The sequence below is a fragment of the Myotis myotis genome, unplaced genomic scaffold (genome assembly GCF_014108235.1).
Source record: "Myotis myotis isolate mMyoMyo1 unplaced genomic scaffold, mMyoMyo1.p scaffold_m19_p_8, whole genome shotgun sequence".
Lineage (NCBI taxonomy): Eukaryota > Metazoa > Chordata > Mammalia > Chiroptera > Vespertilionidae > Myotis > Myotis myotis.
Window position 1 is genome coordinate 11,412,237 of NW_023416390.1, and position 72,089 is coordinate 11,484,325.

Sequence of the window (72,089 nt, forward strand, 5' to 3'; positions counted from 1 at the left end):
TAAGGTTAGTCAAGTAATAAAATCAAATATACGTATTTATTATTTTGTGAGTTTCTATAAATTAGCTAACCTCCGTGGGCTTCAGCATCCTCCTCTGCAAAATAAGGAGTTAGACCAGATAATTGCACTGTTTCTTTCCAGCTGAGTTTGATTCAACCAAGCATTAACATATACATAATATTAGCTTGATGTTATACAGTTATCTTTCATATGCTCAACGATAGTTATTCATTTTCTTCTTAGCTTTTTGTTATCAGTCAGAGGGAAATTCGGGAAGTCTTTGTTTCTCCTGTACATATTCTCAATCTCTATGGTGAATTTCAGAGCCTCTTTTTCTAGATCTGGGTGGTCTGGTAGCTCCAGAATAGGGGTAACCTTTTAGAGAAGGTCAGCAGGCCTCCTTTAAATGGTTCCTGGAAAGATATCAGTGCCCTGGGTAAGCTATAGGCCCCCCTAACTGGGGAGAGCGTCAGAGCCAGGAATACTGGGTCAAACTAGAAGTGAGTCTCCTCCAGGACTGGGGGCTTTAACGTAATTATTTCCCTTTAGTTCCAAGTGTAAATGAATCATTTTCAAGGACATGTTGCTCCAAGGGGCAGAAAAATGTGTCAGTACGGACGGGTCACAAAGACTGTGTTGGTGAGAAAATTAAAATGTGGACAAAGGAGGTCTTTCGGGAGAGAAAGTTTTTATCTGTCATTCAGCAGGTGAGGAAGGTGGGACTTAGAGCTAGGTCATCAAGGATGTTCACTGTGGCATTTTAAAATGGCAAAAATTGGTAACAATACTAGAGGATGCTTAAACAATTTATGATATGATTATAAGATAGCATATTATTCATCAATTACAAATGGTGTTGGTAAAGAATACTTATATGTCATGGGAAAATGTTCCAGATATAACAGATAAGAGCATATATCTGTTGAAAACTCTAAATACAACATGACTTCAAATATGTAAAAATCTTAATAGAAAAACACATGGAAGACAATGGACCAGAAAATTAAAAGTATATCAGGGTGGTAAGATTATGGGAGATTTTAGGTTTAGTGATTATTTTTTACATTTCAAAAGGTAAATGTATCTTTTTCTAAACTGTCTATATGAAATATGTCTTACTTTTAGTCAGAATAGAAAGCAATACAAATTATCTTAAAACAACAACAACAACAACAACAAAACCCTCCCATATACAACCCAAAACCTAGGGTAATCATATCAAACTTAGATGTCCAGGAAAACAGAAAAAAATGACTGGGAAGGTTGGTGTCTTTTTTTTTTTTTTAATATATTTTATTTATTTTTTACAGAGAAGAAGGGAGAGGGATAGAGAGTTAGAAACATTAATTAGCTGCCTCTTGCACACCGCCTACTGGGGATGTGCCCGCAACCAAGGTACACGCCTTTGACGGGAATCGAACCTGGGACCCTTCAGTCCACAGACCAACTCTCTATCCACTGAGCTAAACTGGTTAGGGCATTACTGAGAGGGTTTTGAGAAAGCCAGCAAGTACAAGATCCTGAGTCAGGAGCCAGACGAGGAAGCAGAGTCGGCCACACCAGTAGAAAGATTCAAATGCAGAAGGCATGGCCGGAGGGAGAGGGCTGGAGGCCAGGGGCCGGCCTTGGGGAGCCTGCTCTGGAGCCTCCTTTCCTGCTTCTCACTTAACATTGAGCGATTCTTTGAGGGACATAGAGAGCATTTGATACCAAAGGGCTTTTGGCCACTTTACTGTCCCCCTCAGGACATGTGATGTTATTTGGCTCTCCCTTTGCTTGGGGAACCTCCCCTTCTCTGTGGGCTGTGAGCTTGCAAGGAGGGTGTGCCTCTCAAAGTTCCTAGAAGTGAGCTTGGTGTAAACAAACGGTGCTTGTGTTAAATTCTCCAAAGGGCTACCTATGTCTAAAACACAAGTTCAAGTCCTAATATTTATGACTCCTTTCAACACTGGTCTGAATTTTCCCAAATCCTCAATGTAATTCTTATTGTTGTCATTTAACTGTAACAATACGTCTATCCCCATCTCTCCTCTGTGAGAGGCTTTATCCGTCCTTTAGAATACCTTGTTTGTCTACCCTTACATTCCTGCTGTATTCCATGCACCGATTTTCCCCAGCTGTGGCCACAGACTATGGAGAATAATTCTCATGAGCCCATCATAGAGTGACTGGCAATCTTTTTCAGTAACAAGAAAAGGATGCCTTTAAAAGAAAAGTCTAAAGTCATCAAAACAATGGTATATCCTGTGTGAAACAATGCCTTGAAGTTTGAGGACATGTGGTTTGATCAGGTGCCCGAGCGAAGTTAAGTTGGGGGTGGCCACAGATGACGGAGACTCGCAGGCCTTGGCGAGTGCGTCCTCAACCCACCTCACACTTAGGGCTCCTCCAGGAGGAGGGGCTGCAGCTCGGACCCACCATTAGCACAATGATCCTCAGGCTGCTCCTGGCTCTCTACTTCTTCCCATCAATTCAAGTAGCAGGTAAACGATTTTGATTTCTTTCCTTCTCTGAGTTTTACCCGTGAATTTTGGGTATTTGAAGTGTAGTTTTGCTATAAAATGGCAATCTGCTATTTAGAAGCCCACTGGTTCTCAGGCTGTATTATGATATTTTAATGAACATCTTTTTGGAATGAAATAAAATTTATTTAGCTATTAGTTGAAAATGTCATATATATATATTTTTAATTTAAGAAAACTACTAATAGCAGTTTTGTTCTGAATGCTCTGGAATTAGACTGCCTGCATTCATGTCACAGACCCATTTCTCAATAGCTAAGAAAGCTGAGGCTAGTGTTTAAACTCTCTAAGCCTCAGTTTCCTTATGTGTGGAATGGCGATGATAATAACCTCATCTCAGGGTCATTGTGAGGATAAAATGAAATGATCCATGTAAAATGCTCAGTGTAGTTAGTGCTTGGCTGGCACAGTAAGTGTTACTTGTGATTACCATGTCTACCAGAATTGCATGAGTGCCAAAATGAATTTGGAGTTATTAAATAAACGGGCACAATACAGATGCTAATAAATTAGGTTTTTTGGTTTTGTTTTTATGATGGGGTGAAATCCATTCTCTTAGGTTAAAATCCCTTAGGGTCCCAATGATGAGGAAGAGGAGGATGATACACCTAACACTATTACAAACCCCGTTTCAGATGAAGGGATGGAGGGGTAGGAATGCTAATCTGCCCAAGGGTATGTAGGTACTAGTTGTTGGAACCAGGGTTTGATGCTAGAGTCTATGTATGCTCTTGACCATTATGCTATCCCACCTAACATGATGTGGGTTATAATTTTATAGCTGCAGACACACCCAAGGTTCAATCGTCTTTAGAAAAATCACAATTCCAAACAGAAGGAACTTGTTGCTTTGGTGGGCTAGGGTGAGGTGTTTGTTCAGCTTGGTCTTAGAGTTGGAAAAGGGTCTTGTGTGGCTCAAAAATTGGACTGATAGGGTTGATGGGATGTTTAAATAGAGTTATTTCTTTCCCTTGAAGATACATTGAAAAACCAGTACTTTCAATTTTCTACTTCATTTATTTTGGTGTGAGAAGACCGCATTATTTGTTGTCCTTAAATATCACGTGCACGTGCTCCAAAGGGTATAATTTCCCAACCTGCATAAGTACGATAGTTACATATATGCCCATCTGTTTCACTGTTTGGTGTGCCAGCGAGGACACTTACAAATTGTGTGTATTTATAAAAGGTGTTCATATAACGAAACACAAGTTGGTGATGAGACAGGCTTTGCCCCAGTGTCTAAGACCAAGCATTTAGAACTACTAAATTCACTTAAAAAGTACTTTTACATTTATTTTTACAAAGGTTTTTAAACTCTATTTTTAAGGGATCTTTAAAATTTATTTTACAATAATATTTAAAATGCCTTAGTTTATTAGACAGCAAAGAACTGGCAGAAAAGGAGAAGCCTCACTCTGGCGGAAAACTAAAATGGGTGATTGTACACAAAGCACTTTGCTGAAGTGCCTTGTGGAAAGCCATCTGCCATCAGTTCATTCACTGTCCTTTGAAGGTATTTTTCTGCACGACTCAAAGCTTTATATTTTTCCTTTAGAACATCTGCTAAAAGGGGGTAGCTAAAAAAGCAGTCAGAGTGTTCACACACACAAAACCTTTGTTTTTTTCAACTTTAAAATACATCTGCTTTTCAAACACCAAATCACCCTCCTAATAACTTTTCGGGTTTGATGCTGAGTGGTCAGCCAGTGAAGTAGGAAAGGGTTTGGGGTAGAGAGGGCACTTCTGAAATGCTTCTTCCAATAAAAACACGTTTGAGAAAACGCAATGACAGCATGCACAAGTGTATAGTCCATTCTAATCAGTGGTGCCAACCCTTCCATGCGCTCTCTGTTTCTCTGTATTTACCCTATAAGAGGAAAGAGCAAGATCATTCTCTGGTCAGAGTGTAATCGTCCTCCTTAGGATTGTGAGAGGCTACTGGTATGTCTGTGTTGAAGGTATGTGTGTGTTTAAAGTACAGAAGAACAGCCCCCCCCAACCCCCCATGAATTTAATAATCCTAATGCATTGGCTCACAGTGTAGTTTAAAATACTTATTCTAGGAAGGTTAAACCTACCCTAATTCTTCATGATTTTAATGACACTCTTGAACAGTGGTTCTCAACCTTCTGGCCCTTTAAATACAGTTCCTCATGTTGTGACCCAACCATAAAATTATTTTTGTTGCTACTTCATAACTGTAATGTTGCTACTGTTATGAATTGTAATGTAAATATCTGATATGCAGGATGGTCTTAGGCGACCCCTGTGAAAGGGTCGTTCGACGGCCAAAGGGATCGCGACCCACAGGTTGAGAACCACTGCCCTAGAAAGATCTTTATGGCCAAATTAAAGAAATATGACCTAGAAAGTGTGAGGAAGCCTTAACTTAGACAATTCCTTTGCTCAAGTTACATGTTTTCCACCAGATTTGAGTAATTGTGCCGTTGAGATCCATAACAGGATTTCTCTGGGCTTTGGAATAGGAGTCCAGCTCAGAACAGCAGGCCCTGGAAAGGAGCCTGACTTGGGACTGGCGATGGAAGGAGTGTGCATATTGTGTGTAGATGTGCAGCCAATATTGGCTATCTTTCAGCAAGCTAGTTATTCACTCTGAAGACAAAATCAGGACGACACCACTTATTTTCTCCATGAGAGCATGTATTGTCATTAAATCTTAGCAAATAAACCGTCAAAATGGCCAATTTGAACAGGATTGGTTCCTCCAGTGCTGCTGCATTTCCCGCAGCATGTCTTTTTCTGAGCGATCCAGGAAGGCAGAACGATGGTATTTAATCATCGCAATGATCAGCAAAGCAAGGTAATTAAAAACTTCACTTTTTAGTTCAGCAAATGACCCCTCTGATGTAGCTGTACACGAAAGGGAGTAACCCACCTCTCACAAAAAAAGGCTGCTCTGAGGCTGGACGTGGGAAAGTAAGGTAAAAAAAGGAACATCAAAAATGCGATGTAACCAGCAAATTGCTGAATCTACATGACATTCAATACACTGTAGCCAGTTTTCCCCACTGTTCAGAAATTGATTAGGTGTTTTTGTCATTTCAAGTAAATTTGATGGACATTTCCAAAGTATAGACCTTGCTTAAGAATTGTCTTTTACTCTACCACCGTTCCCTACAATAAGGTACTACTTTTTATGTTTTTCAAAGGCAACCACCCAGAAAGGACCTTTACGGCAAGGACTGTAAAATTAATATCGATATATCAATGTCAGGAAATAGAATGAGTCATTTTCACAGACAGACTAGAAATAGAAATGAATCTGTGATCCTAACTTTGAAGCCCTCCCATTCAAACCTGTACTAAGGGTAGGTAGGAGATCTCACTGTCTCTCTTTCTTTAGACATAGACTGTCCTCCTTCTTCAGGTCTTTACTCTATGATCATGAGCGTATAAGTTCCATATGACTATTTTTCAGCTTTTATCATGTGTGACTGTCCTCCTCCCAGTATTTCCTGCATGCAGTGCACACTAAGTTCCACTCACCTGGCTACTGCAAGAGGTAGCGTGGGGAGCACCCCAGCCATCCTAACCAAGTTCTATGAGCTAAAATGTTCAGCACTATCTACTCACTATTTTTTTCCTTTAAGAGGGAGAAAAAGAATGCATACAAGCAGTGAATACTGGAGTAGATTCGTTGGGTGGCCATGGCCTGTGGCCCCTAAATCGTTCCTGGCTAGTCCCAGGAACCAAGGAATGCCTCCCCACATGCCAGCCCTCAAAGCTCACCTCAAAGCTTGCCTTCAGAAAAACAGAAACACCCACCCTCATCCAACAAACCATCTGCAGAGAAAGCAGAACCTGTGGGCCTGGGAGGGAGCCATCTGTGCTACGCCTGTGCTTCCCCCTCCCAGGCACTAAAGGGGTGGGACCTGCCAGGCTGGGCAGAGGCCCTCACAGTCCTCACGAGGGAGAAAAATCAATGGAGTCCCTCTCCCCCATCCTTTTGAATTTTGGCACATTTCCGTGTGGCAAAAGCCTCATGAAATTTCACCATCAGCACCATTCTTGACTCAGATAAGCAGACATAAGGTCACTTACAATGCCTTAAGGTTTGTCCCCGCTGGCTACCCTCCCTGCCCATCACCATGTTTTGGTTCCTATTCATTTTGGATGCTCTCCATTAAAGCAATGACAAAAAAAAAAAAGATAATGATTATAAAACATTATTTACAGAGGCATAAGACAAAGCAAAACACTGCAGGAGAGCAAGAATAGTAAAGACAGAATGCCCACACCAGGGCAGGGAAAAAGGGTTACTTTTAGGATGACCAGGGCACCCTGTCACCCGGGCTTCCCCTGAGTGTTGGCTGAGGACCTAACGCAGGGGTGTCAGAGCATGGAGAACGGTGGCATGAGGAATGGGGAGAGATGGGAGATGGGACTCCTGCTTGGGGCTGTGAGAAGAAAATCCTCAAAGAGACCCCAGGAAGCTGAGGGACGTAAGTCTTTGCCATCCCCACCCCAGCTGGGGATGAATAGGGCCACTCCCCGAGGGCGGGGGTGCATGTTGGCTGCAATGACGGGAATCATGCGGCTTGGCACGGGCTGCCCAGGCATCATGGAAGCTGGGCCTGGTGTGACGTGGCTGGGGTGGGTGGGGCGACAGCATCCGCTGCTGCATCAGAGGGTGAGGGGGGGCGGGCACTGCTGGCGCAGCATCATGCCGGGGTGCCCTGCTGCTCCCCGCGGGGCTGGGCCAGGCCCCCTGGAGTGCTAGTGTGCACGTGAAGGGTTCCGCCCATGCTGCTTTCAGCTGCTCCACGTGGAAGTCCTGGCGTTCAGTAAGCAGGTGCTGCCGCTGTTCTAGGCCTCCTTCTGTCCACAATCGTTTCCGGCCCCTCACCATGCCCAAGTGTGATCTCCAGTTTCGTCACGCGTGTCTCAACCAGGAGAGCGACCTTGACCTTTCTCTTCCAGGGCAGCCAGGTGCTTGGCTTTGGTGGCAGCCGAGGCGAGCGCAGCTGCGGTGGCTGTGGCTACGTTTCTTTCAGAAATGTTACGCTCTGCTCTGTTGCTCCCAATGTCACTTTTTCTTTCTTGACAAGTGGCACTGAGTTCCTTGTTCTCGGCCTCCCTTTTCCTGGGATTTGGTTTCCTCGCTAACTTCCCTAGCCTCTTCCTTCTTGGTATTTTTCGTTGTCTAGCTCTTGTGCTTTCTCACCGTCATCCTTTTCATTTCCTCCTTTGTTTCTGCCTTTTCAGGCTGCTGACCATCAGGATCTGTTCCCACTTTCCCCTCTTGAGCTCCTTCAAGTTCTGCTGGCTCCTCAGGCCCATGCCTGAGATGCAGCTCCTCTCCAGGCCGTAGGTGGAATCCAGCTACTGCTTGTACTTTCTTGATAGGAACTTCAGCCAATTCCTGGGGTACCTTGTCCCTGATCCACAAAAACTCCTGTGAAGATGTTTTTGTTGCAGCAGATGCCACACGGAGGGTCCACCCCAGATACCAAAAAGGCAGCAGTGCTCATGAGTGGGTTTCCTGACTTGATGAAAGGGGACAGGCTGGCAGGCCAGGAGCTCAAGGGAAGCATCTGAGTCCTCAAGAGATGGGTCCTCAGTGGAAAGCCTCAAAAAGTGGAGGATGCATTCATCCTGAGTATGACCTCCAACATGTTTTGACACTGTTCCAACCATCCTTATACATCTCCAGGGCCTTCAGGAGTAGCCGGTCTCCTGCTCAAGTCCACTCTCTTCCGGTGTGAGTAAATGTCAGTATGGAGACCACAGTTCTGCAAATCAACTGGTTTTTCCTTATTCTTCTCAGGACCTGAGGTGATTGAAGATGTAGAGGCACAAGCCCAGAGGGTGTATCAGTCAATACACTGAAATGAGGAGTAGGAAGGACGTCCCATTGCCATGGGTTGACTTTCTGGATCCACTGGGTGATTAACAAACCCCTCACTGCTCTAGAAAGACATGAATTCTCATCACAGCACACACATCTCCAGTCAAGTTCCTCCAACATGGTCAAATATTCTTGGGGGTTTAGGCAATATGTGTCAATCATAAATTTTGATATGCCAAATATATCTCTGGAGTCTTGGATTTGTTTTTTCCAATGAAAAACTCAGGAAGAGCATGTTGTTCAAGGTGAATGCAGTTATAACCAAACCATGACCATAGCTAGGAATAGTAATGTTATTGGTCTTCTCTGTCTCATTATCTTTACCAAAGTTAATTGCATGACTCTGATCACCTTTAAGGGATCTTCATCTTCCTTTCCTCCCGTTGTGACTGTTTTTTTCATTCTTATCTAGATCAGCTAAGTGCCTCATTCACAGGTGTATTTTCACTATCTTTCTTTGGACTTCATTTTTTTTTGGAAGTACCACTTCCTCTATGTTGGGTACAAGTATTGGGTCTTCCATATCCTTGGTAAGATTTTCTTGGTTATCTTCCTTTTTTTGATATCTGCATTTCCCATCAAGATTAGCTTGGCCTTTCTTTCCACTTTTCTTCCGTGAGTCTGTGGGTGTGGGAGGTGGAGAGGAAGGTGAATGTTGCCTCTTCAGAGCATTAGCTAAGGCCTTTCTATCCCTTCTCTCTGGACTTCTGACTGGCTCTTCACTCTTCATTGAAATTTGCTGTCAAAAACTCATGGGCTTTGTATTCTGTCGACCTCATAATCCTTCTCATTCATCCATTCATTGAAAACATTAGTGTCTCAAATCCATTTTGCATGAACCTTCCATGGATCTTCTGGAATTGGTAGATCTTCATTTTCTACATTAACGTAATTACTATGGACCCAAGTATCGTAGCTGTCCAGATAAAACCCCTAATGTACTAACACCTGCTTGTCTTTTCTCATCATGGGTCTCAACCACTCTTCATCTTCTTGTGAGGAAGGATATGGATAAATGTGGTGGGAAGCTTTGACTTCTCATCAGTAAATGTCCCCTGATGTCATTTGATGATATCTTTCAATTTGTTAGCCAACTTCAGATCAATTTCTAGAATTATGTAGATGTTGGGTCTGGTCAGACAATTGCTTAGCACCAATGTCTTTTTTTTAATATGTATATTTTTTTATTGATTTCAGAGAGGAAGGGAGAGAGAGAGAGATAGAAACATCAATTATGAGAGAGAATCATTGATTGGCTGCCTCCTGAAGGGGATTGAGCCTGCAGCCCTGGCATGTGCCCTAGGCCGGAATCGAACCTGGGCTCCTTTAGTCTGCAGGCCAATGCTTTATCCATTGAGCCAAACCGGCTAGGGCTGCACCAATGTCTTTTCAGTGTTCATAAACATCTCAAGGTTATGATCCATTTGGGATGGATTCTGTTGATCAAGCCTCCACTATCCCTGTTCATTTTTATATGTGTAAGCAGTCACAAGAATGTGACACAAGGTGCCTCCAGCTTTGAAATCCATACAACATTTTGCCAGGAGTTTGGTAAAGGCCGGGTTGGTGACACACTTCCTAAAGGCATCTTCCTTGAAGTGAAGAAGCTGCACCGCAGCCTAGCCAGCATTTTATTAGTAGGTGCATCCTCATGAACACACTTTCTTGTAGTGCTTGCCCAGCCAGACCTGCACCCAGCACATCCAATTCATACTGTCTCTGGGATCTCCCCAAACTTGCTAGCTGGGTCCCCGTGCTTCCATTGATAAATGTCCAGGCCCACCGCTGTCCCCTGGCCCGCTGCACCTGCTGCTGTGGCCATTATTGCCATCTGTCGTCCCCACCACTTGGCTTGCCCTGGCCCAGGCGTCATTCCTGTTCGCACCTGCCAGTGTATGTCACTTTTATGCTGATTTCTTTGACTCCTTTGGCCAATGACATGGCATTGTCATAAAAAAAATGTATCCAGAGCTTTCAGTCTGAGAATCATTGCATGAACATTGGTTTCTGAAGCTGGAGGGAAGGTAGCCCAGGCCCAACTGAGAAGTGGGAAGTAGGTATCTAACTTCTTGCCTGTTACTCTCATTTTGATGACTATAGAAGAAAGATGTGCTGAATGGGATCAACTGCTACTCAGTCACTCCTTTACAGGATGTGAAAAAGAGACTCGAGACTTCTTTGGCCTTAGTATTTCAATCCTAATTTCATAGGCATTTTAATTTAGTCTGTGTGTGTTACCATGTAGCTTAGCTGTGTTTATGTTTTCATTGTGGAAGAGAGCCTGTACTATGGTGGAGAATTTCTTACATAACTTCGAGCTGCAACTTTATCTCTGCATCATCATGACTCTCATCCTTTTCATTCGTCATCATCTTCGTTATCTTGGGGACTCTGGCTGCCAGGGAAACCAGGTTAATGGTTCCTGATGGTGTCATCAGAGTTACTCATTCACTGTTCACTTGACCTCTGATCTAATGCTGAGCCCCTTTCTACAGTGTCGGGGTCACTTTGTTGGCTCACCATCCGCAGTGTAATGTATTGATCACTGCAGTAACTTCTATTCATCACCCACTCATTCACATAAGAATCTGAATTATTGAAATGTCTTACATTTTAACAATGACATAGATTTCCTTGCTATGAACTTAGGTGGGTGTTTGACTTTGACTTTTTTTTTTTTCTTGTCGAGAAGATAACAGGCTGTGCTTTTCATTGCTGAGGGATACTTGACACATGGTGAAGTGTCAGAATGTCACTGTGGCTGTGTTTGCAATTTCCACGTGACCTGAGGATTTTCCTTGACATTGAGAACTACTAATATTCAGGATCCATAGTTTAAGATCAGCTTTAGGAAGGTGGGTCCAGGAGGGTTCCATTTCTGAGCCACAGACTCTATTGCATGAAGTGTGGTTGAGAGTGGGCACACATGAGGAGACTGTTTCTTTCAACTATGAGGCTCCTTGGGGGACTAAATAGGGTGTTTGTAAATGGCAGGCCTTGAAAGTACTGGATTCCTGTTTTCTAAAGTGCTTGCTTCTTCTGATGCTTTCGTAACACAGGCCTTTATTCATGTGCTCATTCAGATATTTATTAACATCTTCTATGGGCTATTCTAGGTTCTGTGACAGATAAAAAAAAAACCCCACTTTTAGCTTCAAGGAAGTAAAAATGAGAATTGTGAAATCTTTCTAAAATTTTCCCCCCATTAAGGACTACCATCATGATACTCTGTTTACATTATTTATTTTGTGGGAAATGGTTATAAGCGGAAGAATCCATTGAATTGCTAGAGTTTAACCACAGATATTTAGAGATGGGAGGGAACTCAGACAGCTCTCAATGTATAGGAAAGGAAGTTGTGCTGATGGTTCCAAGAAGATGCTTATAGAAAGATGACATTGCAATGTTTCCTGGCATTTTTGATTGCTTTTAGGGTGGACCCATCTTACTTATCCAATCTTTTTCCTTTCCTTTCCTTCTTTCCTTCCTCCCTTCCTTCCTTCCTTCCTTCCTTCCTTCCTTCCTTCCTTCCTTCTCCTCCTCCTCCTCCTCCTCCTCCTCCTCCTCCTCCTCCTCCTCCTCCTCTTCTTCTTCTTCTTCTTCTTCTTCTTCTTCTTCTTCTTCTTCTTCTTCTTCTTCTTCTTCTTTCTCTCTCTCTCTCTCTCTCTCTCTCTCTCTCTCTCTCTCTCTCTCTCTCTTTCTTTCTTTTTAAAAAAATTCATGTCAGAGAGAGGAAGGGAGAGGGAGAGAGATAGAAACATCAATAATGAGAGAGAATCATTGATCAGCTGCCTCCTGTAAGCCTCCTACTGGGGATTGAGCCTGTGACATAGGCGTATGCCATGACCAGGAATAGAAACACTTCAGTAAGATTAACATAGAATAGTAAGCCTTTATGAAGGGTTGGGAATTGAGCTGGATTTTAGAGAAAGATAGGATGTAAATGGATGCTGTTAACATTTATTTTGCACTCATAATGTGCCAGGTACTGTTCTACCTGACTTTTTCTGTATAAAATCGTTTACTTTCCCCTAAATCCTATAAGGCAGTTTCTATAATTATCTCCATCTTATAGATGGGGAAACTGAGGCACAGAGTAGTACAGCAACTTGCCTATGGTCACACAGCTAATGAATAAATCCAGACACTCTTTCTCCAGGGTTCATGTCTCACCAATGCTCTGTTGCTTCAGGAAGGAGACACAATACAAATAAAGACATTAAACAAGGAATATTGTTTTATGTTTTGGAACCAATGGACAGTCTGAATGTTGGAAGACTTGGGAAGGTAGGGTAGAATCAGGTCAAACAAAGGATTGAATATTGATAATAGAAGTTTACAGTTTTCAAGGCATTGTGAAGAAGCTGAAAGGTTTTGGAAGTAGGACGGTCTAGAATAGGTATGGTTGTAGAGACAAACGTCCAGGAGATTATATCATAACTGTCATTTTACCAAGAAGAGGGTAGTAGGTTAGAATTTGGGTGCCGAAGGTGGGACTAGAAAGAAGTGATTATTTATGAGAGATGTTCTGAAAGTAGAAGTTTCAGGACTTAGAGCCTGGTTTGGGATGAAGGCAAAAGAGAGGGAGGGTCAAGAGTAATGCCAGGGTTTTTGGCTTAACAGAGGAATGGTGTTATCTCCACCTAAAACCAAGGGGTTGTGAAACTGAGTTTTGGAGAAAAATAGTGTTTAACTTTAGACAAATTCAGTTTGAAGTAAAAGCTTGAGGTGTCAGAAAAATGTCCAGTACAAAGCTGAAGACATGGGAACTGGGTAAGAAGAAAAATGGTCTCATTAGGAGTCAGCTGAAGAGATGGTGGGCTAGTGAAGGAGACCAAGAATGTGTTTGAAGAGGCCAGGGGAATAAGGCCAGTGAAGTATTAAAGTCAGAGGAGGAAAGAGTTAAAAACCCCCACAGTAGTTAATAGCATTAATTGGTTAACGAAAGGAGAAGTAAGTAATAACTTGGGAAGGCCACTGGTTTGGCTCAAAGGAGGGGAGTTGGGACTTTTGAGTTTAGGCAGAGTGGTGGGGAAGGGAGATAAAACTTTTAACGGGTTAAGAAAAAGGGCAGGAAATTACTAAAGTGAAAACAATTAAGAACGTTTATAAGCTATAATGTTTACCACTGTATTTTGTACATAGCGGGTATTTAATAAATACCTGCAAATGAAGTGACTGTTACGTTTGACATGTGGAAGGAACTAAATGTTGGTCTTGAGTGTGAGTGTGTGAGTGTGAGTGTGTGTGTGTGTGTGTGTGTGTGTGTGTGTGTGTACTGTTGCAAGTTAGAGGGGAAGGGAGCTGTTAGGGAAGAAAGGAGGAGATAGAAGAAAAAAAGGAGGATGGAGGCAGTTTTCTCCAAAAGATGAAGAGGGGGATGATTTGGAGCATGGGGGACTAGTGAGAGGAGGACCAATATCTAAGAAAAATGGGGAGGAAGAAAGGAGATTTATAGGGACAGAGATGTGTGAGGATGAAGCTAGGGGAGATGAGCAATTTTGTACTGGCAAACCTAATGTTAAAGAATATATATATGTGTGTGTGTGTGTGTGTGTGTGTGTGTGTGTGTGTGTGTATATATATATATATATATATATATATATATATATATATATATATATATATATTTCTCTAAGAACAGGTCTTCGTGTTAAACTTATATATCTGCAAGGGCCACTGGGATAGTACAGACCTTGACTTTGAGGCCCATGCGTACTTGAATTTGCTTGAGCCTTCAAAAATGCTCATTGTAGCTGGGCGTGGCCTTGGCTCATGGATGAGATAACACACAAGGTTCAGCCCAACCCTGCCCACCATCAGGGGCAGGGCTCTCTTTTCTAGTCAGGAAAGGTACTCTCAGCATCTCTATGTGTTTTTTTTGAAACAAAGATGTGACTGCTTGCCCTTGGCTTTGGAACGGCCATGTCTTTTATTCTTTTCACCTTCTTTTTTTTTTTTTCAAGCTCAAAAGTCAAAGCTACTGATCTTTCAAGGTAGGAGGATGTGACTGGGAGTTTTAAGTCTGTCACACTGAGGCATAGCTTTTCTAGGCCTTTGTTTTCTCATCTGATATATGAAGGGGTTGGACTTGAAGACATCACAGGTATATTTCTGGCTTAAAAATGCTGCTTTAGTGGAATAAAAACTCTGGCTTTTATCAGCTCTATCAAGGTAACTCAACCACCCTCCCACTTTGTAGATGCTCTTATGATCTGATAGAGAAATACGAAGAATTGCAAGCCAGCCATTTCTGAAATCTCCTGGAGAGATTGCAAACCAGGATCTGAGATACTAATATGCTCTGAAATGACTGCAAGAGCTTAAGGGACATATTGTCTTTGCTCTCTCTCCCCTATTTTGTTATGTAATGTTGATTTTCAACGTATCAATTGTTTTCAAACTTCTAGAAGATTCTGTATGTGCCAAGGTGGTCCTGAGCAGGTTTTTTGGAAATAGAAGATTTAAGGAGAATGAGACAGATGGGATATATGTACTCTCATCTTTTTTAGAGTTATTTTAAATGAAGGCTCAGAATGATGTGACTCAAGAGAAAAATATATTTCCCAAATATGGTTACTGGATTAAAATATACATTTAGAAAATAATATATTAATAGAGGAAGTCCTTTGATACCTGTGGGATTTCTTTTTATCTGTTAGCTGAATAACTATCAGGACATTTATGTAGAAAGCTATAAAATCATTTTTGATTCCTGTCCACCATCACCAAGCATAACCAAGCACCAATGACTTGTCCATCCTTTCTATCCCAGCTGCCACCCCCAGTTCAGACACTGTGAGCTCACATCAACACTATTGCAGCAGCCCCCCATGGGTCTCTGCCTCCACTCTAGCCTTGCTCCAAATCATTACATCCTGCACTAATGTGTTAACGTCCCAAAGTAGCATTTACCACTCCGTTCTGAACTCAGATGTTTTTAATGTCTCCTATTGCCTTTCTAGTAAAATCCACATGCCTTTTCTTGACATTAAAGGCTCATCCATCCTCACTTCCTTCCTTGTTAAGTAAATGGGATGCTCTGCTAGTCTCCAGTAAACCCTTACACTAAAAGTTCTTTCCTTCATTTTAGCCTGTCTAGATTTGCCCCAGACTTCATATCCAGCTAAAGCCCAGCCTACTCAAAGCCTCCAGAATCATGTCATCTGGCTCATGCACCATACATGGCTTTGGAGTGTAGCTAATTGTGCACCTGCCTTAGAATTTCTCCTAGAGGAAAAGGCTGCATTTCTTACATCTTCCTGTCTCCCAAGAACCTAGTACATTAGTTCCCATTATTTATTTGCTGAATGAATGCAGGACTTTGTCACGGTAGGAGTTCGAATGCCAAAGAACAATTTTCTGACACATCAAAATTTATTTTCAGAAAGTACCTATTGATCGTTTTGATAATTTTTTTTCTCTCTTAAGAATTAATGGCTTAGATAGGACTGAGAAGGAGAAAGTGGTCAGATGGTCACATGTTGAAGGGTATCCTGGGCCTGTGCAGGAAATACACTCAGAGCGAAGTTATGGTAACTTCACCAGCTCTGTGGTGGGGAGGGAGGTGTCCTTCTGTGCTAGGGAAACCAGTGTTACCTTCACAAAATAATCACAAATATCATAGGGCAAAATGGTTGAAAACAGAAAGCTTTCATTTTCTTTGTTTCCTGCCTAACACGTTGAATTCTGTACAATCAGAACTTAAAAATGGAATAGAAGTGATTAGGATTTTCCAACCTAATTTTTAAACTGCAAAAGAAACTCTGATTGGGATGTGCTGAAATGGAACCCAAAAAAGTTCTTAAGAGGTTCTGAAGGGAAGTCAGATTGCTAACTAAATATCTACTGTGTATATTCTACTGTGTCTTTAATTTCCCAATACAGATTTAGGTACTGAGTGCTGCTTACTCTACTCTCTGGTTCATCAGTTTCCATGTGGTATTTTATTTCTCTATGGTGCTATAATAAAGAAAAGGAAATATGAAGTATGGAACTTAAACATGACAAATAAATGCAATTCACAAAGATTGAAGTTAAGGATTTCCCCAAATGAGGTTTAGACTGAAAAGAGACTTTATTATTGACAGATGTTCATGTTCAAAGCCTTTTGCACACTTGGGCAAGCTGAAATGAAAGAGCTGCCATGGTATAATTATTGCTTGTGGATCTGAAATAATTTATGAGGCATTTCATGTGACCAAATTATCTGTAGACCTTATCTGGGATCCATCTATGCCCTTCAGAAAGTCTTTGCAAATGAATGGTAAGCAAAATGTTTTCTGTATGTGCATTAGAGGCACAGACTGTTTGGAGACATACTTTTTCTAAAGATGACCAAGAAATTAAGTCAATTTTGCTGAATTCACAAAGCTGGTTTTCTATTCATTCATGTTTCAAAACATTGCCCCTAGAATCATTTATAAACAAACAGACAAATAAACAAAACCTTAGCTCTTCCACCATTTGTGTGACCTTGCTTAGAGAGTTATTTACTTAATTTGTTTTCCGCTACCTTTCCCAGAAATCAAGGGATTGGCATAGATCCGTGGTAGGCAAACTGCAGCTCGTGAGCCACATGTGGCTCTTTGGCCCCTTGAGTATGGCTCTTCCTAAGCCTTAGGATTGCCCTAATTAAGTTAATAACAATGTACCTACCTATATAGTTTAAGTTTAAAAAATTTGGCTCTCAAAAGAAATTTCGATCATTGTACTGTTGATATTTGGCTCTTTTGACTAATGAGTTTGCCGACCACTGACATAGATCATCTCCAGCTTTCCTACAGCTTAGTACTTTTTGTAGGATGGGGCTCTAGCAAAATGGTGGAGAAAATGGAATTTATCTTGGTCCTGTCTTTTCCCACTCCATTTACTCCCCCGGTCAGTGATATTCTTCTTCCTAGCTCTCAATTTAGATATGTTGTACCTTCCAATTATATCAAGCCCAACTTTTAGAGGATCTAAAATCAATCACTGAAATTGTGTTGAAGTTTTGATGCATCCTGGCAGAGAGAAAATAACAGTAGATTAGGAGCCGTGAGGTATGAGCCAAGTCTTAAGGGTCACTTACTTGTCCTATAACATTGGGCAAGTCATTGACTTCACTGAGTTCAGTTTTTCCACATATAAAATGGTCATAAAGATGAATACCTTGCCTATTTACTTCACATGTTAATATGGAGTTCATATGAGATAAAATAGGAGAAAATGCTTTGTAGCACCATTTAATTACTAATTGTTTTGTAATCCCCAGGATATTTTTCCCATTGACTTTTAGAGAGAGTGGAAGGGAGGGGGAGAAACAGAGAGAGAGAGAGAGAAACATTGATGTGAGAGAGACACATCAATTGGTTGTCTCCTGCACACATCCTGACCAGGGCCAGGAGTTGAACCTGGAATTGAGGTATGTGCCCTTGCCTGGAACTGATCCCAGGATCCTTCAGTCTGAAGGCCGATGCTCTATATCCACTGAGCAAAACTGCCTAGGGCTATAATTACTAACAAATCAACATGCAGATCCTTTCAGGGTCAAGGTTCTTTCTCTGGTACTTGGAGCAACACCTTACAGATGGTTATCCACTCCACCTGTGCAGAGGGCTGATTTGGTTATTAATATAGTAATTGACCTACTTACAATTGGCATAAAGGGGAAGATTTTTGTTGTAATCAAGCTTTCTCTTCCACTCCATTCTCATGGAAGCACAAGCAACTTTCAATTTTCCAGAAGTCAATTATAGCACAAGATTCACAGATTATCTGTGAGAAATCTTATAGCTCTCAATGCCTTGCTCATAAGCAGCAGATAAGTACCTTCTTACCTCCAATCTACTCTCATGTTGTCTGTTGTCAAGGAGGAGTTGTGAGGGAAAGAGGTTTGAGGTTACTGCTTCCTGTCTCCACACCTTTAGCTGGTTTAGCTGAAGGAAAGACTTTGAAAAGCAAAGCACTAAATTCATCATCAAAACAACTTGTCAATTCAGTTATAGAAATGTCAGTCAAGGCAATTTTTTTTACACCATAAGCAAATACAATAGATGGGTTGACAATGTTTCTCTTTTAACCTAGTAGGTCTGACCTAGGTAGACTCACAAGAGGGAAAATCAAAATGGGGAGACAAAGAAATGTGCCCCAAATAAAAGAATAGTAGGAATCTTTAGAAAAAGAGCTAAATGAAATGATCAAGCAATTTATCAGATATAGAGTTCAAAAAAATGGTTATGAGGATGCTCAAGAAACTTGCTGATAACTTCAAAAAGAGATAGAAAGCATAAAAAGGACAGAGAAACCATAAAAAGAGAACCAGCCAGAAATGAAGAATGCAAGATCTGAAATGAAGAACACACTAGATGGAATAAACAGTAAGTTGGATGAAGCCGGAGATAGAATCAGTAATATGGAAGACAGCTAGCTGAAAATACACAATCAGAGTAACAAAAAATGGAGGCTAAATAACATGTCACTAAACAATGAATGGATTAATAATGATAGCAAGGAAGATGCCAAAAGATACCTTGAAACAAATGAGAATACAAGAATCTCAAAATCATTGGGACACATCAAAAGCAGTCCTAAGAGGGAAATTCATAGCATTGCAGGCCTACCTCAAGAAACAAGAAAAATCTCAAATAAACAATTTAACTTCAATTTAAAGGTATTAAAAAAAGAGCAATAAACAAAGCCCAAAGTGAGTAGAAGAAAGGGAATAATAGATATCAGAGCAGAAATAAATGAAATAGAGGAAAGAAAGAAAGAAAGAGAGAGAGAGAGAGAGAGAGAGAGAGAGAGAGAGAGAGAAAGAAAGAAAGAAAGAAAGAAAGAAAGAAAGAAAGACTCAATGGAATCAAGAGCTGGTTCTTTGAAAAGATAAAAAAGATTGATAAACGTCTAACATGACTCATCAAGAAAAAAAGACAGAGGACCCAAATAAATAAAATAAGAAATGATAGAGAAGTAACAACTGACATAAAAGTAATACAAAGAATGCTAAGAAAAGATTACAAACAGCTACTAGTATATGTCAACAAATTGGACAATCTGGATGAAATGGGTAAATTCTTCAAACATGCGCACACACACACACACACACACACACACACACACACACCCACACCCACACACAAAAAAACCAATCTTCTAAAACTGAATCAGAAAATCTGAATAGAAAGATTACAACTAATGAAATTGAAGTAGTCATCAAAAATCTCCCAACACACATAAGCCCTGGACTGGATGGTTTCACAGATGAATTTTACCAAACATTTGAAGAACTAACACCTATCCTTCTCAAACTATTCCAAATAATTCAAGAGGAGGGAAAACTCCCAAGTTTATGTTATGAGGCCAGCAATCAGACAAAAAGAATAAAAGGTATCCAAATTGGAAATGAAGAGGTAAAACTGTTATTATTTGCAGATGACATGATATTGTATATAGAGAACCCTATAGATTCCATAAAGAAGGGAAAATACATTTACAGTATTTATCTAAAAACTCAGCATATAAACAGCATACAAGTGGACCTGCATAGTTCAAACCCATATTGTTCCAGGGTCAACTGTATCTTTTAAAACACCATTTTGAAAATACTAGAATGTTATTTTCCACTTTATGTATTACCAAGATCAATCTACAACTCCCTGAGAATCTTGCTTAGTTGAAAGTATCATGTCTGTAAAATTGAACTGAAAAGTTGCAGGAATTAATTGCTTTCAAAGATTTTTTTTTTTGTAAATTAACTATATTTTGACAAGCTATGCTAAGATAATGGCCATTAATATAATGACAATGAGACCACTTGAATTCTAAGTACTCACTCATGATAGTGCCACAAAATTATTTAATTCCAGCTTATGTGTTTGCTAGTTTTTAAATTACAGATAATAATATCTTTTAGGGTAAATGAATGTGCTCAATGAACCATCAGTCTTCAATCTTTTCATTTATATTTATTTTAGACTTTCAAAATACAGCAGGTTCTACATTTTGAACACCTCGTTTTATATGCTTCAATTCATTCAGCTTTTGATTTGTATTTCCTTGAGATCCCTAGTTTTCAAGCCTCTTGAAAGCAAGGACCACATGTTACATTTCTTTGTATACTGCTGTGAAAATAATAGGATCTCATTAAATAACCAATAAGTGAAAGATGGTGATCTGGCTGTATCATCCGCAGCTAAGCCTAACAGCCATCTCATTAAATCCTTATCCAAAATGTGTGCCTCAACAATAAGTTTAGCTTATTTATTATTCATTCAACAAATACTCCCTAAGAGCACTAAAAAGTACACAAGTAAAGAATAAAAAAAGTTCAAGCTGTCTCGATAGGAAAATCCAACTTGTTTTATGTGTGGCTTTGTTTTGCTTGGCTTTTTTGTGTACTTAGAAGAAATCATTGGGCAGGTTCTGATTGGAAGAATCAACCCCAACAAGAAATGCCAGTATCTCCCTCCTTTACAGGAAGTTTGGGTTAGGTATTTGTATTTCTGTTTACTGAGCCCTCCAGGAACTGTGTTTCTGTTACTAATTATTTGGATTCTGTTGTAATGGGCATTCAAATTCTTCCTGATCTGACTCTGAGAGCTGATATAAGAAAAAAGATGAGATTAGGATTCCTTTGCAGAACTTTTTAAAAAGGAGGACTTGGTCGGGGAAACTGAGTAAGGCTGGAGAGAAACCCTAGATGGTTACCCAGTTTGATTTCCTTCTCCTGGCACCCACTGAGAGAAGGAGGAATTGAAGGGAGAGGAAGGGAAGACAAACAATGTTACTATACTCTGTAGCATCTATATACTCCAGTAGTTTGCTTAATATGTCTTGTCTAGCTCAGGGCATGACACCTTCCCAAGATACATGTAGGAGATCTGTTTATTTTGTTAATTGCTTTACTTTGATTTCAGAAAAAAGTCTGTATACCCTGTTCTAAACAAATGATTTTTCCTCCTCCAGAAAACAAGATTTTGGTGAAGCAATCACCCATGCTTGTGGTGTACAACAATGCTGTCAACCTTAGCTGCAAGTATACCTTCAATCTCTTTTCAAAGGAGTTCCGGGCATCCCTTTATAAGGGAGCAGATAGTGCTGTGGAAGTCTGTGTTGTGAATGGCAACTACTCCCATCAGCTTCAGTTTCGCTCAAAAACAGGATTCCACTGTGATGGGAAATTGGGCAACGAAACAGTGACATTCTACCTCTGGAACTTGTTTGTTAACCAAACGGATATTTACTTCTGCAAAATAGAAGTCATGTATCCTCCTCCTTACATCGACAATGAGAAGAGCAATGGAACCATTATCCATGTGAAAGGTAACATGCAACTCTACGAATGTACCACTTTAAAGTAATGGTTTTCAACTGTAGCCTTGAAAACTAGGTCCTGATGAGTAGTGGGATTGGATAAATCCCAAAGAGAATAGACCAAAGAGGAAGCCTACACATTCTAAGCTTGTGATATTTTGCATAGTTTGGTCCCTCTCACATTCTTCCATAATGTTCAGAAGGAAGGAAATGTACTCAAGTGCCACTCCCATGTCATTTAATGCACTCTATTCTATTTTTCAGAGAATCATCATTGTCCAGCTCACCGAACTCCTGAGTCTTCTAAGCCATTTTGGGCACTGGTGGTGGTTGTTGGAGTCTTGGCTTTGTATAGCTTGCTAGTAACAGTGGCTCTTTTTACTTACTGGGTAAGAGAAGCAGCACTGCTTTTATGTAAACTTTTCTGCCACATACGATCTGATCATATTGAAGAATGTTGCCTATGTAGTTTATTTTCTGTTTAACATGTGATATTTATTAGTTCCTTTTCCCTTGCGAGATTGAAGTAGGTTCTCTTTTAGCCTGTCCAACTTATTCTGGGATACAAATCTGATGGGCATTCTATTTTCCAGAAGGCACTGGTTAGGTGGCCAAACAGAATAAAAAGCTAAATGTTAAATAAGGGTGGGGTACCAAGGGCAGTTACTTTTTTTTCTCCCCATTTGCAGTTTTATTATGACATATAAAATAGTTTTAATGTGTACATATGTATAAAAATCTAAGCAACTTGGGAATCTAGACAATTGAAGTCAATGAAGAACTTTGGCTCAGGGTGAAAAAATCATGAGAAATTTGGCCATTGAAATTATGCATTCAAACCTAGCAAAGAAACTAGGTCTGTTTTTCTGAGTCATATTTTTATCTCCTCAGAAACAGTTGAATTTTGTGAGACCAACTATGGTACTGTCATTATGAAACTATAATGAGAATTAGACTTTTCTGAGCTCTCATCACTGAGTTGGAGTTTACCAGTTTTTGCAAATTTCATGCCTAAACTTGGTGTATTTTTTTTTTTTACCTACTTCAGCATTGAATTTTTTTGCTGAGGTCTGAGGATATCATGATGATCATATCTACTGTTAAGAAGGGAACCTCCTTATCAAGGATCTTTCCCTTACTCGGGGGACTTCCTGTTCTTATATACACATTATTCTTATACAGAATAATCATGTAATGATTTCATTTTGTCTTTGAAATGTTTTCTAAAAGTCATATGCATGTATGAGTCGTTCACTCCTTCAACAAAAAATGTATGCTCCTCAAGGATAAAGGACTATTTCTCTTTATATTTGCCATCTATCTAGGATTAAGTACATTTAATACTTAGTGATGCTTAACCTCATAACCTCCATGGAAGCCAAATTGAGGACTTAAATAAATATGTCTGAAGTATAACACCCATCTTCAAGGCATACTCCATTCATTTAACTAAACCATAGATGGGTCAGAGATTTCTGGGAGCCATGCCATGTGTAGCCATTGTACTTACTACATACAGCCTTGGTGTTGGGCCAAGTTGGGCAGCCATGGATTCACAAATCATACCAATGATAGATACAACTTGGGCTGCTGTCAATCTCTTGTTGGTCTGTTTCCAAAGTTTACCTCTCGATTATTCCCCACATATTTCTCCCATTTTAGAAGATTCTCGGGGTATTCTGAACATTGGTCATGCTGCCTGTTGCCCAATCTCTACCTTCTTCAGGGGAGGGAACAAAGTGGCTGCTTGTTCCTGGAAATCCTTTATACTAGATATCATCTTGAGAATGTGCCTGTCAGCCTTGCCTTCTTCAAGTTGCTTGAGCCTGATGGGGGCCTTTTATGCAGTGGAATATTGCCTAAGTTCTTCCTCAGATGTTAGCCGAGTCCATTATCTTTCTGGATCCTTGTGTCTTCATCTAAGGTCCCTTCCAGCTTTGAACCACTGTGGTGTTTGCTAATGATTTAAGAATTTAGACTCTTAATTCTTGGTATGCTTTTTTTTTTTTCTGATCCCATCGGGAATCTCAATGTCTTAATTTAAAAGCAAGGTATAGTGGTTTTTGGGTACCTTTCCAGGACAGGTGCTCCCCTATAATATGCTGACCTAGGACAATGTAATTTACTAGCTTTGCAGGAAGTAGTTTTGGGAACTGCTTTAACTTTCTGTGGCCAGAAGGGTACTGATTATTAACCGAAGGGACAAAATTAGCTTCTCATTTTTAAGGAGTTTTTACAGTTTACTTTCAACTTGGAAACAACATAGACACTATGGGTTTTTCTTTGGCAGTACCACTAATTCCCAGTGGGATTCATCTTGCTTTGTCTCAAAAAATTTATTTTTGTCTTATTCTGTCTTACAGGATCCCTATAAACTGGGAAATTAAAGTGTTTTGTATATCTTATCATCTGTGGCCTCTTATAGTCAATTTGGTTACCCCACAACATATATCTATATTTCATAGAATAATACAGCATTTTCACCCGGGGCTCATCTTTTCTTGCAACTGTTACTGTTTAAGCAACTAGCACCTTGCTGAGCTATGCAGCCAGGCCATTAGGGATCCTTAGAGTTTAGCCATTTCCTGGGTACTTTTTTGGGATCCTATTTTTGGCTGGTCTGCACTGTACCTTGGTATAAATTGCTGTTTTCCGGAACTTCCTGAGGGCTTGACGTGCTACTGTAGGCAGTTCTAGGCTGAGTGGGTTTTTGGGAGCAGCTGCAGATTCTATCTCAGTTCTTGACCTATTGCTGACATTTGAATAAATAAAGAGTTCCCCTTGGCCAGACTGCCACAGACCAGCACCTGTTACTCTCACTCAGTCCTCTATTTACTGAATTACCTTGTGTCATGCTGCTGCTCCTAGGAAACAAGTGGGTAAGGGCTGCAGGGAAGGGAAGGGCAAGGTAGATGGGTCCTGAAATCATATGTCTTTAGCAGACATTTGATGGTGAAGGGTCAGAGAGGTGACCTAGTCACACAGATACATCAGGTGAGTACTCTGCAAACATATATGCAAATGCTAGATGCACATGGACACTGTGGGTTCTGTATAGTGTTTTCAGTCATGCATGTGTCATTTCCATCCTACTGTTGTTTAAAATTAGGGTGATAATGACTAAACCTACCATCTGATAACAGTGTGAGAGTAAGCATGGGAAGTATTGCAGCAGATCTTTCATAGTCTTTGTGTGAACCTGGAGAACCCAAAACCAAGACATCTTCATTGTTGGGCCTTCTATACCAGCTATAGTTTTTTGGGGTGTCTGGAGACAAAGACTGTCATTTGGGAATCTGGTAAGGGGAGTCTTCAAGGTTGGAATAAGTACTAAAATGCTTCCCAGGGCATCATCAGAGCCTTCTATACTTCCACATTGATTTGGGAGCAGAAATTTTCATGTCCTTATTCCTGTCCTGCTGTAACCCTGTGCCCAAGAAAACTCCTGCCTTTCTTTTATAGAAAGGATATAGAATCAAGACGTTTGAAGAGCAGCTTCCCGCCTGCACTTGGTTTCCATGACTACCTCTCTCTGAACGAATCCTCCAATTATGTGTGTTTAATACTATCCTCTTCTTAGTTCCAGCTAGATAACCCATCCATCATCTCAAGTCCCAAATGACTAAAGCAGAATTTATAACCTTTTTCAAATATACTTTTCTTACTGCCTTGCCTAATGTCTATGGATGGAACACCATCCTTCTAAGTCACCCAGGCTCAAGTCCTCAGTCAGCTTGGGTATGAACAAGAAGGAGGAGTCAAGCAGTCTCACAATATTCATGCTAATTTGATGATATGTTTTATATCTATTGCTCCCTTTTCATTCCAGTTTCTTTTCATGACCAGATTCTAGATTAGAACATCTCAGTCTTGGAGCTATTAACATTTTTGGCTGAAAGATTCTTTGTCATTGGGGGCTGCCCTGTGCAATGTAGAATATTTAGCAGCATCTTTGGCCTTTACCCCCTAGATGCCAGTAGCATTCCTCCCAGGTGTGACAACCGAAATGTCATCAGACATTGTCAAATGTCCTCTAGGACAGGGGATAAGGAGCTGGAGGTAGCAAGGCACGAATGAGGCTTAGGAGTCTGGCTTGGGCAACTCTATATATGTAGTGTCACTCACTAAGATGAGAAATCCTCGGAGAGGAACCTGAGTTTAGGGGAAGATCTTGAGGGTTTTTTGTTGTTGTTGTTTGTTTAATCCTCAACAGAGGCTATTTTTCAATTGACTTTTAGAGAGAGTGAAAGGGAGATGGAGAGACAGAGAGAACAATCTATGTGAGAGAAACACATTGATTGGTTGCCTCCTGCAAGCACCCTGACCAGGGCTGGGGAACGTGCAACTGAGGTACATGCCCTTGACTGGAATCAAACCTGGGACCCTTCAGTCTGCAGGCCAATGCTCTATCCACTGAGTCAAACTGGCTAGGGCTCTTGTTTTAGATGTGCTGAATTCAAAATGACTTTGAACTCTAGTCTAGAGATATAAATTTGGGTGACTAGGTGATAATTGAAGCTGTGAATGTTGATGAGATTGCCTAGGGAGAGTGAGAATGGAGTGAGTAGAGGAGAAGGCCTAGAACAAAGCTGTGAGAAACTCTAACACTGAATGGCTAGTTAGAAAAGGATGAGCTTGCAGAGGAGGCCAGAAAGCATGGTCAGAGAGACAGGGTGAAAACCTGCCTCTCTGACCATGGTACCACCTCATGGAAGGCAAAGTGGAAGAGTGGTTCAAAAGGGAGAGAATAATCAATAATAAAGAATGCTGCTGAGAGTTCAAGAAAATGAGGTCTGAAAACATGTTACTCATATATAGTAATGTGGAGGTCAGTGTTTTTCCAACCTTTCTTTAATACTTACTCATGCCCCTTTGACAAGGAAGGTGTGAAATGCTCAGGTAGAAGTGCAAGGAAATAAGGCCAGAGCTGAAGTCATTTGCTTACTTATTTAAGTAGGAGTTCATATCATTCATGTCCAACATTTCTACTTATGCATCAGGCCTATGTGCCAGGAAATAGGCTTTTTTTTTTTTCCATAATAGAGAATTCTGAATCCAGAAATCTGGATGACTTTCTAATTTTAGAATTTTGAGGGTCTTTTTTTTTCAAATACATAAATTTTACCATCCTATTGATCCAGACAAGATGCTCCTTAATCCAAACTTTGCTAAGATTTATGGAAGAATATCTCTTGCTCCAGGTTAAGTATCATCTTACTTTTCTCACCCCTCGTAGAAATTCTTCCAGAGGGAGCTGAGCCTGAGGACCAGGAAATGTAAATACATATAAAGGGATAGAAATACAACTAGTTGCCTAGAACTATCTTCCCATTTGGAATCCACTGCTATAAATTTATAATTACTCCAATCTCTGAAGGCTGAAGGCCCTCTCTGGTTAATTATGGAAAAACAGCTTGTTAAACAAATGATTAAAGTAAGAAGAATGCAGTGGGGATGCTTAACCTTTGCAAAAGAGGAAGGACCTTCAAGAGTATTTATGTATCAACAGCAGATATGTAAATGAGATATGCTTTTGAAATTCAGGTTAAATGACTTCTTTGAGCATAACAGGGGTGCATTTCTCTAAGATACCTTCTCTGATTCAGATTTTTCAAGTTAATTTAGAAGAGTCCAAAGTAGTTAGGTTTGATTCGTCATGATTCAAGTCCAAGGTGCTTAATGAATTCTGGTGTTCAGCTTCATGTGACAGTCTGTGGTCTGAATAGTTGCCTCCAAAGTCTTAGAACTGACATCTCCCTCCATGTCTCTGGCCCTTCACAATGACACTTCTCTTTTCTGCAGATGAAGAGTAAGAGGAACAGGGTCCTTCAGAGCGACTACTTGAACATGACCCCACGGAGGCTGGGGCCCACCCGCAGGCACTACCATCCCTATGCTCCATCAAGAGACTTTGCGGCCTACCGCTCCTGACATGGACCCCTATCCAGAAGCCAGCCGGCTGACACCTCTTCACCTGCTCAACACCACTGCTCTGGATAGGAAAGGACCGCCTCGTCTTCAGCCGGCCACCTCAGGCCCCTGTTGGGCCACAAATGACAATTTTTCTTGACCGACTTGACCAAATGACATCACTTTGAGAAGCTGAAATGAAGTTTAAAAATATTACCATTGCAGACTAAGTCTTGTAGTGTCACGACCAAAATTCAAACTTGCTATATATTTATTGACTTGATTGAGAGGCTAGGGTAGAACATAAAAAGTGAGTGAATTCTGTTAGCCTTAAAATCTGCTTACAGTTTTACTCCTTTCTTACCCCTCTGCACGTGGTGGTCAAGTAAAGTGTGAAATTGAAGGACTTTTTACTTTATTTTTCAATGTGTTTTTATTGATTTTAGAGAGAGGAAGTTATTTTTCAATATGTTTTTATTGATTTTAGAGAGAGGAAGGGAGAGGGAGAGAGAGATAAAAACATCAATGATGAGAGAGAATCATTGATCGGCTGCCTCCTGCATACCCCCTAACTGGGGATTAAGCCCACAATCTGAGCATGTGCCCTGACTGGGAATCGAACTGTGACCTCTGGTTTATAGGTCGAGGATCAATCACTGAGCTACACTGTCTGAGCCTAAAACATTTTAGATGGAGAAGAAAGGGTAGAAAATCATTCTTTTTGGTTAAATGGGGGTTTAGGGTGGGGATAGGTTAGAGTGGGAGGGGAGGATAGAGATATAAACATTTTTAAAACACTGTCTTTCACTCATGAAATGAACCACTGAGTTCCTATTTAATGTTGTTTTCCTTTTAGTTTAGAAATATGTAGACATTATCTTTGATGATTTCTGGTCATATTTAGTCATTTTGACCAATGGAATACCTTCAAAGCAATGCAAGTTAAACTGACTTGCTTTCCTTATTCCCTGTGATGGAAATTCAATGTAATTTTCACAATATGATTAAAAAAAAATAAAGTAGTCTTTCCACACCAAGGAAGAAAATATTTGGAAATAAGGCCACTTGATGTCAAAATTATTTAAATACTATGAACAATCCAGTCAACTTCTATAGGGGCTTCTCTGTTCCATATATTCCAGGTTTGCATAGCTGGTCTCTTTATTGTCTGCATGGAGATCTGAAGTGGAATGCTGAATGCACATCCATAGGGACGTGATGATACTGTGAAAAAGGGATGTTAGCTTTCACTGGGGTGTGGGGGATGAGCCCCAGGAAACTTCTTCTGAAGGAAGGAGAATAGAAAGAAATGACTTGATTCTTGTCATGTGCTGAGGGACTGGCTGGTGGCAATTTTCCAGACGAGGGCAGGCAGAAGGAGACCTCACGAAAGCCTCTTTACAGGATCTTCAGTGCTTTAGGGCTCAGAGCTCCATAACAGTGTGGGTTCAGGGGCCAGTTTACCCTGGAGGTCCATCGACGTGGAGAAGTATTTTGGAGGATGTCTTTTGAGACAGCATCAAAGTTCTCAAGATACCCTGTAAGGTCTGACCCTGGAATGACCATGGACATTTTTCTACCTCCAGTTTGGGTCACCTGGAGTATGCCTGGGGACATTAGAGAATGGCTCTACTGCTGCCTTTATGGTTGTTCAGTGCTTCAATTGATTCAGATGTTAGAGGAGTCTAGGTTTTAGAGGCAGAGAGACCTGGTTCAAGTCCCATTGCTAGTTGGCCTCAAGCATGTTGCTGTCTTTCTAAGACTCTGGTTCTTCAACTATAAGATGGAGATAATGATCACAAATGTCAGTCCCTATACTGTAACTTCCTTGAGGACATGGCCCTAGTTCAGTGATGGCGAACCTATGACACGCGTGTCAGAGGTGACACGCGAACTCATTTTTTTGGTTGATTTTTCTTTGTTAAATGGCATTTAAATACATAAAATAAATATCAAAAATATAAGTCTTTGTTTTACTATGGTTGCAAATATCAAAAAATTTCTATATGTGACACGGCACCAGAGTTAAGTTAGGGATTTTCAAAATGCTGACACGCCGAGCTCAAAAGGTTCGCCATCACTGGCCTAGTTTGTCTTTTTCTCTACTTGTTCCTGGCACTTAGTACCATGCCTGGCATATAATTTTAGCTATTATTATTATTGCCATAGAGATAACTTATGTGTAAAAATTAAATTGGGCAATGACCAAGGGAGAGAATATTATAACACAAATTTAAATCCATTATCCAGGAATGAGGTGCTATAAAATTTGAGAGCCTCTTAACTCCCACAATTATCCTGTTTCAGATTATTTTGGCTTATAATGAAAAAAATGTACAGGGTTCCACCTCCCACTTTTATGTATAGAAAGAGGCTTCTTTAGTTTTTTGTGTTGTGGGGAGAGATAAGAATATTATGATTCCAGACAGAAAATATTGTATTTTAGTTGATTTTTAAGTGGACTCCTTTTCCATTAATTTAATTGATCTAAAGAAGGCCAAACCCAGCAGTATTTGAGTGACAAAGAACAGTTGAATTTAAGTTGGCAACTATCTCCCATGGCCAGTCTCTTGGCACACAGAAATCTGTAATCTAAGTTATCAGATTGGATTTGAAAATGACAGAGCTGTAGAATTTGTCAAAAGGGCAATGGCAAAACATAAATAAATAAAAAATAAAAATGGAAAGATTTGATCTTTGGCAATACCCAGTTTTATTTTCTGATGGGAAAAACAGGTTTACTAAAGATGAATCACACTTTAGATTTTTCTTACTCACTTTGAACAGAACCAAAGTAGAAGTGTTAACAGGGAAGTCCTTTTTCAATATTAGTGTGAACCAAGAAATGGTTGAAAAACAGTGGTTGGAGCCATGCATTTACAGTTTCAGATATGGTACTCATGAAGAAAACAATGTCCTTTGCTGCTTTTATTCTAAAAGTTTTATACTTGGTATTTCTATAAGTTGTTTTTTTTTTTATTGTGAGCTTCCTTATTTTGGGCTGAGCATGCCAAATTAAAGAGGCCAAGTGTACATTATGTTCTGTGTATTCAGTGATAAAATTACTGAACTATCATGTGTCTGCTTTTTAATTTGTGCTTTAGTGTTGATGTTCAGAGCAGAGATACTTCACTTTTGGCAACAAAACTAGAGAAAACTTTCTATGTTTTTAAAATGTGGGCTAAATCCTTTTCATAAATCTTTAATTTTAGCCTTTTTAAAAAAAATCCAGACTTTCAAATATTTTCACTTCAAGCAAGGTATACTTCTACCTTGGCGTTAGTTACAGTTTCTCATCAAAACAATAGTTTACATCTCTGTGATGTGAATCTCTCTCCTATAGGTAAATGAATACTTTCTGACAGATTGCTCCTCAATAGCAGACATGTTCCCTCTTCAGAGCCTTTACCCATATTTTTTTTTCCCTTCTAGAATGTTCTTCTCTAGTTGTCTACCTGGCTTGTTCCCCCATTTCTTTCAGGTCCCTGCTCAGGCATCACCTTCTATCCTAGTTAATTTTCCCCAAACTCTACCTGCTTTCCTTGCTTGTTTTTTCACCCCCACCATCTCTTACACTAGATTTTTTACTTATTTATTTATTGTTTGTTTCTCCAAACTAGAATGCAAATTCCATGAGGGATAGAACTTTGCTTTGTTTGTTGCCATGTCCCCAGTGCCTGGCAAGCAATAAGCACTTATTGACTGACTGAATGACTCTCACATCCCCTAATGAATTAATGGGTAATCCAAATGTACCAATCACACTCTGAGATGAAGAGAAGTGGTTCTGTTTTCCACTTTCCTATTAATAAGTTCAAAGATGCATTTGTTTTAGTGAAATAGGAGGTAAAATATATACAATTAAAAATGGCAAAAGAAAACTTGATGGATATAAGGTTAATTTATATTTTAGAAATTTATGTGCAGTGACTAAAAACAAGACTGTTAGAATCATCTTAAAAAGCCACGCTAAATAAGCCACAGTCAAGAGTTAAGTTGATTTCCCATTGAAGTCCCCAAATCTCCTCTTCATGGAGTGTTGACAACGTTTTAAACATGCCTTTCGCCTAAGACTTCTAAAAATGTTGCCTTTGTAGTTAAAATCCTGTACTACTACTGAACTGCTGCTCTTTTCTATGGAGTGAATTCTATAAATGCCTTGCCTGGCTGTGATTCAGAAAGAGCTCAAAGATGGGAAAGCGGGGGACAGATAATTTCAGCTGCTTCATCTGTCATGCTCATGTCATAATGGAACACTCTAATGGCTTGCAATAGTTTAAAAATAAAAGAAAAACAACAAACAAAATTGTGGCTCTTGGAACAAGTTGAACATTCAAATCAGACATGTTAATCATTACACACACACACACACACACACACACACTGATATAATCTTATGGATAGGAGAAGGCCCTCAAGAGACATAAGGGCTGGCCTGATAATTCATGTAGGAGCTCCTATTTATTTCATACACATTGTGTTTTGAGGATGGCCTGAAGTCAAATGCGTGTACAATAAGCTCATCTCCATACTTGCTTTTTTCTTTGTTCAAATGGAGCTCATTAAACTTTAAAAAAGGTGAGCCTATATGTTTCCTAATCCAAGAAAGACTGAACTCAGCTACTCATGAGTTCAATAGGACAGATCTAATCAATTGAAAAGGAACAACCTTGGTAAAAATCAGCTATTAAACGAATCTGTTCAATAAGCACTCCTTTATTGGAATAATAAAAATAATACAAACTGCTTCTGTAAAAAGGTTCCAGTACCTTGAAACTCAAGTTCAAAATGAAATAAAATGCAAACTTCATGAGTTTACCTAACAGACCTCCTACTATGTTCTAGCTACACAACTATGTAAATATGTAATTGCCTGCAGCTCTGAATCTACTTTTCCCCCCTCCAGTCTGAGAAAACAGATTGATTGCTTTTAAAGCAGTACCTTCTCTCCTCTCTCATCCGGTGTGGAACAGATAATGGATGAGTGAGAAAAATCCAAGAACTTCTGGATCCATCATAATGGTGCCTGACCACCACATTAAGCAACAACAAATGAGATGATCTTGCAACCATACCAAACCTTGTTTGGTAACTTATTTGTGTCTCCAAAATGGAGAGGCACTGGGTAACTCCTGACTTTTTAAGAGTGGTGCTCAGAGGAAGTTTAGTTCTTTAGGAATGAGTCTGAGGGGGTGGATCTCTCAACTTTCTCTGATTTGATAACCTCCAAGGAACTGGTTGGTGCTTTCCCTTCAAACATTCATGGCTCTCAGCACTTGCCACTGTCCAGAGCAGAATGTGGCCCACTTTCTCATTGTGCCTTCTGTTCATTTGAGGGCGTGGACACTGGGCTCTACACTTGAAAGGCTCTTGGGATGAAATATGAGTGACCCAAGGATCTATCACCTTTTCCAAGCTGACCTATTATTGAGGCCACTCTAAGGCTAGAATGTGTGCTTCTCGAGCCCTGTTCCCTATCAGAGTCACCTGTTTCAACTCCGTGAAAGGTTTTGGGGTGCTGGGAATTTGAGGGACAAAAAGTCACAGCAAGGTGAATTTACTTTAAAATAGGGGTGGATTGGATTCTATATATATTTCATCTGGCAGAGCTGTCTCAACGGCAGACTTAAACACTCCTCTGGCTCCAAAGAACAGATTGTGAGAGCTGGGTGGAAATGTCAGTTGAGACAGAAGAGCAGCAAACAGCTCTGTTTTCCTATAGTTGTGGTTTTGCATGTTGATGATGACACACGAAGATGAAAATGTGCAGCATGAACTCCAATTGTTATCTGAGTGAGCATCTCTGCCAACACTGAAGGATATGTGTGGGTGTCACCTGCAAGGGGGAGAGAGAGAGAGAGAGAGAGAGAGAGAGAGAGAGAGAGAGAGAGAGAGAGAGAGAGAAGAGAAGAGGCCCTGTTTCGGAAAGAAGAGCCAGTTAATCAAAGATCAACAGTGACAAATGGTGCTGTTTATTTCATGAGCTCTATATTTGATTTCCTTCCTCTCGCTAATCTCCAAGTCTGAATTTACTCTCTAGACTAAATATATAAGTGTTTGGTGGCTGAGAAAGGGGGTGGAAACGATGGTCTTGAATGGGCGTTATGGCAGTTACTATAGTTATTTAGTCATTTCTTTAGTCTCTTGGGTGCACGCTTAGCATACACTATGTTAGCTTCCAGAGTGTGAATGTTTGCTAACTTGGGAATTCGTGACATTAACACAAGGGTAGACAAACTTGAGGCAGTAATTGGGGACCCTCTTTCACTCTCAACCCTGTGCATCCTTTATTTCAGTTGTTTTATATTTCTTCCTCCGCCCTTCCTGCTCATTTATTTAATAACTAATGAGCACCTGCCCAGTTCTAAGAAGTGGGCTAGGTCCTGAAGACATTATTATCTCCACACTTACCGAGTGTAGAGTGTAGACTTTGTATATCCCCCCTTTTATTTAATATCCTGTTTCTCAGGGTAACCACTTAGTCTTAATTATGGGTTTAGACCTTCATGTGGCTATTTGATAGCTTTTGCCTTGGTTTGCCTGAAATTTTTTTTACATTGAGATGTTCTTATTTAACATCTCTACCTTGCTTAATGCCTTAGGTTAGGAACTGACAAGTTTTTGTTTGTTTATTTGTTTGTTTTTCTGGAAAGGGCCAGATAGTAAATATTTTAGGCTTTGTGACCATACAGTCTTGTAGTTACGCAACTCTGCCATTGTACTGTAAAAGGAGCCAGATAAGATTACCAAACAAATGAGCTTGTGTGTGTTCCAATAAACCTCCACCAGTGGGTATTGATATTTTAATTTCATACAGTTTTCACATCACACAACATTCTTAGCTCATGAGCTGTTCAAAGGCAGGTGATGGGCTGGGGTTGGCCTGCAGGCTGCAGAGTGCTGACTCCTAACTTAGACCCAAGACCTCAGTTTTAGCTACAAGTTTGTCTTTGGGTTCCAGCCACCATCTACATTTGTAAGGCTAGAAGGAAGCAGTTCGGATGTGTGTAGAGGCTTTTGGGGGTGGTGGTGGTGGTAAATGTTAACTAACTGTTTGAAAGAAAGACATGGACCAATGAAGAGGAAGGAAGAAGAAACTTTATCTGAAGGAAGTCATGTTAGGCAGGAGAAACAGGAAAACATAAGAGGAGAAGCTGATTCAAGGTGATAGAGTCCAGTGTACATAGTTGTAGAAAGCCTACAGATCTTGGGAATTATGGTTACTCTTCTCTTAAGTCCCGTTTGTCCTTTATCCTCTTTGTTAACCATCAAGTGTTTTTTGTTTTTGTTTTTTTAAATGATTTTTTTAGAGAGAGAGGAAGGTAGAGGGAGAGAGAGAGAAACATCAATGTGACAGCGAAACATCAATCGATCCCGCACATCCCCCCCTGGGGAAAGAACCTCAGCCCGGGCCTGTGCCTTGACTCGGAGTCAAGCTGGCAATCATTTGGTGCACAGGACGACACCCAACCAACTAAGCCACACCAGCCAGGGCAAAGGCTTTTCATCTCTAAGGAAACAAAATAAATTTCAAGTCACAGCAGGCAGAGGACTAAAAATGGCCTGTCTCTCCCTGCAAAGTCTTCCCCACACGGCACGCTCAGATCCACCTTGGGGCTGGGGCAGCAGGATCAGGAGCTCTCTCAGAACTGGCCTCCCTTTTTCCGTCTGTCACACCCTTTCAGTCTGCCCTTGGCTGCCGTTCTATGGGTGACCCAGCATGAACTCCTCTAACCCCCAATTTAAACTAAGGCTCAGCATTTCACCGGTGACTGGTGAAATCCGTTTTATTCAGTTAGGAAAGGCACTGACTCGGCACTTGCCATGCTTTCACCTCCATCCTCCACTCCTGTCCACAGCTGCTGGTCACACCCAAGGTACAAATAGTTCCTGGAAGCAGCCCAGTGTATTGGGCACCCTGAGGTACACACCCATTCACACCATCTGGGCAATATAAAAATAGGGCTGGGTGTAGCATTTAGCCTGAGCTGCTCAGCTAAGATCAGGAAATTGCCTCTGAAAGGTCAGATGATTAATATTATTGTGCCAGCGTCTCGGGTGTCAGCGATGAAAAAAGATTCTGGCAGAATGGATTTATCCTGACTTTGTACATGGCATTCAAGTTCTGGGTCTGGGCAAACAGTCTCAGGAATTCCAAGATTTTCCTTTCTCAGCAGGCACGCTCACTGTGTACAGTTATGCATGCTATGCCCTGCACACGGATTCCTAGGCAAAGGGACAGAAGGGGCCGAAATCCAGTCAGGATCCCCTTACTAAGATATGCACCTGCAAGAGTGATGCCCACCTGAAGAGGGCACCTTTCCTTAATGTCCCATATGTCGGCTACTGAGGCCCTGTCAGGATGTTTGCCTTTTTGCCACTTGGTTACTGGACTCTTTATAGAATAAACTAGAGGCCCAGTAACACAAAATTCATGAATGGGTAGGGTCCCTAGGCCTGGCCGGAGATCAGGGCCGATCGGGGCCTTCCTTCCCCAGCTGCCAGCCACCAGCCGGGGCCTTCCTTTCTTTCCACGCTGCCCCCTGGTGGTCAGCGCCTGTCATAGCGAGCAGTTGAACTCCCAAGGAAACAATTTGCATATTAGCCTTTTATTATATAGGATTAGATCACAATTCTCAACACAGGAATTATCTAGGAAGAACAAAAGTAAAAAAAAAAAAAAAAAAAAAAAAAGGAATGGTTCTTACTATCATAAAATGTCTTTCCTGGGTCCTTTCTTTAGCCATTTTTCCCCCCTTAATTCTTTTTCTCTCCCCCCCCCCCCAATTCTTTAAATTTTAATTCAGTTTGTCAGATTTTCCTGGCATACATCTGGTGGGTTTGTCTTTTAGGAGTAATGTGAGAAGAAACATTCTGGTTTGGATCTTAGAGGAAAAACAAGTACGTTTTTGTGACCTGGAGAATATTGGATTTGGGGCTAATTCAGTATAGCTATGGATGCTTAGAAAGACAGAAAGAGATTTAAATATAGTCCTGACTCAAAAATTTACAATCTGGTTGGGGAAAAAAACTGGTAGAAAGGCAGTACATACTGAATTCCAATTTAAGTTCAGTGGTGAAAGATTATTGTGGACTGGAATTCCAGATATGAAAGATATTGCATATATACTTCTTAAAAATTGTATAAACTAGAACTGCCCTGAGGAGCAGTATTTGCATTTTAAATTTTAACCAATATTATAAATTTGCTTTTCAGAGAGGTTATGCTGATGTATACTCCCATCAGTCATGTACAAGAGAGCCTGTTACCCTATTTAGTCTCAATAACACAGTATTATCAACACTTTATCTTTGACAATTTGATCATTTAAAATGGTACCTCAACATTGAGTTAATTTGCATTTAATTTTTAATGAATGATACTACCTTTTTGTATGGTGACTAGCCATTTGTATCTCTTTTTCTGTGACCTGTCTATTCATATTTTTCAACCATTTCTTTATTCAATTGTACTATTGGCTTTTTATCATAGGACCTCTTTAAGGAAACTAGCCCTTTGCTTTCAACAATTTCATTTTAGAGACAAGTAGATGTAAGCTTATTGCTTCATTGTTTATGCAATCAGCATTTATTAAGTACCCATTCTGTACCAGACACTGAACTTGGCATTGGTGTTAGATATAACCTCTATCCTCAGGACGCTCCCAGGCTATGGGAGATATGGTACTTTTCCCATGGTTTTTTGGGGCGTCTATTATAGAGCTATGCCTAGGGACTTGTTGTAGCTCAAAGGTCCTCTGTTAATGAGTTGAGATGATTGGATGAACAATAAAATTAAGATGGATAGAATGTTCTGTTTCTTGAACTGGGCACTGGTTACTATTCACTCTGAAAATTCACTGAGCTGGACAAGTATGATTTGTGCCCTTTCGTGTATTGTTATACTTTAGCAAAGAGTTTTAAAAATTTACCATATACTTATGCCATAAAATGTTTTTCTTCCTTTTATTTCAGCACAAATCCTGTTATTATCAAGATTTTTTACATAATTTGTGTATTGTTGACTGTAATATTAGAGATTGAGATTGTGCCTGCATCTCAAATGGCCAGAAAATAGTCTCGAGAGAAATTGGTTTTAGTATTATTATAGGAAAATGTTCTTCACATCCATGCAAACAAATATTTTTGTTCTAATTGCTCTATAGTTTATTAAAATTTTACTTTTGTTGCATTTTTGCATGTAGTATCATTTGGAAAAATAATTTACTCTAAAATAGAAAGTGCTTTGCCCTAGCTGGTTCTGCTCAGTGGGTAGAGCATTGGCCTGCAGATGGAAGGTTCCTGGGTTCGATTCCAGTCCAAGACCGATGCCTCAGTTGCAGGCTCCTCCCTGCCCACCCAGGTTCTGATCAGGGTGCGTGCAGGAGGCAACCCATTGATGTGTTTCTCTCACATTGATATTTCTCTGTCTTTCCCCCTCTCTCTTCCACTCTCTCTAAAACTCAATGGAAAAATATACTCGGGTAAGGATTAAAAAAAAAAATAAATAAATACATAAAATACTTTAAATTTCTTTTAAAAACAAAACACCTACATTTAGATCTGTTTCTTTTTGTAATAGATGACAAGTAATAGTTCACACCAAATAATTGTAGCCAGAACAAATACAGAAGAAATTTAATTTTCTAACAAAGACCACAATTTGCTCTTTTTTTTTTCCAGAATCTTCTGTTGTTTCACTTAATTCTTCTAATGTGTTCTCTATCTTGTCTATGTCAAGTCTAATTGCTTCAATAATATTTAGTTGGCTTCCCTATAATGTATTCCAAGCTGTTGTAAGGTCAAATTTGCTATGTATGTGTTTCATTAAGATTTTTATCTCTTGGCAGATCCATAAAATATTGTGTATAATCTTTGAATTTTTCCAAAGAATGTCATTACTCTCAGCACTACGTGAAGTCATAGTCTCCTGGTGCCAAATACAAATAATGAGTCATATGTGACTTCTGTATTTTTGACTGGCGTTCTGGCTTGTCTGCATTTGTCTTTCCAGTGTCATTCTCATAGACTGCCCTTTGACAATTGCAAAAAAAAAAAAAAAAAAAGCCACATTAAAATAAAACTAAAATTGTTTCCTTTACTTTTGAAGACTTAGATATTTATTAATTACTAGAGGCCCAGTGCACGAAATTCGTGCACTCAGGGGTGGGGTGGGGTGGGGTCCCTGAGCTCGGCCTGTACCCTCTCGCAGTCTTGGAGCCCTCACAGTCGGACATCTTTAGTGCTGTCGTGGAGGGGGGGAGAGGCTCCCGCTACCGCTGCTGTGCTCACTAGCCATGAGCCGGGCTTCTGGCTGAGCGGTGCTCCCCCAGTGGGAGCACACTGACCTCCGGGGCAGCTCCTATGTTGAGTGTCTGCCCCTTGGCAGTCAGTGCGCATCATAGCAACCGGTCGTTCTGCTATTTGGTCGATTTGCTTATTATTCTTTTATTACATAGGATTAATATTAATGATATTAATATCTTTATAAATATTACAAAATTTGTCAATCTACCATGCATTGTCCACTTATTTGCCCATGTAAATGTGATGAACACTAAGGTGTGCCATCCTAATCCCCAGCAGGTCCAAGTCTTCATTTCCACAGCTGCTGGAGTGTTTGCTTCTGAGCGTCCCCTCGCCAGGAATTGCTGTCTACTGACCCACAGTTAAGCCCTCTCTCTGGCAAGAACCTTTGTTCAATAGTGGATCAATCTAGAGGTACCACCATTGGGACAATTCTGAAGGGTCAAATCTCTGCTCTAGAGCTTCTAGTGGTATTGTCTGAAGTTTCTATTTTAACAGTAGCTACATCATTGTTCAATTTCTTCCTGTGACCAATTCTGCTTCTCTCACTGCCCCTCCCCACTGAATGACTTTTTTTCTTGTAAAGACTCAAATAAATTTAGAGTCTCAGAAGTTGGTCTTATGAAACCAAACCTATGATAGTAAAGAACCAACATCAATCCTCATGCTTGCTGTCTAGGCTTACAGATACATTTTGGAGTCATTTAAATTGTTTAATATTGTAAAATGTTCCAAAATATGTGGAACGCTTATAAATACTGTGCTAATTTGTGAGCACTTCTGGAAACACACATTGGAACTCAAACAGAAGCAAGGAACAGGATGTTTAGCAGTTGTGGGAAATGATATCTTGTTGCATAAGAATCTAAAGCATTCATACTATCTGAAAGGAAGAATTTAAAAGGTTAATTTTTTCTTTCCTTTGATGAAAAGTTCCTGGCACTCAGTCCTCCCCAAACTTGGAAGCAGCTCTGCAGCTGAGATTGGAGGAGGTGCAACCTACAACGTCTATGGCATGTGGAGACAGTCGCCCAGGGTTTCAGGGTCATAGGACAAGAGATGTGGAAGCGCATTTCCTGAAGCCTGATATGCAGGAGCCTCAGGACAGCAGCCTTTTCCCTCTGGGGTTTAAGAGTAATAAGAAAGCATAGGACCCTGGAGAACTCCACAGTTAAGAAAGGGACTGAGGGAGGTCAACGTGGGGAGGCCTAGAAGGAGCTGCCAGGGAGGAAGAGAGTAGAACTGTTATGTTGAACTATGTGCAATTGCTGAGATTTGACCTTTAAAAAAACAAAGATTAATGGACAATTTTTAGATGGCAGCTTTAGGTTCATTGCAAAATTGAGTGGGAAGTACAGAGGATTCCCATACACTCTCCCACTTCCCCCTGCCTCAAATAGCCTCCCCCTTTATCAAGACATCCTACCAGAGTGGTATATTTATACAAGCAATGATCCTCCACTGACACATCGTTGTAAGCCAAATCCATAAGTCACACTGTGGTTCACTCTTGGTGCACATCCCATGGGTTTTGACAAATGCATAGTGACATGTATGCATCATTAAAATACCATACAGAAGTTTTAGTGCCCTAAGAATTCCTTGTGTTCCACCCACTCATCCTTCCCCACCCAAATCCCTGGCTGTTTATTATTTGATTTATAAAAACTGCCACTTCATTCATATGGTTCAATGCAAAGAAGAGAAAGGATTACATTTACTCTAAAGGAGAAGAAAAGTTTGAGTGAGAGTGTGGCCAACAGTGTTTCATTAGGTAAGTAAGATGAGGGATGAGATCAGCTGTTGGATTTAGCCACTAGGGCCTTGGCAAGACTAGTTGCAGTGGAGTGGTGGGGCTGGGAGTGAGGTCACAGCAGGGAAAATTGTGATCAGAGTGAAGAACAGGAGCTCAAGAACGCAGAACTTTGGGGCAAGAAGTTTCCTTGTGAAGAGGAGCTTCTTGGCATATGTTCCTCTTTTGGACCGGAGTTCCTTGATAGCATCTCCAAAGTCTAGCAAACTATGAAGCAACTGAGCCACGGTAGCCTCTCAAATGTCTGTTGACTAGAGAGCAAGAGGAAGACAGCCAGGTAGAGGAAAGTTTTGTTGTTGTTAGGAGACAAAGATTTAAGCTGTTTAAGGAAAGAGGACATATAGCAGGAAGGGAGAAATGAAAGCTGAAGGAATAAGAGGAAATAACTGACGGTGAAAGATCCTTGAGCAATGAGTTGGAGTGGTAGGGTTGGGGAGGGTGAGAGAGTGGAGGGTTGAGGAGGGGGATCCAGGGTTGGGGGGAGCAGGAAATCTTGGTTTGGAGAGGGATGCTGGTCTCCTCACACATACGCATGTGTGCAGAGTGCACTGAGTACCTCTTATCTGTAGAGTGTGGGGAAAGGCTATTTCGATCTTCTACTCCTGAACTTTTTACTGCACTATGCACAATGGAAAGGAATGAACTACGGGGTATTTGAAGTTCCAAAGTGCTCACCACCCCCTACCCTGTCACACTTTTGCTAGCAACTAGATGGTCAAATTCTTTCAACCTTCTTTGAGTAAGCTTAGGGGGCTTGAGGGTAGGGTGTGTGTGTGTGAGGGCTAGTGAGCACATGTTGACTCGATCGAGCTTGAACTTTTATTTTTCTCTTCCTATCTATCTGATTCCACAGCCTCCTCTGTTAATCATTAAAATAGCCCTTGCTACCATCTACTTCTGGCTTCTTCCTCCTTGGGCAGTTGGCAATTCCAACAATAAGGACACACTTGGTAACTCTCAGAGGACGTTTCAAAGACAAAATGGCCTGACAAGAGAAACAATGAGTTTCTCATTTCTGAAGAGGAGTTAGCAGGATGATCACTTGTTAGGTACATAGGAATTAAGTAAGTAAATAATTAAGATCACAGATGCCATCTGTTTGGCACTAGGTACAATCTTAAGCATCTCAAATACATAACTTCATATTTTCATAATAACCCTGCACATTGTCCATTTTTCTTCATTTTTCAGTTCAGGGAATGGAGACACAGGTTAAGTAACTTGTTTAAGGCCATGTGACCTGGAAGTAGTAAAGCCAAACATTTTTTCTAACTTCAAAGCCCACTCTCTTTTCACTCGTTTGCATGCCAATTTCATTCTGGTCTAGGTGCTTAAACCATCTTGACCTTAAGATCCCTTCTAAGTGAGAGATTCTACAAGCTTATGAACATTTGTTTCAAGGTATAGTAGCAAAAGGAGATGAAATAATACTGTGTGAGGTTTCCTTCTCACTTGTTTTTTCTTCCTCATTTTTTTTAAAGGGGGGAGCAGGAAGAAATTGAAATGATTAATACATCTTTGTAACACTTCAAGAAAACAAGTGAGTACAGTGGTTTTCACACTCAAATCAAACCTGAGGTTGTTTTCTGACTCCAGATGGGCCTTTGCAGAATCTAGTCATTTATAAATTAGGTGAAGCTTGTGCCTGGCTGTGCCAGCTGGAGTGGAGAGAATGAGCTGTGGATGTCTGTGGGAGTGTGGGGGCCCTACTGGGGGAGGAATAGGGGAGGGTTAGAGAGACAAGTACCACCGCCAGCCATATCTTATACCTGTGTGGCCTGAGTGTTTGGGAAGAATTATAAGTACTAAATATAATACAAAAGGAAAAAAAAAAGGGCAGGGGAGTTAGGTTTGGTCCTAGATCTTATGATCTGACTCATAGAATCATAAAAACATTTGAGAGAAAGGGGAAAAGGTGTGTACTTTAGGCAGATATGAGTGCACATAAACAAGACATCAAACTTGTGATTTTGAGAGGGTGCTGGAACTTTTTCATAGCCCCAATGAGGAAGTGAGTGCCACCCGGTGACGCTAAGGCCTAAAATGTGCTAAGTGAAAAGCTTCCTTTGCATTCTGTTCTATCTTAGCCTGCATACCTATGCCTGTTGAACCCATGTGAGAGTACAGGCACCTAAAACTACCATGTAACTTGAAACTTCCATGTAAGTCAGAAAACTGAGGTGTTGGGTCTTGGAAATCTATAGTTAAGGGATCTGTGGTTAAGACTTCATATTATAGTATTATTTCATAAGAAAGAATAATTAAATATAAATGATGATGAATAACTAACTACCTTTATGAAAATCTACCTTGTAGGTCAGGAAGGGGTAAGTTTTGCTGCAGTAGAATTTGTTGTTTTGGATTCCTGTTAATATTTTGTTCCCTTGAGTTCCTATATACTATATTTTGTTATTTAGAGTGGACTTAGCCATGTGGTTTTTTTCTCTAATAAAACATTGTTTTGGAAAATCTGTTATTCTCTACCTGTTAACAGAGATCCAATATAACAAAAATTAGAGAGGGTGCGATAAAAATTAGGTAACAAATATAGGAGTGCAGAAATAAAAAGGAGTGGGCAAAAGATAAAGTTGTACTTTGTAAAAAGAAGACAGATGGGGGTCAAACAATTGGGGGACACCACAGATGATATCCCTTTCATAGAGTCACAGTGTATATTAGCTTATTAATGGTTCTGAGAAGTCCTGTGATAAAAAATAATTTACCTTTTAAAACAAATGTTTCTAAAGTAATTTTTATCTTTCATTTTTTTTTAAAAGCATACAGTATCTATTAATAACACATGGAACGAGTGCTCTATACCACATTTTGTGATGCTGGTCTAGGACGCTTCTTGGTTCTACCCTTGGCCTCTAGAGAAGGTTGCTAATACCTGTCTTAACCAGTTTGAAGCTGAGAATTAAAATAATAATAGTAAGAATAATAAGCTGGGTTGGCTGTGGGCTGTGGGCAGTAGGCCTCTATCAAAGGTCACACATGGCTTCTGTTGGGGCTATCCTATACACTATCACCTATATGGACCCTAGCAACAGCTCCCTCCACCTACTCATTCAGGCTTAGGGGGATATTTGCCCCCCCCTGCTCTTATTAGTTCCAGGCGAAACACTGCCATCAATAGACCTGATCATCCCAGGACAGATACTTTGTGAGTGTTAATAATAATAATTTGTTAAGTGCCAACTATGTGCTAAGTTATTGAGATCTAATTGATATACAATATTGTGTAAGTTTACACTATACAAAATGTGGATTTGATACATTTACATCTTGCAAAACGATTACTGCCATAGCATTAGCTAACACCACCATCATGTCATATAATTACTATTTCTTTATTGTGGTGAGGATATTTAAGATCTACTCTCATAGCAACTTACAAGTGTGTAATACAGAATTATTAACTATAATCACCACGCTGTATATTAGCTCCCCAGAACTTATTTTGTCTAACCAGATGTTTGTTTTCTTCGACCAACATCTCCCCAATGTGCCAAATTCTTAAGTAATTTAATCATAACAACCACTCTTGAGATAGTACTGTTATAAATATCTTTACTTTGCCGATGAGGAAACCAAATCTCAAAGAGATTAAGTAACTTGCGGTCTGTGGTGACCTCTGAACACAGATGGTATATACAGGGCAGTGCCAGGATGTGAATCTTGGTCTTCTTGAACCTAAAGCCCATTCATTTAAACCCCACGCCATCTGCCCTACGGAAGTTTGTTATCAGGTAGTGTGATAGCAGTTCAGAAGGGATACTTCAAACAGGATTTTTTTTGTGTCTGAACTGGACAGACATGGAAGGTTCATGTTAAGAATGTGTAAGACCAATTCTGGGAACACTGAGAGCCCCTATTAATTAATTTGTGCCTTTGTGTTACGGGGTGCAGAGAAAGCCTAGGAACCCCACATGGAAGAAGAGTTAAACAAAATCCAGTAAAACAAAATCCATTGCTGGACCAGCCCAAACTTTGCCATAAGTGTGTGGTTGCCGTAAGTAATGAATAATAGCACTAGGAGATTTGGGGGTTGAAAATGACCCATGGTGCTGTGTCCTATGCATGAGGGTTTAGCCCGCACCCAAGCAAACCTTGATATAGCCACTTACAGAAATGTCGCGGGGCTTCCTTTGGATGCTCAATATCTCCCTCTACAGGGCTTGGCGGCGCAGATGCTCTGTCTTGTGTTGGCTGTAGCCATTTGTTTAGTTCACACTCAGCCACATAGAAGCAGGCTCTGGCAGTCTTAGTACTTTTGTCAGGTAGCCATGGAGACACTGTGTTGTTTCAGAAATTCATAGCCTACAAAGGGAGATGGATTCTGAAAGCATTGGAAATGCATCATAATGCCTCGTCTCTGGCTTGAATTCATAAAAATAGATGTGTAAAACAAATACAGCTGGACCCAAGTGTCCAATCCAACTAAGAGACTCAACTGGACAGAGTGTAGTACTACTAGTCCTGCACTTTATAACAAACAAGTTTTACATCTTGATTCAAGTGGCCTTTCAGGAATTGCTGCATGTCGAGTATTAAACACGGCCAACACATGTACACTCCCTGCTTTGTAAAAAATTATAGCCTGCCTAACCTGGTTCAGAGGTCACCAGAGACCACAACAGTACAATATGTCATTTAAATGTAAAACAAAACACAGTTCACCTACAAGGAGGTGAAAGGGTAAATATATTTAGACCACAGAGCAGAACAGATTGCCACATTTGAGCAAGAAATTTGCTGCAAGATTTCTAGTGGCTAAAGCTACAAGAAAAACAGAGAGTTATATATTTTTCGTTTTCTGACAACAGGAAGCAAATAAATCTATAACAGCTATATACTACACGCCCCACCCTCCCCCCCGCAACTCCCCATGCCATCGCCCTGCAGCTAAATAAAATCACAAGTGAATGGCATGGGGTCCTTCAATGAAGCACAGAGATGTATGGAGTGAACAGACTCTTGGCTTCAGTAGTATAAAAGATACTGGAAGAAACCTCAGCTGGCTCTTGAATCAGCCATCCATAAAGACAGAGGGCATGACTTTAGGAAGTAACAACGAAGTCATTTTTGCAACAGACTGTTGATACGGAGCAAACATTCTTTTTCCAGGGTCGATGTTAACAGAGGGATAGAAAGGTGAAGCTCTCTATCGGGGACTTTTTCCAGCGTTAGTGAATCACCTTGGGAGTTTGATAAAAAGGTGGATTCTTAGGCCCTTTTCCCAGAGATTAAGCTCACTAGGGCTGTGACAGGACCCAGAAATCTGCATTGAGATGATGATTGTCTACGGATCCAATTTGAAGAAACAAAGATGGGAAGACTTTCGTGGATTTGGGGCAGGTGCTGGATCAAGATCTGTTTACCATGGGTGGGAAATGAACTGGAGTCATTTCGCAGCCTCCATGGAGTTGAAGTTCATCTGACTCTCTTAACGAACCAAGGAGCTGCAGGCATCATTTCTCTTCACAACTCATTAGCTTACATGTCTCTTTAAAGTAGCTGTCATGAAATGCTTAGAGCAAAAGGCCTACTCTATCATTCTAGCTACAGAATTACGTGAGCTTGGCGCTGTGTCCAGAGAACCAAGAATGTTAAGTGTATCCTTAAGTGGTTCCATTTTTTTATTGCTCACAGCTACGGAACACAGTAATTTATAGGCTGTGTCCCCATGAAAAGAATTCATGCTTTGAAGTTTCTTTCCCCATCTGAAAAACCTAAACATGCCCGTGGTCATCATGAACTAACCCTGTGGGAGTGGAGGGGCACATGGGTGATGGGCAGGGAAGCTGGGGGCAAGGTCAGAGGGTTCCTTCAACTTCTCCCAATGCTGCCACCACAGCTTTCTGGGCTTGGTGTTGACGCACATTCCTATTCATGATGGTCAGAGAGCATGCGTGGGAAAGGGAGCCATCCATGATGGCTTCTGGGAGTCAAATCCACGCCCCAGCAGTGGTGGTATAACATGAAACCTTTGAAGGTCGGCATAAGAGATTTCTAAGTCATGAAATCTTATTATTATTATTATTATTATTATTTTTTAAAATCATCACATTAGAGCACAGGACATGGATCTACGGGCAGTGGAAAATAAGGAAAAGTCCAGTCTTTTGGATTCAGACCAAACACTAGACAACGGCAATGTACACACAGTACTACCCTTATACCAAAATGAAAGTTAAAAATCTTATCAGACACTTATTTTGTCTTCACAAGATAAAACAATTAATTGGACCAGCTTCCCCCTTCTACTAAATGGCTGATTAAACAGTTGTTTCAGCTCGACACTCTGATCTTCATTGTTTAGTGTTTAACATTTGGCCCCGATAATATTATCAATCCTAAGTGCTAAGAATATTTTTAAGTCAACTAAAATATTTTTGCTATTTTTTATATAGGGGATGTTTTCTCTCTGCTTGTCTTTTAACCTCCTAAAAGCAGGCAGCCAATGTATTAGTTCATCTATTTTGGCACAAGGAAATGATGAATGGTTTTAAAAGCTTGGAAAATGTAAAACTGTAGAGAACTCATAAGACTATCCAGCTATAATGCTGTTTATGTACTTCCTATGGGCGGCATAGTTCATCCTGTGGAAGGATTTCCTTCGCTCTGAATCCCCAAGGTCTCTGGCTGATTTCCCTCTTCCTCTGGGGCTGTTTGTGTTCAAATTAAGAAATGATGCCCAGGAGAAAGATAACTATCTCGCTGCTGCTTTGTGGAAACATATGCGTTCTCATACAATTTCTATTCCGTCTCCCTCCTGAGTGATGAGATGAAGACTGAGTTTAAGCACATCATCAAAATTGCACAGTAAGTGGCCAGGAGTCTTTCAAATGGCACTAAAAGAAGCTGAATTACCCGAGGAGGAAGGAGCAGCTGGAGGCTAGAGATTGCATCATCTGGCCTTCCTCTGCTGAACAAAGACAATTATTTTGTAAAGTATTTACAGATGCTCTTATTTCAAGTGACACAACGCATTTGTTTCAATGGAGGTTTCCAATCTGCAACTTGGAAATTTTCCTTAGCACGGAAAACCCCATAACAATTCATTGTACCCTAGAGTGTAGCTGAGGGGAAACAGTTGAATCTTAAAGCTACACTGGCAATTAGGATTGCTTCAGAGGCTGGTTTTTCTGGGATGTTTCCATGTTATATTACAGCACAGAAGTTCTGCCTTTGTGTGGAAAGGGAAGACCTAGGAAAAGGCTTGCTAAAGCCAGGGCACTGGTCAGGCTGTGTGGTTTTAGTTCTTCAGTGCGAGTATCCAAGCTCATATCCTCAGGAATGGTGACTTTGTTTAGAAAGCAAGACTTGAGATGGGCTTCTAAGCATAAGGCAATGTCATCCTTCATTAGGATATTAGTTTATTAGGTTGACACTTCCTTCAAAAATCCAGAGACAGATGACAAAAATGTAAATATTTTCATATTTGATCTAAAGATTAGTGGTAAATGTTGGTTGTTTTATGGCCATAAATCAATTGCTCAAGACATAATCCTCAGATTTAATAAAGGAAAAGAGGAGGTTCTACATCAGGTAGTTCAAATTATATTATGCCACTGGTCACCCTTCCCAATCCTGTAGGAGAGTAGCTTGTGGAAAGGAGAGACATACAAATGTTTAAGCAGGTCCAGGGACGAAAAAAGTGGAAAAGGAGAAAGTTATCTCAATCAAAATCTCTTGTATCTTTCTGATTCAGAATCTTGGGGGAATTTCTCTGTGTATCTCCTGGCCTTTACGTGACAGACCAAAATAAACAGGAATACCCCCAAAGAATTTGCTCAGATATTTTAGTTTAGCTTTGGTTTCCCAGTGTTCAGAATTGATGGCCAACAATATTTCCCTCACATGACAATTTACCCCTCCAACCCCCTCAGGTCTCTTTAGCTGCATTTCTTATGACCTTAAAAGGTCTGCTTTTGTCTTGTGATGGATTAGTCTAAAATTGTGCCATAAGGCTCCACCAAATTCAGTCAAACAGTTGATATTTTAAACCAGTGCTTCCCAGTCACAGGGCAGGAAATGATAGAGCTTAGGGAATTATGTCAACAGGTGCACAAATCCATACATTAAAGAACATACAATGTGAAAGCTATCGTACATAGTTGCAGGGGTGACACAGAAAAATCAAAGTAGGGTGAGTTTCACCTGCAAAGGCTTTTTGAATTAACTAAATTTTGAGCAGATCTTGAAGGATGTGAACTACGAGAATGATGTGGAGAAGGCATTTCAGGTGGAAAACATAGGCAACTTTGCAAAGGGAGGAATTGAAGTCCTGTATTGTGGACAGCAAGTGAATTGACTTGGCGAGCAGAACACAAATGCAGAATGTAAAAATCTGGATTCCTTATTGGAAAGGATCATTGCACTTCCATGTGATCCCGACCTAGGACTTAGCAGCACATTTTCCGAGCAGGTAATGAATAAGTTCTTGTTAAATGATTGATTCTACCTGACTCCTGTATAACATATATTTTATCCAGCACTTTCTTTCAAGAGGTGGACCAAAATCTATTCAGTTTTGTGCCCTTGGTGCCAAAAGAAAGCCCATGAGAAACTCCATAAAAATGATAACTGTATACCTTTATTTATTTTCAGTGAATGGATTGATCTGAAATCTGAGCCTGTCATTATTGGAAATAGAAGGACAAATCTCTTTTAGAATATCGTGTACCTTGATCTTCTTATCAACTTTCCTGCATAATAGTATCTTTAGCTGGAGGAAATAATGACAAGAAGCCTCTAAGAGCTTAGAAATACTTTTAAGCAAACTTGTTTCTTGTTGATGTGTATGTATATATGAATATGAATATAACTATCAACATCTTTTATTGATCGCAGAATAAAGATAAAAGTGACCATCCCTGGATCTATGGATTTGTGCACCTATTGACATAATTCTTTAAGCTCTACAGTTTTTTGGCTCCTGATGGGGAAACACTGGTTTAAAATATCAACTGTTTGACTGAATTTAGACAAATTCATAACAAGATAAATGCAGACTTTATAAGATAGTCTTTGAACTTTAAATCTAGGCTCTGGATTTTGTTTCTTTTATTTCTCCATCCCTCTTTCCCCTCCTCCCCCCTCTTTCATTCTTTCTCTTATTTGCAAAACTGGATATCTTGACCCTTTAAACAATGTATTAAGTCTGGTTTATTTTGGCTAATACTAAAGGCAAGCTTGAACTTTAAATTAATAGTAATATCATTTACACAAGGTTTACAATGTGTTAGGCAATGTGTTCCCTCATTTAGGCCTCATACTTGTAGGAGGCAGCAATTACTATGATGATGATGATGATGATGATGATGATGATGATGATGATGATGATGCTTTTTCTCCTTTTATATGTCAGTCTGAATCCAGGTTCTCTTCTCTTCAGTATACAGGTTGACCTTCAGCCTGCAGATTTAGCAGTTGTTGAAAGCAAAAATCAATCCAGCTCCTATTTCTGTCCCAAGCTGCCAACAAGGGCTGGCGAAAACATTTTCAGGCTGACAATTGCTGTCAAAAGCAGCTTTTCCCCTGGGTTGCCTGGCAGAAGCAGGAAGGCAGGTGGGGTCTCCCATGATCACCGGAGCAAGGGCTCTGGTTGGAATGGAGGTCTTTGGTACATTTCCTTCTGGCTGAGCTGCTCTCCTACTGCTTCTCTTGCCCTGTCATTTACTCTGGGTCCTGACCTGCTTCTCTCTCCTGTCTCCAAAACACACAGGAGCTCTGTCCATAGAGGTAATTTCAAAAGTTTGTTTAGGGAGCCCCAGGAGGGGGCCATAATGATATTTTATGAATCATAGGGTAAGTTAGTGAATAACGTTTTGATAGCATCCTTAACGTCTTTACTGTAAATATAATAACAAGTTTCATAGGGCAATTCTTTTTTTTTTCATTCAACAAATATTTATTTATTTAATTGTATTTATTAAATTGATTGGGGTGACATTGGTCAACATGAACATATAGGTTTCATGTGTGGATTTTTATGATACAAGATCTGTATATTGCACAGTGTGCTCATAGGGCAGTTCTTGACAATATATTTCAATATCTGACTATGGCATAATGCCACAGATTGCATCAGTAAAATTAATTCTGCGAGGGGAAAAACATAATGTGCAAGTTTCTGATACTTTGGTTTAATTTTAGGATAAATTTTTAGTGTATCTAGTGCAGTGAAGAAGTCCTTCACAAATATTACTTCTTTAGCTGTGATGAATTCTAGGTTACACCCTCGGAGAAGTGAAGATATTTTATATTGATTACTAGAGTCCTGGTGCACAGATTCATGCACCAGTGGGCTCCCTTGGCCTGGCCTATGGGGATCGGGCTGAAACTGGCTCTCTGACATCCCCTGAGGGGTCCCCGATTGCGAGAGGGCGGTTCTTGGGTGACACACCCTGGAATCGGGTTCCCTCCTCTCTGGTTCCGGGTGCATCACCCAAGAACTACAGCTGCCAAGTCACCGGAGCTCAGCAGCTCCTGCTTTGAGCCTCTGCCCCCTGGTGGTCAGTGTGCATCATAGCTAGTGGTTGGGCAGTCGAATGGTCAGACGGTCACTTAGGCTTTTATATATATATAGGTTGCCAATAAGGCAATTAGGAACCTGAGAAACTCTCTGAGGATCTAAATAAAGCCATCCCCCTTCTTCAATCAGGTGAGAGGGGAGAATTCTGGTCTGCAGAGAGAGCCTCTAGATTTTTTTTTTTTAGTTTAAGTGATTTCTTTTATAAAACAATTTGTGTGCAACTCCAGCACACAGAAGAATGGATAACTGTAGAACTAAAAGAAAGACGCAAACCCCAAATTCATTAATTCAGCCTTCATTAAAATTAAGCTGACATCAGAAACTGGAAATATTTAATAACAGGACCTTTGAAATAATGAAGAACTGTTAACACATGTGCTTTCAGAATGCCAAACACTGAGCTGGCTTCTTACATCTTGTTTTGAAAGATAAGAAAATATGTCAGAAAATACTTGCACACAAGGCACCAAATATTTGGGTTAGTTTAATCCCTATTCTCTTTTAGCATCATGTTGAGTGCCTACCTATTGCTATTTAAGAAAAAAAGAATTTTCCTAAAATATTGAAATTTTAATAGTTTTAGCAGTTTCAAAGATTGTTGATTTATAGTTTTAAGGGTTTGAGTGATTGAAATAAGATTATATGTAGAGAATCTTTGATAAAGAAAGTTGTTAAAGTAGAAAACTATGTTTACATAGGAAGTTTTACTTATCTAACTGTGCAAGACTGTTGTACAAGTATAACAGTCTGGTACTTACCCCTTCTTTTATAGTAACAGAATTTTTAGCTGGATCTAAGGATATCTAGAATAGAGGCAATGAGATATAGGCATGGGATAAAATTATGGCCAATAGGATGTGAGCAGAAGTAATTTATAAACTTGTGAAAATATTCTCAAAGGGAAAGGATATACCTTCCTTCTCCCCTTCCTCCTTTGCGATACCTGGAATGGGGATGGAGGCAAATCATCTTGGAAAATGCAGACAAGGATCAGACTCTAGGGACACAGAGCAAACATAGAGGGACCTGGGCTTCTGACCAGAGGTGGTTATACCTGCCTCAGACATCTTATCTCCAGACTTCATTTACATACGATAGAAATGAACCAATATGACAAAAGTACAAGCATCACTAGAGAAGCTCTAGAACAGTTCACTTTCCTTTTATTTAATTAGTTAAGTAATTTCATTCATTCATTCTCATTTATTTATTGGTACAAATCCTCATTTGTTCATACTAAGGCAAGTTAAACTCTCTGAATGGCTGTTTCTTCATGTCTCAAATGGGAATCATATGGAGTACTACTTAACCTTCCTTCCAGGGTATTTCTGAAGGTTAAGGATAATGAATGTGACGTTCCTGGTACAGAACAGGTAACCCCCAAAATAGAACCCATTGTTGTTGTTACTATTCTTATTAGTTCAGTGCCAACCACTCTTGGCAAAGGCATTCACAACTCTTTTACTGAAGAGGAAATGGCAACACTGTGTGTTAGATGCTACTCATAATCAACAGTGTACCAAACTTTGTGTGTTCTGTCCCTCCACATAGATTCAGAATCTCTCTATAAAATTTTTAGACTAATTTTTGTTGTCTGTGTCATCCTTATTTGAAAGATGCCTCTGGCCTCTAACACAGGGCAGCCTGACCCATCTTTTCACTAATTCTCCACTAAGACAACCCAGACCCCTTGACCAGTGGTAGCTGAAAGGCTTCTTGCTGGTAGGTGAGTCACCCCTTACCCACATGTGATGTCAAACCTCAGTTGGAAGGCAGGGGAGGGTGGGAAGGGGGAAGAGATCAACCAATGAGCTCCTATGCATATATGCATAACCCATGGACACAGACGATAGGGTGGTGAAGGCCTGGGGTGGGGAGCAGGGGTGGGGTGGGAGAGGTCAATGGGGGAAAAAGGGGACATATGTAATACTTTCAACAATAAAGATTTTTAAAAAATAAAAAACAAAAGAACATTTGGAAGTTTGGGGATACACAAGTACTCTATGTACATCTCAATTCAATTTAGACAAACAACCTGGCCTTCTGGCACCCAATAAGGGAAGGCAACTCAGATGCTTGTTCCCATCAGGGGGTAACTAACTCTCATTAGCTGGAATAGCTTAAGCTTTAAGTGGTTATAGTGAGTGCCTAGCATTGTCAGCTGTCAACAATGGTAACTGTTATTTCTGTGTTGTCAGTATCATAGTCATCATTATCATGGCCCTGTGGTGATATGAAAGCTCAACCAAGAAAGAATTCGCTCAGACCTCATTCTAGTTAATTGCAGGATAAAAGTGGAGCATGGGGACTGTGTTCTGGTTATAAAATCTGGTTTAGGTAGCAAAGGGATGGTGAACATATGGAGATAGCCTTCTTTTTACTCCCAGATCAATAAGTGGGCAGCTTTTTATCTGTCCTAGAAATCATAATGCTTTAGAACAGCTCTTATGCTGGTTGTGATGTACCTCTTTAAATGTATTCAGATTTGATTAAAACTCAGAAAATTGAGGTGAAGCAAAGCACACTAATTCACGCGTGCCACACCATGTACAGTTCGCCAGAGCTGATGGCTGTTTTAGTTTGGCCTTCCATGAGGCAGAGCCTGAGACAAGGACTAGAGTGTGGGTAGTTTATTTGGGAGGCGATCCTCTGAACCGGGGTGAAGAAATAGAGAGTGTGAAGCAGGGAAGGAGGAGAAGCTGACATAAGGGTACATCACTGAGGTTGTCAGATTAAGCCATGGGGGCTAGATTCTCCCAGAACCTTGGAGAAGCATACGGAATACCTCTCAGCAGCACCCATCTGAAGGACTGGCTTCTGTCACCAGTATTTGAGGATTTCCTAGGAGCTTAACTGTCCTGAAATTCTGGAATTATGTTTACACATAGCTGGGGTGGAATTCAGAGAAGGTCATGAGGTGTAAGAGAAACAAATACAAACAAACCAGGGATTAAAGACCTCCAAAAAGCTGCTCTTCTATACAAGCAGCAAGAGCTGTCAAAAGCAACTGTTCAGAACTCTGGAAATTAATTAAAGGCTTGCAATAATCTTAGGAGTGTTTATTGAAGAAAAATAGCTGAATCTCATTAAGAACAGGAAGGCTAGCATTCCAAGGGTGACAACAAATTTTAAGAGGAAAAACTGGTGAATTAGATGTCTCAAGGGGGTTTTAAAAGCTCTGACGTATTCCTGCAAATCTAGAAGGATGCTTAGTGCTACACACTTACTCAGGAAAGGCCTGGAAGGCCCTAAGCTCTCACCTTTGGCTGACCTTAAAGCTCTGTGCATGCTGGAAGTGAAAGCAAAGGCAGAGTTGGAAATGGCCTACTGGAAGGTTGAAAGTGTGCCCCAACACACACACACAGGACCTGTGGGCTAAGGCTGAGAGACTCATTGGTTTAAGGCATTTAAGTACATCTCTGTCCAATTATTAACTGATCACTAAGCTAACAGAGCAGAGACTTCAGTGACTACAGAGGACAAAGAATGTAGACTTCACAGGATCAGTCCAGGCAAGCCACCAAACAAACAACAGGAACAAAAACAACAATGACAAATCCTGAGAAAAGAGGGGAATCTTGTTTCCAGAGTTGACACATTATATTATTGTAAATGTCCAGTTTTCAACAAAAAATTGTGAGGCATGCAAAGAAATAGGAAAGTATGGCCCATACATAGGAATAAAGCAGCCAATAGAAATTGTCTCTGAGGAAGCCCAGATATTGTATGTATTATACAAAGACTTTATCTTAGCAATCATAAATATATTTAAAGATATAATGGGAGCCATGTCTAAAGAGTTAAAGGAAAGTATACAGATAATGTTTTACCATATAAAGAATATCAATAAAGAGTTAGGAACTATAAAAAAGAATCAAATAGAAGTTCTGGAGTTAAGAAGTACAATAATTGAAATGAAAAATTCACTAGATGGGATCAACAGTAGCTTAGAACTGGCAGAAGAAAGAATCAGTGAGCTTGAAAGCAAGTCAACTGAGATTATCCAGTTTGTAGGACAAAAAGAAAAAAGATTAAAGAAAATTAATAGAGCCTTAGCGAAGCATGGAACACAATCAAACATACTGACATACACATAATGGAAGTCCTAGAGAGAAAGAAAGAGATAGAAATAATATCTATAAAATAATGGCTTAACATTTCCCCAATCTGATGAAAAACATTAATCTGTACATCCAAGAAACTCAACAAATTTCAAGCAGGATAAATTAAAAAATGCCCACATCTAGACACACACATCATTGTCAAACTTTTGAAAGACAAAGACAAAGAGAGATATTGAAAGCAGCAACATAAAAGCAACTCCTTATGCACCAGGGATGTTCATAAGAGCATTATTCATAGTAGTAAAAAAGTGGAAACAAATGTCCATCAGTGAATGAATAAACTAAATGTAGCCTGTCCATAGAAAAGAATATTATTTGGCCTTAAAGAAGAATGAAGTTTTGATACATATTACAACATGGATGAGCCTTAGAAACATTGTGCTAAGTGAAAGAAGCCAGTCACAAAAGATCACATGTTGTATGATTAATGTGAAATATCCAAAATAGGCAACTCTATAGGGAATGTGAGTTTTATCGCAATAAATCTGTTCTTAAAAAACCAAGCAAACCAGTTAGTGAATGTTGAAGTCGGACATTGCCGGCTGAAGATGAGTTTGAGCTCACATGCACTACCTACCACTGGCTGCCATGTGGAAATCAGAGGTGGGTGCGGGGTATGATGTCCAGCACCAAAGAAATCCACTACAATAGCCTGTTAATAGATAAAATACATGGCACCTATGTGCTATTCCTAGAGTTCGAGGGGTGAATTTGTTCTTTGCTATCCTACTCAAGCAAATAAAAGGGGCAACAAAGAAATGGAAATGATGCAATTTATAGTGATTACTTGGAATTCCCTATAATCGATTTATAAATACAATCCTAAATTTTATTTTCTAAACATAATTCTAAAGTTTAATAATTAAACACATCCCTACACATCTCACAGCAGACAGTAACCTAGAACTTATGTGGTGAGAACATGATAGAGAGCCACTGCTTATGAAATCATCTATTTCAGTGGATCCCAAATCTTAGTAAGCACAGGAGTTACTCAATATTAAAAAATGCTGATTTGGGGCCTCTCCTCCTTTCTAAATGCCACCTCCCACTTAGACTCTTTCCACCCAAGATAAAGAGTATGATGCAGTTGGATGGAGAGGGGCCCAGGTGTCCGCATTGCCAAAAACATCCCTGGTGATTCTGATATAGGCAGTCTGTGGATTCCAGTTGGAGATACACTGATCTTGTCCAACTCACTAGTTTTTACAGATGAAATAATTGAGACCCTGCCAGGAGCCGGTCCATCCTTGCTGTTTCAAGGGACCTGGCATATATGGCATACTGTTCTTAATATGTTTGCTCACCTTCTTGGCACTATGTGTTTTAACCAAGGTCACCTTTCTGAGAAAGGTTGTTTCCCCAGGTAGGGATTTTCCCCTGAAGTTAGGAAGGGAATAAAACCCCTTACCTAAGTGCCAGGCGGGTAATTAATCACTTGAACTACGAACAATCATGCTTAAGCTACATAATCTTTACTCCCTGGAATGGAGATAAGAAACGCCCTAACCTTTGGAATAGAGATTGATAGGATTGGAATCAACTGGTATAAATACAGATGTAACAAGACGACAGAACCTAGACACAGAACCTAGACACAGAACCTAGCGAGAGAACATGGCAAAAGATCCTGGACAGAAACTGGCCACAGAACCTAGAGACAGAACCTAGAGACAGAACCTGGCTGAAGAACCTAGAGACAGAACCTGGCTACAGAACCTGGATAGAACATGGCAAGAGAACCTGACTAGAACCTGGTGACTGAACCTGGCTGGAGAACCTGGACAGAACCTGGCTGGAGAACCTAGTGAGGGAACATGGCTAGAGAACTTGGCTGGAGAACCTGGAGAACTTGGCTGGAGAACCTAGCAAGAGAACATGGACACAGAACCTGGCTGGAGATCCTAACCAGAACTTCGCTGGAGATCCAGACCAGAACTTGGCTAGAGATCCTGGCTAGGCTGCTGATCAACTGAACGCTGTCTCCATGTCATTCCTTCTTCGCCGACTCCGTCCACACCTTTGGGGAATCCCTGGACCTGCTGGGGTTGGACCCCAGCAAGACCCATGACTTATTGAAGGTCACACGACAGAGGCAGAAGTGTAGAGCAAGAATCTAAATTCAGGACTTGTCACCTGCAGCCTTGTACTCTTTCCACTATATCATAGTTTTTCTCATATTTGGGGTTAGAACAGCCCTGCAGTCACTGCTCGGGGAGGCCGTGGTCCACATATCAGAGAACATTAAAGCCACCGCACACCTGCCCACAGCTTGGGCAATCAGAATGTGTGCTGCTATTGCACATCAAAAGCATTCTGTGTAGAGCATCAGAATGTGAGCAGTGCTATTGTGGCCACTGAGAGAGGGCCAAGGAAAGTCCTTGGAGATTTCAAAGTGGTGAACCAAACACCCACTAATTACTCATTTCTTCTTGAGCTAGAGCAATGCAGTGATACGCATCCACATATTTCCAAACATGTGGATCACTGATTTCAGTGTTTGGTCTCCTGCTGGCATCTGACATCAGGAAACCACAACTGTAGAGCATTCCAATTCACAGTTATAAATAAACTTGGCTACAAAGATCAGAGACAGCAGAAGGTATGAGACAGGGCGCTATGTGCGCTCTTCCAGGATGAAAGATCAGCTTTGAAACTATATTGTTGTAAGTGAATACCATTGGACGGGGGTGGAGGATAATGAAGAGAGGAGGTTCTCGGCTGGCAGAACCTCATGTGCAAAGGCTGGTGGCATGGGAAACGGTGCATTAGACTGGGAACTACAAGGAGTTTGGTGTGTCTGGGTGAAGAAGAGTGTGTGTGTGTGTGTGTGTGTGTGTGTGTGTGTGCACGCGCGCCAGGGGTGGGGAGGTGTGTGAACATTGAGAGAAAAGGTGAGAGTGGGAGCCAGGATCCAGATCACTATTTGAAGGAGGTTGGGCATCGTCTTACTAACAATGGGGAACCATGGGAGCATTTCAAGTGACAGAATTGCAGCTTAGATCGCTCCAGTTGCAGTAAAAAGAGAGGTTGGAAAGGGGTGCAGGAACAGAGACCAGTTAGACACGATAAGAGCGTGAACTAAGTGGTTAACAGTTCTTCCCACGCTTGAGGAGGCACAGTTTCAGTTGTTGCCACCCGGTCAGTCCTTAGGAGGCCTCATCCTGGGAATCCTTTGCCTACTGCCTTTTTATATCTTAGGAGACATTCTGGTGATCAAATCTCAGAGATACAAGCTTGAATAATGAGTATAAATGTTATCAGAAAAACTGATACGGAGAGGAGATGACAAAAAGAGGAAGGGGAGAAAAAGATAGACAAGATATCTGAATGTGTAAAACTTAGAGAATCATCCAGAGGTCATTCTTAGGCTGCAAACATATCTGGTAAGCATTGCTGTATAAAACACCCCAAATTTCAAGACAGATATCTTCTTTAGTGATACATTTATTTCTAAATGTATTTTAAAGAACTCATCATTAAAATAAACGAATTATCTCATAGTGATCTCATGTGTTTATATATCATGCCAAAGAGGTGAAAGGTTATTGAGGAAACTGATTATTGTTCTGTGGTTTGACAACGTGTATTTTGAGCAGGAGCCAGGGCCCAACTTCGCATCTCAGGGGCTTTCAGATTTCAGAGAAGGGCTGAAAAATGTGCAGCCACTGGGGCAGTGGAGGAGGCTAGGGCTAGCAGCCAGGTTACCAAATCCCCGTCCGGAGCAGGTGGGCAGATGTGAAAAGTGGGAGGAGTGTTCAGATCACACCATTCCCTAGTGAAAACGCCAACGCAAACTTGCAACCATAGCAACACAGTAGCCTTTCAGTACAAAAAATCCATGTCAATTGCAATTAATTGATAAAAAAAATCACAAAAAGCCCCCCTCGCCACTTTGTACTTTTTATTAACAAGTCAAGTTTTATATTTATTCTTACTTCCCTTTTATCTCTTTAATGAAGACTGCTTTGTAAGAAGATTTCAATTTCTCTCTGACCCTTTCTAACATAGAGACAAAAGTTTTATAAATGCAATCAGTATTTGAAGAAGATAATTTTTTTATGATTCTTTCAAAAAGGGAGAAATAAAGAAAATACAAACTAATAAAAAGGTAGGAGATGGCTTGAGACCATTGTCTAGGCACCAGCATGAAATCAGAGGGGTGGTTGGGTATGGACCTGAGTTTACAGGGGTCACACAGAGGAAGTGCGCTGAGGATTTCAGGATTTCTGAAGGATAGGACTGGGCCTGATATATTTTTCCCACTTAGTTTTTTATTTTTATTTTTTATTCTGAGAGGGAAGGTTAGTTAGATTCTTATTCCTCTACTTTGCCTGAAGCAAAAGTCTCCAACTTTATGGCTTCTGATGAGTAATATATTTGGAGAACAGAATAAATTACATCTTGAATGATCAATTAAAGCTTCTTAATAATTTAGAACACCCTAATAAAATTTATATCATTTCAACTGTCCAAATATAATTCTCATAATTTTCACATAATTATTTAGTGAGCAAGTGTCCAAGTTTTATTTCTCATTAATGAGGTTACCAGAAAGATAGTAAAGCTAGTTTGGAATCTGAGACACAGAGAAGGTAAATGATCTATTACTAGGAAGGGAGGGTGAGAGGGAAGGGGGAAGTGGGAGAGAGAGAGAAAGAGAGAGAGAGAGAGAGAGAGAGAGAGAGAGAGAGAGAGAGAGAGAGAGAGAGAAACTAAATGGAAAGACATGTTGGAATAAGATTGCTGAATTATATACAAAGCTGGTTAATAAAATCATAACCTTTGGGGCTATCTTCTTAGCTGAAAAAAAATAATTTTTATTTCTAATATACAAAAACTTACTTGCGTAGTAATTATTTTCCACAAGTTAACATCTAACCTTTATAGACTTAAAAATGTCCGGATCTTAATTAGAATTGTGTAAGTGAAATAAGATATATTTCCCCCTAGAGAGTCAAATGGCCCTTGGTTAGGCTTAAGGGCCATGCACTAATTGGGGGGTAAGTCATCTTTTTTCTTTATTTCCAAATTTTGGAAATCTTCTTTTTTAAAATTTAATATTTTATTGATTTTTTACAGAGAGGAAGGGAGAGGGATAGAGAGTTAGAAACATTGATGAGAGAGAAACATCGATCAGCTGCCTCCTGCACACCTCCTACTGGGGATGTGCCTGCAACCAAGGTACATGCCCTTGACCAGAATCGAACCTGGGACCCTTCAGTCCGCAGGCCAACGCTCTATCCACTGAGCCAAACCAGTTAGGGCGGAAATCTTCTTAACATAAGAATTATCTGTAAGTCAATGAGATCTGCTGTTACCTAGTTGGTCACTCTGAGCCAAAATTTGCTCACTGAATGAAAAGATGAAACTAGAATAATGGTTACATATTAGAATGACCTGGGGGAGCTTTTTAACAATATTAAAGCCAGTTGATTGATTTATTATCTTTGTAAATATTTTTTTTATTGATTTCAGAAAGTAAGGGAAAGGGAGAGAGATAGAAACATCAGTGATGAGAATCATTGACCAGCTGCCTCCTGAACGCCCCCTACTGAGAAATGAGCCCGAAACCCTGGACATGTGCCCTGACCAGAAATCTAGCTGTGACCTCCTGGTTTACAGGTGGACGCTCAATCAGTGAGCCATCGCGGCGGGGCAAGCGGATTGATTTAGACAAAATAAATCAACTCTTTGGGGGGAGAAGCCTGGGCATCGTCAATTGCTTAAACACCCTCTAGTTATTGTAGGGTGAAGCCAGAGTTAAAAACCACTAGTTAGACTGGGTTGCTCAGACCCCTTTCAAAAATGCTCTGCGATTTTATGGCTTGAAATACAGACAAATCACTTTTATACTGAAGATAGTAGACCTAAAGACAAGCCCTGCGAACTCCCCCACTTGACCAGTGACTTGGAAATGAGTCAGGGCTGCCAGCACTCATTCCGTGATGTGGAAGCAATGGGAAAGGCCAGGGGTGGGAGAGCTGAATGACTGCCCTTTGAGTGTTCCAACTAGATATAGTCAACTTGAGTTGTTAGACAGAGACAGGAATGTCTGAAATCCATTAAAAAAAGAAGAAATAAAATAAATACAAAAATTAATTTTGTGCCCTGACTCTGTACAGCTGAGGTCATCCCTACTCCCAGAACAGGGGTTCTTTCACACACTTATTATTGGAGATTGCATTTCTGACTTAAGACTGTGTGTCAATAAATTAAGGCCATGGCCAATAATATCCACAAAAAGAAAATGATGCAACAAGTACGAGCCTCTAAGATGATTTCAAATAATAAAATTCTATTTCACACTCTATTCTTTCATGTTTGTTATCACTGAAAAGCATGTTTGGTAGGTTTTTGTGTTTTTTTAATTGAAAAGCAATTCTGAAAACAAGCACTTTTGAAACTCGTCATCCTAAAACTACACTTACGAGAAAGACATAGTGAATGTAACTGAGAAAGCCAAAAATTACAAGAAAAGTTGCTTAACTTGGTAAGAGGTTTTTTTTTAAATTCTATATTAATGTTGAATTTTTTCCAATGGTGTTTGGACAGCTTTCTCAGTAATTATATGACTTCTTTACTTTGGTATGTTAATGTAGTGAGTAATATTAATCTGTATTCAAATATTAAGCTATGTTTATACTAGTACTCCTGATATAAACCCCACTTGGTCATGATAGGTCATTATTTTAATATTCCATTTGATTCTATCTATTTTATCCCTGACACTTTTAATGATATAGGCTTCTTTCTTTTTTAGTGAAACATCCCTGTGAGTTGGGTAGAGATAATATTAATTTTCATAGCCATTTGAAAGATTAGGAAACTAAGACACAAAGTTAGTAAATTACTTTTTCTCCATGAACAAATGGCAAATACATGACAAAGCCTATACTCAAATGTTTGGCTCCTGTTTTATGGCCCAGGGATTTTTTTTTTCTCTCTGCTCTCCACTAGGAAACTTATGTTTTCATCAAGCAAATATCCCAATCACCAAATATTTCAGATAACCTTACAATATTTCACATAACCCTAGAATAATGTATTAAAAACAGAATTTTAAATTCTAGCTGAATTATTAATGCTGTTTAAAAACATAATCCTTAATGCTTTTTTGTTTTATTTTCCGCAGTAACAGTTCTCACTATTACATTTAGCAATCATGGGACTTGGGGGGAAATGTGAGGTGGAAGTGGGAGGAGATAACAAGAGAGGTCAGAGGGATGGCTGACCATCAGCTAAGCTAGAGAAGCCACTAGAATGAGTAGATTTGAGGGTGAGTCTGCATGGATGGGCTTAGAGAGGTTTGGATGCATTAGCTTGAATTTCCAGGTGTGAAATCTACAAGTCAGTTGAAAATACAGTTCTGGAACTCTGGGGAGAGACTGGACTGAATATATACAGTTGTAGTAATTAGCATACAGTTGGTACCAGATCTTGGGAACTGAGGAAATCATCCATTGTGTGGGGAACAAGGGGAAAGAAATATGAAATACCAACATTTCTGTGGCTAGAGAAAGAGGAGCCAAGAGGATACGCAGAGAGAAGAGTCAGAGAGGGAAGGAAAAAAGCAGGAGTGGGCAGTATCCTGAAAGCCCAGGGAAGAGAAGAATTCTCCCTTCCCACAGCACCCTTGTCTTCTCCCAGGCTTCCTATTGCGGCAAGTGGCTCACCATCTACCCAGCTGCTCAAAGAAGCAAATAGGTATCTTTCTGATTTACTCCTCCAACATCCTCCCATCAGCAAGTCTTACCCATTCAAGTCCTAAGTACACCTGAATTTGTTCACTTCTTTCCCTTTCCACGAGCACCTCCTACCCCACAATTCCAAGACACCAATTCCTCTCCCCTGGACCACTTCTATAGGCTCTCCTGTCATCTCCAGCCTTCTGATCCCATGCCCCATTTTACCTAGACCACTCTCCACCCAGCAGACAGAATGCTTTTATGAAAGCATGAATGATATCTTATAAATTCTCTGATTAAAATCAATGAAAATCTAAACTTTCAATGGACCCACGTCTGGCACCTGTTTAGCTCTCCGACCCCATCCTGTACTATTCTCTCCTTGCTCATGAAATCCAGACACTACAGCCTTCTTTCTGTTCTTCAAATCCATCCCCTCTCTGGGCCTTTGCCTTTGCTGCTCCTTTGTCTACAATGCTCTGCCTTAGACCTATGCAAGGCTGGCTCAGCCTAAACATCACCTCCACAGGTAGGTCTTTCTTGACCACCCAGTCTAATTAGCAGACACCTGCTGTGTTAGTTTGCTAGAGTTGTTGTAACAAAGCACAACAGAGTGAGTGGCCTAAGCAACAGATTTATTGTCTCACAGTCCTGGAGGCTAGAAGTCCAAAAGCAAGGTGTTGGCAGGGTTGGTTTCTTCTGAGGGCTGTGAGGGAGAATCTGTTCTTGGCTTCTCTCCTTGGGTTGTTGTTGGTCATCATTTTCTTATGTCTCATCACATCATCTTCCTTCTATGCAAGTCTCTATAAGGATTTCCCCTTCTTATAAGGATACCATTCACTTTAACTCGGTCACCTCTAGAAGGACTCTATCTCCAAATAAAGTCACACTCTGAGGTAGTGGGGGTTAGGACTCCAAAGTACATGAGAGCACAATTCAACCCAGGATGCACACATCCAATTGCTGTTATATTGCACAGTTTCATTTTCTTCATAGCATTCGTCCCTATCTGAAATCATATAATTCTTCTTCTTTTTTGTTGTTGTTGTTGTTGCTGCATTTTATCATTTGTCTGTAGGATCTGCATAGAACAGAAACCTTGCTTGTCTTTGGAGCAGGCTCTCCCGGGCCCCTGATATATGCTCTGTTACCATAGATACCTGGACTTCTCACTGCAAGCATCTGCAGTGTTCTGTCTGAGGCTTCCTCTTACATGAGGCAGCTGGAGATGTTGGGAGGTCACTGACAGGTGAGAATTGGTGGTGGAATATTCATTTCCTCACCCCTTGTGAGGCACAGTGCTGAAGTTTGCTTTCTGCCGTCTCTGAGGGGTCCTAAACAAGACTGAACCAAGTCACCTATACTGCTCACGAGTGTATCTCTGTTGGCTCTCCCCCTTTCTCTGCCCACTTTCTCACTTCCTTACCGATGTTTCCTGGAATCCCTTCACAAATAAAGTACTTACACTGAACTCCTATCTCTGCTTCCTGGGGAAATCTGACTTAAGACAATCTTTATCACTGTATACTTGAAGCTTAGACCAGTACATAATCAATAATGGTAAATACTCAACAAGTTATGATGAATGAATCAATAGGGGGAGGTGGTTCCAAACACTCTCAAATGCCATAGAAAGAGGTCCAGTAGAAGAAAACTTTTAAAAAAAAAAGTCAATTTGATAATTGTGAGGTCAGTGGCTACTGCTAGAGAAGCTTATTAGAATAGTAGCGGGGTGGGGGTGGGGGGTGGGGGGAAGCAAGTCTGATTTTGGCAGATGATGAAGTGAGAAAGGTAGGCAGTAAGGGACAGGAAAGCCTTAACTTTATATGACAGCAAGGTGAAAGGAAATTTGTTGTTTTTGTTTTTTTATGAGAAAAATTTGAACATATTTGAGGCTGATTCAATGGAAAAGGAGAGAATGAAGATAGAAGTGAGAAGGAGGAGGAGCACAACGAATAGGTAAGTCTTAGGTGATAACTTAGAGGTCGGCTTAGTGAGTACAGATGGAGGACTTAGCATGGGGAAATAGAGACCTCTGTTATTCCAAGAAAGTAGGCAGAAGGTAAGAACTGGTAACCAGAAATATGAATATATGCTTATTTATGTAATTGTACATACAATAATGCTCTTTATTTGTGATTTAATAAGTAACCTGTATACACTGCATAACATTTGGAAAATAAACAATATCATTTCAAGCTCTGGTGTTTGTGTCCATGTTATAACTCATTTACTCCTTGAACCATCACATAAACTAGGTGCTATTACTATCTTTTTTTCTAGAGGAGACAGATTGAGTCAATTGCCCAAGGTCACAAGACTGTCTGGTTCCAGAGCCGTCCTGTATCATACACAAAGAAAAACCCAAAGAGGAAAACTCATCCATCAGAGAAAATAAACATGTATTGAATACTTAAGTCTATAGATATAAAAGCCAAGCGACCAAAATGATGAAATGACCAGAATGACCAGTCGCTATGACGCACACTGCGGTAGCCAACTGGCCCAATCAAGGCCCCAATTGGCCCCCCAACCTCCCGAGGCCCCTCCCCACAGCCAGCCCCGCCCCCAATCGGCCCTCATCAGCGTGGGCTGGCCAGACCCCACCCATGCACGAATTCATGCATCGGGCCTCTAGTATCTACATAAAAATCACCAGTTCACTGCCAATGCTTCTCTTTTCTTGGGGAAAGAGGGAAATGGGAGTAAGTAGGACTCTAGACTAAAACTTAATAGTAACAGTTTTAAGATGTTGCTTCTGGGAAAGAGAAAAGGATTTGGTTAGAAAGTATGGGCAGCAGTGATGAGCCAGCTTGAAGTTAAGGGTGCAAGAACTACATTTGGGGAGGGTCCATTGGCATGGCTAAGTGATGTTCTCAGGGGCACTGGACTGTTGGGGTTGGAGCAGTTGGAGGTTTGCTATGGGAGGTACACAGAAAGTTAGCAGAAGCTGAAAGTTCTAAAGAGAGTGGGGTTGAAATGATTGCATCTCCATCTGAGATTCCCAAATGCAGACCTGAAAACAGAGAGCAAACCGCGAGGTGATTCAAGGGAAGATGCTGGTAGAGGAGAGGAGGAGCAAGATGGGGAGAGTGGTGGGGAGAAGCCAATAAAAGGAGGGCACTGCAGGCAATGGGAACTTAATCCTCCTGGGTTACTCCGGGAGCCAGTGAGGCAGTGCATTTCAGGGGGCTGGTGTCCTTACACACCACTTCCCATTAGCTGTTGGATTGCTCCAGGGTGACCAGGGGCTGGGAGCTGCCACACATGTGGACAGAGAGGACTCTGGTGGCCAGAGAAAGACCTCAGGCAAAGAGATGTTCCAAGTCTGGTCAGTGTGCACTGAAAGATAATGCCTGAGGAGATGAGAACCAGGCATCAAGTGCCTGCTACAGATGGGCCATAGCTTTGTACCTAGGTCAGAGAGGCAGCAAGGGCAAGAAGGCTAGGAGAAGAAGGGAACAGTTCTGGGGTGAGTGCCTTTTAGAAAATTATTTTGAATAGGTAATATTGGCACATGGTGTAAAATTCAAGCATGAAAAATATATCTTGATATCCTTTTAGCGACAGTATGTATATTAAAGATAAAGATATTATTGTTATATATATATATATGTATATATAGTATAGGAATATGTTTTATGTATATCCAAATATATTACAGGTATAGTGACTGTGTTCTTTATTTTTACATAAATTACCCCACACAAGTGGTAGCATATGATAAAGTATTCTTGTATGCGTGTTATTGGGCACCCTCCTGTGATCTGTAGGATAAATGCCTAGGAGTAGAATAGCTGGGTCAAAGAGCACGTGCATCTAAAATATTGATAGATAGTGCTGAATTTCCTTGTACCAGATGCACACCCATGGTTTGACCAACATAATGAGGCCAGAGAGTGGATGTGCGGGGAGTAGGGAGTAGAAGAGGGAGAAGCAATCTGACCGTGAAACGTCAGCGATCAAGACTCTGATGGGGCAGTTCTCCCTTCTGCCCAGGCCCAGGGTGTGGCTGCACCAGGAAGTTGTTGGTGCAGGGCAGTGTGTCAGCAAAGGTCAATGAAGTAGAGGAAGTGAACTATGAGTTGTCGGAATGAGTCATCCAGATGACAAGACAGCCAGTCCATGCTGGCGAGTTGTCACGAGCTTGTGAGTGTGATTAGAGACATCTCCAACTTCCCCGAAGCTCTGGCAGTCCTTTCCACTCTCGAGCTCCCGGGGGAGGAAGCGTATCAGAACACATGGCTGCCCCAGGTGACAGGTAGTGATGGCCCCAGGTTTTCCTTGTGGCATCTGCGACAGTGAGATTGGCAGGCTGTGCTCCTAGATCCTCTGGCTGTAAGCATGTGGTCCCCTTTCTTGATCATAAAACCAGTAACAGCAATAATACCAAACGAGGCGAACATGCTGAACCAGTTAGGGGTTGTGTTCAGCAGCAGGCAGTTTACACACTGGTGTAAATCAGAGATGGGTTCTCTCTTCTCTCCTGTAACATGAAGCCCTGGGATAACCTTCCACAAACGGCACAGCAGCCCCACAACACCTTCGTATCTCAGGCTGCTTCTCTCTTTCTGCTCTGCCTCCCCAGAGCTGACTTCTACCCTCATGGTTTCAAGAGGGCTGCTGGAGTTCTAGTTCTCTTGCTTATGTTCCATGCTGGAAGACGGGAAGGATTGTTAAAAAAACAAAACCAAAATTCAACTGAGTAGATTCGAACTTCTAATTGGCTTTCTTAAGCAATGCATAGATCAGGCAGCTTCCCATCTAGCAATTAGAGCAGTGGTTCTCAACCTGTGGGTCGCAACCCCTTTGGTGGTTGAACGACCCTTTCACAGGAGTCGCCTAAGACCATCAGGAAACACATATATAATTACATATTGTTTCTGTGATTAATCACTATGCTTTAATTGTGTTCAATTTGTAACAATGAAAATACATCCTGCATATCAGATATTTACATGACGATTCATAACTAGCAAAATTACAGTTATGAAGTAGCAACGAAAATAATTTTATGGTTGGGGTCACCACAACATGAGGAACTGTATTAAAGGGTCACGGCATTAGGAAGGTTGAGAACCACTGAACTAGAGGGTTATAAAATGGAAGATTTGCATAGAAAAGAAGGGTGGGGCAAGGAAACTGTTAGCAAAAGAAAAGAAAGGATTATTTGGGACCAGGACGTCTTTTGGGGGAAAGGGGAAAGAGTAGGAGTTTTTTTTTTTTTTTTTTTTTTTTTTTTTTTTTTTTTTTATCATGCAGACTACATTTCCCCCCTAAGGGGTGGGAGGGATGGAGACACACTACCTTCTTGGTGTTGACCAGAAAATTCCAGGCTGGGTGATGAGGATTATGTCTCTGAGAGAGGATGAAATAGCAATTAGGTCAGGTATTAAATCTAGGTTTGGTATCCTGGGCTTTAGTTAAAGCGACACCATTTGGGACCTGTGGTTCTCTCTTTAACAGAGTCAAAGGCAAAAGGGAGCATGGCAGAGGAATCAGCCTCCCCCGTCCTGACCTTGTAATGAACTTTCCCAGAATCCACCCTCAGTAACTGGAGTTTACATCTAATTACACAGCTTAGAGTCACGCCATCACCCCTCTCTCAGGGAGTCTGGAAGCATACAAAACCAGGTTGTGTTAGTAACGAAAAAGAGGAGAACGGATATTGGCTAGGCACCTAGCAGTCTGTCCCTGATATCCTAAGCACTGTATATTAAAAAAAATTTATTGTGGCAAAGTATACACGACATAAATTTACCATTTCAACCATTTAAAACTGTACAGTTTAGTGGTTCTAAGTACATTCACTGTGTTGTGTAACCATCGCCACCATTCATTTCCCCCCTCATAACCACATCACCTCCCAAAGGTCCTGTCTTCTAATGCCATCATATTGAGCATTAGGATTTCAACATATGGATTTTGCAGAAGCACAGATATCCCTACCACTTGCAGGTTACTTCCTGCTGTTGGCTATTGTGAATAGTGCTGCTGTAAACACTGGTGTCTAAGTATCTGTCGAGTCCCTTCTGCCATTTCTTCTGGGTATATACTTCAGGGTGGAATTACTGGATCAGGTGGTAAGAATATGTTTAATTTTTTGAAGAGCCTTCAAAAATACTTTGCATTTTGTATCTTATTTAACCTTCACAAACTTGCAACGGTTGAAAGCACACATTGAACTTCTGATAGAGAGGGACCGCCCATTCTGGACCCAGGTGAGCCCCAGCAGGTGGATGCTGCCCACTGTCTCCGCTGGGGAACTCCTGTGTAGTAGATGGCAAAGTGAACTGGGCGGCATTATCTCCATTTTAGAAATGGGGAACAACGGTAAGAGGCTGTGTCAGCCGCTTGGTAATGATACAGCCCCCTCTTCTCTTGGTAAAAACTCCACTTTCCCGGGCTCTGCTGATAGGAATTCTCACCACGTGCTTGCAGGGAGCCTCGTTGGGTCTACACTGGGTTCCCTTGACCAGTGGAGACTCGTAAAGACCACACCAAGGGCTTCCAGGCAGGAGCTATTTGCACCCCTATGCATGACCTCAAGCCAACGTGTCACAGGTTTGTTAAGGAGAGGGGAGATGAACTTCGTAACTCTGTTCCCCAGTGGTGGTTCTAAGGGCACATTAGTTCCCTTGGTAAGAGCATGGCCTCGGAGCAGGAGGCTTGTGTTCAGACCCCAGCTCTACAGTTGTTGTGTGATCTTCACTGGAATTATTGAACTTCCCGGTGCCTCAGCTGCCTCATGTAAGTTGGGGGTTCATAACAGTGCGTTATTTATTTCACGTGATTGCCAGAGGGTCGCCTGAGCTGACATGTTTAAGCAAGTACTTTAGAAAGGTGTTTGGGGTGGTGTTAGTGGTATTGACATGATGAGTATACCTGGGAAATGTTAATTCTCTAAACCGCAATTGTTAAATGGCAAACTGACGATGGATCGCCATTGTAGTTCTAGTAATTTTTAAAAAAGGAACAAAATTAGGAGCCCGCACATGAGCAAAGCATGGAGAGACACAGCCAGAGGGGTTGAAAAAGTCCCTGGACTTTGACTATCTTTGGCCTGATGTCATAAGCTTAGAAAATGCTAACCACTTGGCCTCTTAAATTTGTCTCTCGCTTCCAAATTGGAGATAATTCTACTGCGTTCACTGCACCATTGTGAGGACTTACTGAGGCAAAGATAAGGCATTATAAACTGCTGCCACTAAACAAACGTAAAGACTTAGGTGAACAACCCGAAGCAGCCCTTTAGCTCCTATGATCTCTGTCTAAATGAATTTGGTGTTTGTGACCAGGTCTTGGCACTAAAACCCAGGGAAGTTGTGGAAAACATGGAGAAGACACAGAAGCCAAGGACAGACATTAGGAAGAGTTGGAATTCCTAGTTAGTTCACTTGGACCGGATGAATGTCTGTTCACAAAGATGGGAGTAGGATGAGAAATTTGGGCTAATTTCTACAGCACTGAATTTAAAACACCAGCAAGAGTTCTTGAAGAACATGGTGGAGTCTGAGTCCTTCCTCTATGATCATCCAACTGTAATGGAGACGTGGAAGACACGCAGCTAATGTTGGTGGCAAAGATGGGGATGAGCTGAAAGCTCTCCAGGCTTTACACAGCACGGTCCCACCTGACGGAAGGAGGTAATGCGGCACTGGGTATTCATTTAGCAGTCACCTAGCGCCATCTATGGGAACTGTAGTTTATTGCACTTTCAGGAGCGTAGGCTGTGATAGCTTCAGACACAATAGGGTGGATTTGATTTTAAAAACTAGTCACACCTCCCCTTTTTTATTTTTTTAAAATATATTTTATTAATTTTTTACAGAGAGGAAGGGAGAGGGATAGAGAGTTAGAAACATCGATCAGCTGCCTCCTGCACACCTCCTACTGGGGATGTGCCCTTGACCAGAATCGAACCTGGGACTCTTTAGTCCACAGACCGACGCTCTATCCACTGAGCAAACTGGTCAGGGCCACACCTCTCTTTTGCTCACGAAAGCCATTCTCATTTGGGGAGGGGTGGGAGGAGGCTTTTTTTTTTTTTTCTTTTCTTTTTTTTGTAGACGACTTGGCCACTCTCAACAATTCTGTGTTTGGAACAAGGGGAGGAATTTTGCCTGGAGATGTAGACGTGCATGAGGAAGGAGCTGGAAGCCTGGATTCCATTGGCTAGTGTGTTTCCAATAGCCAGGAAATCCTTCCCGCTGCATTACAAGACCAAGACGTCATTTCAAAAAATCCCCTGAAGCTTGTATTTCCCCTTATCTTGCTGGAAAAGGGGATGGACCAGGAGCGGAAGTGATTTCTGCTTTCTATTGTCCCAATGTTTTATTCTTAGCACCAGCTGGTGTAGGGAACATTACTGACTGGGACAAAGGGAACCCCAAGTGCTGTGAACAAGAGAGGCAGGACAAGAGAGTCAGGGAGGACTTTTTGGTGGGTGATGTGGGTTCTGGATTTTTAAATAAATGAGTCACCAGAAAGGGGGCTGGGCTGGGGAGAAGTCCCTCTGTCCCTGGTGTTCTGTGTCTGCAGTTTAAGACAATTTCATGTGGAAAGAGGAAATGGGTTTCTCAAATGGTTGTCTCATTTCAAGCTTCTTTCCTTTTATTCCCCATGTCTATTCCTTTCATTCACTTGCCTATCTCCCCACTTGGCTCCCTCAGACTCTCCCTGGTCCAACCACACTGATCTCTTAGATTCTGGAAAGCACCTTCTCTCCATCTCTAGGTGCCTTTGTGTCGCTGCCTGCCTCTGCCTGAACCTCCTCTCCCCCACCTTATCCTGAAGGATTCTTCCAAATTCTCCGAGAAAACAAATCCTTTAACGAGTACTTGCATTTTATAGTTTTCTGTTCTTGAAAGTGTGTAATCTATGGGCTAGATATTTTTCTATATCCAGAATACTCGATTTTCCAGAATGTCTGGGAAGTCATTACGTAAGTGCATACAATATTACATAAATATACTTGATCTATAAAGGAGGATAAACTTTTTACGCACTTTGGAAGCATT

General features: G+C 40.7%; 1 protein-coding gene and 1 pseudogene across 1 annotated transcript; one reads left to right on the forward strand and one right to left on the reverse strand.

The window, feature by feature from the left end:
* Window positions 1-2,304: 2,304 nt before the first annotated feature.
* CD28 (CD28 molecule) lies at window positions 2,305-28,101 on the forward strand. Its single transcript, XM_036320627.1, has 4 exons — window positions 2,305-2,483; window positions 21,340-21,696; window positions 21,952-22,076; window positions 27,490-28,101. Exons 1-4 carry the CDS (start codon window positions 2,327-2,329, stop codon window positions 27,616-27,618), a joined length of 768 nt encoding a protein of 255 aa, XP_036176520.1. The 5' UTR covers window positions 2,305-2,326; the 3' UTR covers window positions 27,619-28,101.
* On the reverse strand, window positions 6,879-10,267 carry LOC118661435 (annotated as a pseudogene).
* Window positions 28,102-72,089: the final 43,988 nt, after the last annotated feature.

Excerpts from the sequence above, each read along its gene's own strand:
- CD28 (XM_036320627.1), top strand. The coding sequence starts at position 2,327 with ATGACGGAGACTCGCAGGCCTTGGCGAGTGCGTCCTCAACCCACCTCA. Across the intron at positions 2,484-21,339 it reads CCCATCAATTCAAGTAGCAG|AAAACAAGATTTTGGTGAAG; the intron begins GTAAACGATTTT and ends TTCCTCCTCCAG. Across the intron at positions 21,697-21,951 it reads AACCATTATCCATGTGAAAG|AGAATCATCATTGTCCAGCT; the intron begins GTAACATGCAAC and ends TCTATTTTTCAG.